Source organism: Pongo pygmaeus, chromosome 2 (genome assembly GCF_028885625.2).
Source record: "Pongo pygmaeus isolate AG05252 chromosome 2, NHGRI_mPonPyg2-v2.0_pri, whole genome shotgun sequence".
NCBI classification, from domain to species: domain Eukaryota; kingdom Metazoa; phylum Chordata; class Mammalia; order Primates; family Hominidae; genus Pongo; species Pongo pygmaeus.
The window spans coordinates 189,460,724-189,532,812 of record NC_085930.1 but is presented as its reverse complement, the minus strand read 5'-3'; the positions used below and the strand labels follow the sequence as shown (position 1 = coordinate 189,532,812).

Genomic DNA, 72,089 nt, shown 5'->3' with positions numbered 1-72,089 from the left:
TTTTCGTAATTATTAGTATAAATTAATTTGGTTGTTCAGCGTTTGAAGTATTTGAGATTTTCTGTGTCTTTATCTTGTCTATGGAGATGTGCACCTTCTTAAAGGGAACAATTGTATTTGCAAAATGCACCACTTGCTGGGTAGATAATGATGATGACAATGATTAAGAAAGATGTTATTGAACTATGTTGATGGGCATGTGTTTGAGCCATGTTTGAGCCTGAGGCATATTAGTGCGCTTGAATCTGGAAAGACCTGGTGCAAAATTATGAAGTAGAAGAAGCTGATCCAGCTCATAGGATGATAGAAGCAACATTTTCTAAAATACACGACTTAATGGGCATCTTTTAATTATATTTTCAATTTAGATTGAAAAGTATAGGCATTACTTGCTCAGTCACATGCCCTTTTTTGTAAGAGCTCTTAAACAATAAGAGGCCTAAGTGCAATACAAAAGAATAGACACCTCCTATAATCAATATGTTTTACAGTTCAAGAATCCTAAAAATTGAATATGAGTGTTTCTTCTACTTACCCCAGGAGCCAACCAGGAGCTGTCTGTTCAAAAAGAGACTGGTGTCTTCTTAATTGTTACAACTATGACATCTTTTTATTCCTCTGAGAGAGCACCAATCTCAGCAAAGATGTCACTCCTCAAATTGCCATGACTGGCTTCTCTCAGATGCAAACAGCTATCAATGTTTATGACTTCCAAAATAAGTTACCCTTTGAGTCTAGGGCATACTAGTACACTTAAATGCAGAACGGCCTGTGCAAGAGTATAAAATAGAAGAAGTTGTTCTGTGTCCTTTTTTTCTCCTTTGGCCATCTTCTTTTACCCTCGAAAGATGCCCAGGCTGATGTGCTCTCCCTTCTTCTCCCTTACAAAACCTATTCTCTGGAAATTACTGATGCCTAACACATTTTCTACTAGAAAAGTGACTGTATTTCTTACTACCTTTCTTACACAGGATTTCGATTCTTGAAGTTTCTGTTTGTCCTAGATGGCTGGCACGGTGACAAGGCCATATCTATTAAACTTTGAATAAAAAATATAATATATTATGCTATATAATAATAGCAGAAAATCAAGGGGGCTTCAAGTACTTCATGTGTTTCTGAATAAATTATGTTCTGTTGTTTCAAATAAAACAAGACTTATCATTTATATTAAGCTCTTGTTAGTTTCTACCAAATTCTTTCTTATTCAAGGATCAGATTTTGTTCTGATATCAGATTCTTCCCATGCATCTCAAAAAATTTCTGATGCTAAAGATACAGTCTATATATCTTAAGGAAACAATTGTGAGAGTAAAAATTCTAGAACCTAAGATATATGGAAAGCATTTGAAGGGCTAGATTTTTTAAAGCATTAACAAGGATTTCTGCGTTTTCATTTTCTATTGGGCCTTGCAAATTATGTAGCCAGATTGACAAAGGGTAACACAGTGCATTCTAACAACAATGATTAATTTTGTCTGTTTTTAGACTATATATAAATGTATTTATATATATAGTATATACTTTTCCTGTGTCTGGCTTCTTTCACTCAACAATTCACAAATTTCATGAATTTGTGAAATATGTCTATATTATTGTGGGTATTTATAGATTATTCTATATTATTGTGTGTATTTATAGATTATTAACTCTCTCTATTGTAGACCACTTATTTTTAGGCTTTAGTGTGCTTCAGAAGCATCTGGAGGGCTTGATAAACCAGATTTCTGAGCTTTACCCCCAGAGTTTCAGTTTCAGTAGAACTGGGGCGAAGCCCAAGCATTTGCCTTTCTAACAAGTCCGTGAGTGATACTGATGCTACTGGCCTGGGGACTACATCTTGAGAACCACTGCTATAGAGTATGCCATGTGTGAAAATACCATGATTTACTTATCCATGCTACTATTGGTGGATATTTGATTATGGATAGCCTTTTTTTAAGCTGTATTCATTTATTTATCCTTGATTATATCAATTTATTCTAATTATATCAATTTATTCTAATTATATTATTTAACACCTGTATCAAACATCAATGTCGTAGGACCAGAAATATGAAGATTCCTGCCCCTAGGAGTAGGTGGTCTAGTTAGAGAGACAGAAAATAAACAGATAATTTCAAAGCAATAATAAATTCCATGTTGGGAGTATACATGTGGTGCTTTGGTAACACAGGGAAGGGAGAAAAAATCAGAATGATGGAGATGGTGGAAAAATATCTTAGCTGAAATAACCACTGAGCTGAATTTGGAGTTGGAGTGTTAGCTATGGGGGAAAGATAATTTAGACAAAGGGAAGCTTTGTGGAAGCTTAGGTGGGTGATTGGTAGGCCACATTTAGGGAATTATAGCAGTTCCATATGGCAGGAACATAGAGATAGTCAGAAGAGAGAGAGAGAGAAAAAAAGGAATATGTCTTGAAATGACCAATTTAGTAGACTGGAAGTACAGCATTTGGTATATGAATATGCTTCATAATCTAAATTTACATGAAACTAATGACGAGTATAGATATGCCTTACTTTAAGCCCATATAAATAAATCTAACTCCTCTCATTAAAAAAGATGATCAGTTAGATTTCTAAGTATTCCTCTGCTACATTTAAAATGAGAAAATTTACTTTCCAAAATGGATTTATGTGTCATTTTTTTAAACAAGATGCACATTATCTTACCTTTCTAAAAAAACTGTATAAGTTTATATAGGATAACAATAATACACTATTTACTGAATGGTAAGCACTAAACTCATTTAATCCTACCTAGAATCCCATGAGACATTTATTATTATTATCATCTCTGTTTAATAGATGAGAAGATAAAGTATGGAAAGTTTAAATAATTTGGCAAAGGTCACTCAATAAATGACTAATTTCAAACTAATTCCAAGACCGCTTCCTTAATCACCACGTCTCTTCCCCTTGCTGTTCCATATTAAGCATGGTAAGCTAGAGATGTGGTTTAGATTTATGAGATGATCATGTGGACAGGGTCTACAGGGCTCATTCACTGAAGTAATCCCTACTTTGCCTTCATAGAGCCAATAGGCAAGACAGATATAAACACAAGGGTGTACCATAAAGTATTACAGGTAACATTTGGGCACAAATGAGTCAGAGCTCAATTCTATTTGGTGAAAGCAGTGGAAGTATACAGAAAGAATTCCAAAAGAAGAGGTTTGAGTCCCCCAGTCCATGTAGGTGTTTGGGAAACAAGTGGAAAAGGCCTCTAGGCAGGGGAAACAGTTTGAACAAAAGTATTGTATATTCTGGGAACTGAAAATAGTTCCATCTGGTTTAGGCTTAGGGTGAATATGGAGGAGCTGCATAAATGAAACTGGAAAGGTGAGGGATTACCTAATGAGGGACCTTATATGATATATGAAGTCATGGGGTAATTTATAATAATGAGGAGGGAAAGGTTATCAGGGAGTCATATGACCAGATTTGCCTTTTTAACGATCACTGAGAAGGTAGTAGAAGGATGGATTGGAAGAGGGCAGGGAGACCATCTAAGAATTATCATTGTAATTTAAGCCTTTAATTAGTATTCAGAATCAGGAGATACATTTTTCCAAATTTCTGGCCAGAATACACTAAGTGATTGATATATTTTCAGTTAAGCATTCTTAAGCACAGTACAGTGTTAATCTATTTATGCCTATCATGCTTATTACCTATAAGAGACAATGATAAAAATGTCATTCCACTGCAGTTCCTCACTTGAAATCACAATGTCACCAAAAAGAAAAATACAATAGAGCTACAAAAAATATTGTAAAATTACAAGCTTAAATAAATTGAACTAAATACAAACAAATTCTTTCAACTTGATTAATTTGCTCTCAGATTACAGAGAACTTTTAAAGGAGAAGGTCTATGTAGTCAAGAAATAAAAATAATGATGTTTCACTGATTATGGCCAATTAAAGGGCCATTACTAGACGCTGAGCCCCTTGTGGGCAGAATTTTTAAAAATTCAGATATGAATACTAATTACAACCATGGTAATAATAATATTGGTAACTGCCATCCATTAAGTCCCCACTATAAAGTTGTTTCATGTGTATTATCTCATTTAAGCCATATACATATACCAACTCTATGAAGCAGGTGTCATTATTTCCACTTTAGAATAGGAAAATTGAGGCCCAAACAATGTAGCCAAGATCATGTAGTAAGTGATCAAGCATGGGTTTAAGTCCCAAATAAATGTTATCTGGGAACTCATGTCCTTAACTGTTAAATTTCTACAATCTATCCCTCCCTTAGATTGCTACTTGGTAGAAAGTCAGTGTTTAATAAATGTCTGCCTTGGAAATACTTAAAAATAACAATACATGGTAACCAAAATTTATAAGCCCTAAAGGACTTGTTTTAACAGTGGAGAATAGATGGGACTAATATGTAATTAACAGAATGATATCCTATGCATAAAGAGATGAATATAAATTTTGAAAATTCAAACCTAAAGGGGTAGACAAAAATAGGTAGTATATGGAGCTAATTTTCAGACAGTTGGAAAACTAAGGCTAAAAGGAAAGAAAAATGTAATGGGAATGTGCACATCAAAGACAAGGACAAGAGAGAAGTAATAAGAGGAAGATTTGTGTTTGGTGGGGACTGTGACATTCCATCAACAATTGCCTCAGGTGCTGTTCATAGTTAGAGAGAAGATCCCTCACATAACCTAACAGAAATTATTCCTACCACTTCAAAATTTATGTATTATTTTAGCAGTTTTTCAAAGCTGAAGTCATGGGTGATTAAGTTTAGTCACTCAGTATTATTCAGGGTGTGCTAACTGATGTAACAAAGTATTTCAAAATCTAAATGGTACAAACAACCAAAGTTTAATTCTTGCTCATCTTACATTATATAGGCATGGGGGTTGAGGAGAACTCTGTCCCATGCAGTTATTCAGTGATCCAGGCTTACTCCGTTTACTGTAATCACTATTCCCTAGGACTTCAAAAGCCTGCAATGGATCCTCCATATCCGGTCAACAGTTTAAGAAAAAATAAAGAGAGTGAGGACACTCATGTAAGCTTTTGGTGGCCACATATGGAGGTGATATGCATTCTGCTCATACTCCAATTGGCCACACTCATTCCTATGGCTCACCTAATTGTAGGGGAACTCTGATAGTAGCTTAGCAGAATATTAAAAAAAAATAGAGAGAGCAAAGATCAGTGAACAATTAGTCAGTTCCACCCTCCCTAATTATATTGTTAATTCCTAAGGGATATAACTAGTGTTTTATAGTCATTTATATGCCCAGTAACACCTAATAGAATTTCTGGCATATAATAGTCTGTTAACTAATTGCTAAGTGAGTGTATAAACTCTCTAGCTCATTCCTTAGCTTCGAGGCTATTTAAAGACCTTCATATGTCCTAGGCACTCTTACTTTAGAGGCCCACACCTGAGTAATATCAAAATAACAACATATACTCAGATGCCATTAAATATAATTCTATTGGCAAGATTAAAATAACATTTAAAATATGATTTTGAAATTATTTGACTACTATTGAATGGCAGAATTGATCAGAAATAAATGTATTGCATTGAAGAAGAGAAGGATATCAAGGCTTGCTAGGTAAAATAAAATGCATTTTTAGTAAATTCAAGAAAAAATTGTATAGGTTGGAAATATCTTGTTAACACCATACAAAATGTGGAGAAAAAAATGGAAAATGTAGTGTTCTTGCCTTTGAAAGAAGAGTAAGCCAAGAACACAGTTGGATTTTGACCCAATGGAGGAGAAGATCTAAGAGTAAGCTACACAATACCCCTTCTGATTAACTTAGTAATTATACCATATATCATAACACTTTTATAAAGAGAAATGACCTTATGAAAATAAATTAGTAATTAAACATGGAATCACACATGAACCACTCCCCAGCCCCAACCCGGCGGGAAGATCTTGGGCTTTGGGGAGGAGTTTTGGCCGCAATGGATTACAGTAAGAATTTGGGACATTATATAGGGGCTAAATTGGGGCCTGTGGGCTTGGAAACTTTTGCTGGCTAGGCATGTATTTTCTAATGACTTGGCTGTGCATAAATGAAATGTTTATCCATGGTACCTCATATATCTTAACTGATACCATCATTGTATAGCAGGAAACCCCAAAGGAGGTGGTAGAAGACAGTCAAGAGTTTTAAGTAACTCATTTACATAAAATCAGTTTTGGCTGGGCACGGTGGCTCACACCGGTAATCCCAGCACTGTAAGAGGCCAAGGCAGGTGGGTCAGTTGAGCCCAGGAGTTCAAGACCAGCCTGGGCAACGTGGTGAAACTCTGTCTCCACAACAAATGTAAAAATTAGCCAGGCATGGTGGCCTGTGCCTATAGTCTCAGCTACTAGGGAAGCTAAGGCAGGAGGATTCCTTGAGCCCAGGAAGATGGAGGTTGCAGTGAGCCAAGATTGGGCCACTGCACTCCAGCCTGTGTGACAGAGAGAGACCCTATCTCAAAAAAAATAAATAAGATCAGTTTTTATTTCTTCACAATGATTATACATACGAGGTGGAGCTGGAGGTCATTATCAAACTAACACAGGACCAGAAAACCAAATGCCGCATGTTCTCACTTATAATGAGAGAGCTAAATAACAGGAGCTAAATGATGATGCACAGAGGGGAACAACACACACTGTGGCCTTTCAGAGGGAGGAGGGGGAGGATCAGGAAAAAAAAAAACCTAATGGGTACTAGGCTTAATAACTGCGTGATGAAATAATCTGTACAACAAACCCCCATGACACAACTTTACCTATGTAACAAACCTGCACTTGTACCTCTCAATTTAAAATAAAGGTTAAACAAAAACAGAAACCTAATAAGAGGTTGCACTAGTTACAAAATGAGAAAGTCTAACTTCAATTGTTTTCAAGTATAAAGACAATGTTTGTGATACTAAGAATGAGGTTGACAGGTTATATGTTATTTAAATATTTAATTGAATATTTATTGATTTAGACTTTGGTGCTTTTCCTATTTTGAAGCCAATTTACACATGTTTTTCATGTCTCCAGTGTTTGTGTAAGCCCCTGAAAAGTTCACAGGCCCTGGGCTTTGTGCCTATATTGTGAAAAGGAACAAATGGTCATTCTCAGAACTTGGCAACTGGGTCTGCACTGCAGCATGGCATAGGAAGATAGGCGCATTCCTTCTCCTGTGCATGGAAATCAAAGGCATTCTTGCCGAGGCATTTGAGAGATGTTTAAATTCTACAAATATATTAACTTTTTTTTTTTTTTTTTTTTTAGTAGTGGGCATTTAATTGTGCCAAAATACACAATTCAAAAAAGAAAACTAACTAGTATTTTAAAAACTGAAAAGGTTGTTCATCATTGGTAGTATTCATGAAATTGAAATTAAAATGACAAAAAAAAATACTACTCTTACTTACTAATTCCCAACTATTAGCACTTTTTATTGTGATATTCAGTGCTAATGAAGGCATGGTGAAACTGATGATCTCATGCATGCTTTTGTGGCATTGTAAGTTAGTAACAATCTTTCTGGAAAGGTTTTGGCAAGATGTTTTAGTTGTCATAAAAATGTTTATACCTCCAAGCCCACTAATCCCATTTTTGGGAATCTCTCCTGATCTGTGCTGGTTGTTTGTAGAAACCCTTAACTTCAAGGGCTTTACATTTAGCAGCCAGTAATTATTTTTGCCTGAATCAACTTTTTACATATATTATGAAAGTAGAAATAGTTATTTTCTAACTCCATAGTTTCCTCTATATTTATTTGCTGGCATTCTATTGTAAGGCACAGCTTTTCCTTCTATCTATAGATCTATCTATCATCATCTATCTATCTATTGATATATGTAATCTGTGTGTATATAAATGTATAAAATCAGTATGTAGTCATGGATTCTTAAATTACTCAATGAGTTATTGTCTATTTATTTTGATGCTTATATTGTCCCAGATGTAACCAGGGGTGCCTCTTTAAGGTGGCTGCTGGGTCCCTTTGTCTTGTCCTCATATGAGCACTTTTTGATTTTCCAGGGAGCTCTGGATCTTTTTGTTGTAGTAGTTAGAAATAGATTTGGGTGCTAGTAGTGCTCCTGGTTAATGGTCTTTATTGCTTCCTTTAAATAAAGAAAGCTGGGACACACACACAAATTTATATCGGGATTTCCCATTACAACCCAAACTTCACAGGATTCTTCCTTTACTATCTATATTCCCTTTGTTTTATCCTTCTACAGTGAGAGACTTGGTTCTTAAGAATATCAGTATGTTTACTTAGTTACTTAATTCTACAATATGCAAAAAATTCTCAGAAGTACTATACCTCTAAAACAAATTTATTAAGAAGAGTTCAATAGTTGTGTCAATTTTCATTTTCTTTAGATTAAGAATAAATAGTGAAACTGCTATTCATGAAAGTTACTCACATTAATTGCATTTTGTTTATTGAATCCTCATTCAGGCTCACTACCAAATTTTGAGGTCTGGATAAATCTCTTTTTTCAGCTTAAATGTCACATCCTAATGCTGACTTCCCAAACTCTCCATGTTAGGTTAGGTCCATCTGTTAGATGGTCTCATAGCATCCATTGCTTTTCCTAGGCAAAACTTTTCCTTTTCTTTTTTTAAATTTTAAAATTATTTTTTATTTTCTATTTTTTTATTATACTTTAAGTTCTTGGATACGTGTGCAGAAGGTGCAGGTTTGTTACATAGGTATACATGTGCCTTGGTAGTTTGCTGCACCCATCAACCCATCATCTAGGTTCTAAGCCCCCCATGCATTAGGTATTTATCCTAATGCTATCCCTCCCCTTACCCTCCCACCCTCCAGCAGACCCTGGTGTGTGATGTTCCCCTTCCTGTGTCTGTGTGTTCTCATTTTTCAACTCCCACTTATGAGTGAGAACATGCGGTGTTTGGTTTTCTGTTCCTGTGTTAGTTTGCTGAGAATGATGGTTTCTAGCTTCATCCATGTCCTTGAAAAGGACATGAACTCATTTTTTATGGCTGCATAGTATTCCACGGTGTATATGTGCCACATTTCTTTATCTGGTATATCATTTATAGGCATTTGGGTTGGTTCCAAGTCTTTGCTATTGTAAATAGTGCTGCAATAAACATGCGTGTGCATGTGTCTTTATAGTAGAATGATATATAATCCTTGAAATTAAGGCAGAAATAAATAAGTTCTTTGAAACCAATGAGAACAAAGACACAACGTGCCAGAATCTGTGGGACACAGCTAAAGCAGTGTTTAGAGGGAAATTTATAGCCTTAAATTTATAGCCCACATCAGAAAGCGGGAAGGATCTAAAATCCACACCCTAACATCACAATTAAAAGAACTTTTCCTTCTCAATCTTCATCAGAGTTTGTTGTTTCCCCCAGTACACAGTAGTTTCAAAAGGACAAAGATCAATGTCTGTCGTGTCACCTCTTATTGCCCTCTGAACACATAAGCAGGTATTAAAAAATGTTTGTTGAATAAATGAATTGTTCCTAATAGTTCATACAGGAACTCAGAATAAAAGAGAAATTATAAGAGTTCATTTCTTACCTTTATTGCTGCTCTGACTGTTCCATCCTTTTCCTTTCCTCTTCTGCAGGCAAAAGATATTGTTTTAAATTTAGTTGAAAATATTTTTTAAGAAACATTTAATAAGCATCTACTGTATATTTCCTGGGCACTGAAATACAGACAGAGATCATTCAGAGGATTAAGATCTGGTGCAAAAATGTGTTGTCTAGGGACATAAGTAATCTTTTGAGGTTGCTTAAGGCCCCAGAAGGATTTTGGTAGATGTGTTTCTACATTTGTCTGCTTAAAAGGTCATGTTTTTGTTTGACTAATGATCAGTACATTTTCATTTTCATTTTTGAAGATAGTTCTGTCAAGTTTGCTCTCTCTTCAGTGGCTAAGTGTAAAAATCTCTCACTTGAGTAGCCTATGAATTAGGTTATGCGTACAAGTGCAAAAACCCATTACTGACAGGACTACAGTGTAAATAAATGTAAATAATTTTCTTAAGGTGGGTCTTGAGCTATGTGACATCTAATTTGTACCTTCCAAATGAAAACCACGTAGCCAATGATTAAATTAATTTTTTTGGTTATGTCTTACAAAAAAGTGAAGAGAAAACAAAGCAGTTTGAACAATGGTGAGAAACTCTTCACAATGAATTTAGATGAAATAGGAAAAAAATTGATACGACATGATTTCTGTCACATGCTTTTCTTTTCTCTATTGCTGCTAGACTCCAGGAGCACTGCAGCATCTTTCTTTATGCCCTAAATCAGATCACTGCTTGTTTCTGTTGAATTCTCAATATGCAGTTGAATAAAACTATGTTTGTCTCATTTTCTTCATCACTAAAATGATGGTGCATTTTTAATATATTTGTTGAAGATTTAAAATTGTGTACAACAATGTTCTTACACTGTGCCTGATGCACACTGAGTACAAGTAAGTAATTTATAGTCATTATATGGATTCTTTATCTGCTCTCTGTGCACAGACAATTATTGAGTATTTATTATGTGTTTTATGAACCAGGTGAGATGTTAATTAATAATTAGATACAGTCTGTGTCCCATATTAGGGCATGGCAGAGGCAGAATAAGAAAGGACAAACCTAAAATTACTCTTAGCGCTGAGGTACAGAGAAAGCCATCCACAGCTGTTGAGGAGACAGCAGAACACCACACCACAGTTCTCCAAAGTCCTCTGGAGAATGCAGTGTATAAGGGGATTCAATGTGGGTAAAACTTGGGATACAAAAGAGGGGGCAGAGCCCACAAACTCTGGGAATGGGTGCTATTTTTAGAGCCAAGCCTGTAATTCAAGCCAGTCAGATCTTTCCACAGACACAAAAGTAAACAGTCATTGTACTAGGCCTCAAGACAAGACTCAGGTCCCTGGTAGAGATGGGTATGAAAAATGCAAGCCTTAGTCCTACACAGCCTGAGGTCCTCAACATGTTCATTAAGAGTTTCAGCCAACAGAGAAGAGAAGAGCTAGTTAGCAGAACTGGAATATAGAGAAGGGACTAAATCCTGAGAATTAAGTAGAAGATTTTTCTTCGAGGATGGACCAAGACTACAGTTAAAAAAGTGGTACGTATGATTGGATGGTGACATAATACAAAGAATTGGGTTATAAAGACCCACATGAATTGAGATTTTGCCTAGGAACAAGCTTTATTCATGATTTCAGGGATACAAATTATCATGAGTCGTAGTGAAGGAGGAGAAATCTGGAATAGTCAGTGAACCTTACTAGGTTCTTTTCTTGCTGCATCAGGATGCGCTCAGGGCCCAGATTAATATATAAGACCTCTAATGAGTTATGCAATTAAGAAATTTATGGAGGAACAGCTGTTTGGATCATGAAACATCTCTACTTTATACTCAGTTACATACTTTATACGACGTTTTCTGGGATCCCATGTCTAGAAATCCATAGATTCCAGGTATGCTTACCATAAATAGTCTTATAACAGGTATATCCTGCTATAGATGAGGACTGCTGCTAGCAAATACCCATTATTTTGTCTGCTAGGAGGTATTATCCTTAGCTTATTTACATGGCTATTTGACCAGGTCAGCTTTTTTCCTTTTCCCTCTGGAGGTGTCCTGTAGATGGGAATGACTTGAAAATCTTCTATTTTAACTATTTACTTCCCAGATAGCAAGCCCCAGAGGGTTGGTATTGAGTCAAATTCCCTCATTCCTGAAATTTGGATTAATTTTGGAACTTAAGAATAGAACTAGCAAGTAGAAGGAATACAGAACTGGGGAGATCTCAAGGGACTTATATGCTTGTTATACTCAACTAGTGATTAAGCATACTTTGTATCATTAAGGTTTAAAAGAGATAAATAGACATACGATAGATAATAGATAAAAAATGCCTTGACTATATGGAAAAAGGGAGGTCAAGTGAGTTGGTGTAACCAGAGCAGGTTTTGCAGCCTTCTTTATTTTGCTCCTCTTTTAATTTGACCCATTTTCTCAGCCTATGATGTAATGAGAGTGGTGTCTGCAGTCAACTGATGGGTGAAGTTTTGTCCATAAAGTCAAGGCTTACCCACCCAAAGTCCAAGATAGAAGCATGAAAGGTAAAAGAGGAATTAACTACAAAAGAGGATATTAACAGGTAGGTGGTTTCTGGGTCTTGAACAAAATCTTGACTTAATTTGTCATTGATATATAGCTCATTGTCAGGCCTGGAGACCTTTCCTAGTAACATCTCACACCAGCTGAAGATAATTTTTAGAATGGCTCCTCAGTCATGGTTTCTCATGAACTATAAGACACTCAAACTAATGTACTCAAATTAATTTCCTTTTATGTTTATAATTGAGGTTTCCTTCCTGTCCTTTCTTTGCCTGTAATTAACAACTAAATAAGAACTGGAGATCCTGCAGTTCACCTTAATGAAAAAGGTGCAGAAAGGGAGGAAAACTAGGCAAGAAAAAATTGATTATGTCATTAACTAACAATTATGCTATAAGCCTGCCTGGCTTTGCATCTTCCAGCATGATGGGCTTTGGTATCCTGTGCCAAAATACTGAACAGAATTTTTAAAAATAGGCCGTCAGATATTTAGAGCTGATGATATTAAGGCTGGGGAAGTGTTCATGGGAGGATTATACAGCTTCTCTGAGTCTTTTGGTAAATAATGTGAGCAATGAATCATCCGTTACTTTGCAACACTTTGTCTACTGTTGCCTTAAAGTATTAGTTAAATCTATGTTATTGTTTTCTACATTTCTTTGATTGTATTTGTCTTGCCAACTGAATTTTAAGTTTCTAGAGTACACAAATAGTATAGGTGCTCATTACATGTTTCTTGATTTAATTTGAAGATCTAAGGGACCTTGGGAAAATACTTGAAAAATTAGTCTGTATGATATCCCATCTCTACTAAAGCACTTTTAAGAGTCTGTAAAGACAGGTCAAATACAATTGTAAAAGATAATTTCAATTTCCTATTGGTGGGTATTCATTATTTCCAGTTTCATTTTATGAGGTTTTATAATAGTACAAAAATAACACTAGGCTTAAAGAGAAAGAAAAAGAATATCATATATCATTGAAAGAGAATTAAATTGTAATAAAAGTTCTTGAGTAAAATTTGAAATAGATTTTAAGAGAACGGTTAAAAAATTTGCTGATCCTTTTAATAGATTTTAATTTTTTATTCCTAATCTACTGTTGTAAATAGTACTAGGAAAATCTGAGGTACTTCCCTATATTACTAATACCACCTATATGAGTCAAGTTTCAGTTTGAAAAATAGATATGAATAAGTATGTCCACTGGGGTCTCATAGTTGATGATTCTCAGAAGTTTGTCTAGAGGCCTCTGCTAGCTTCCTGCATCTGCTCGTGCTGCCACTAGAGACTACTGGCTTCTTCCCTTTCACCTTCCAAATAAGCCGTAGTGCTTATTTACATCATCAGAATTTTACTCAGATGGTTCAGGATTCTGGGAAACACAGTTCTGACTTTTCCGACTTCTTACTGTGATGTAGAGGCAATGTAGAGAGGGGCTGGCAACAATGCCCGGTAGACCACAGATTACCTTGCACACTATCTATTCATCATTCAAATGTTTTTGGAAGTAGTTGTAATACACAATTTTTATGTAAATATTTATCTGTTTGCCTCAAAGATACAATAAGCATCCTCTTCAGATAGAAAACAGACACATTTAGATATAAATTCAAGGAAATTCAAAATGACTTTGTCTCACAGTTGGGAGTAGCACTCTGGGGAAATATAATACTTTTTTTTTCTTTCTTTCTTTATCATCAAAGTCAGTGCTGACATTATGGAACACCTTCACAGAGCACTCTTTGCTTTTTGCTTCATGCTCTGAGAGTTTCATGAACTATGGTGAACTATGTTTTATTATGTTTTGTTGTCACAAACAAGACTGCAGGACCATAATGTAAGGGCCAACTTTTTTTTACCTTTTCTTTGTTAGGAAAAAGTTTAAGAATGAGAGATGTAAATAGGCACTTACTTCAATTAGCAATGCCATTGTTGAGTCAAGGATGTTTAGAAAACAAAATTTATGGTTCATTTGTGAACTTTTAACAGCATACTTATTATCATGGATATAATTATTTTTGACTTTTAGAACTGTTTTAATATGCCAGGAAAATGTAATTTGTGTGTAATTTTAAAAATGATGCTCTGTTTTGGGTATTAATATCCTTACTTTATAGATAAGGAAAATTGAGGTTAACATCACAGACAATAAGCGACGTATACTGGAAAATAACCTACAGGGCTCCTGCTTTTAACCAACCGCATGAGCATTTATAGTTAAGAGGAAACGTACAGAGAGCTAGCCTAAACTGCATTTTTAATTTCAGTAAACTAAAAGCTAAAGAGCCAAAGTATCGTGGCTTTGGTTATACTGCTAACAGGAGAGTTGGAGGTATGACCCAGGTACAACAGCCAGGCTAGGATAAGCCAGGCTGCAGTAACAAACAGCCTGACATCTTAGTGGCTTTAATACAACAAAGGTTTATTTGTTTCTTTATAAAGTCTAGTAGGGGTCAGGCAGTCCTACCCTATGGAACATGGTATTTATTCTCCACCTGCTTTAAACTGCCTCAGATGGAATTGATGCATTAGATTCCACTGGAAAGAATTAATCAAATGATCTTGGCTGGGCACAGTGGCTCACACCTGTAATCCCAGCACTTTGGGAGACTGAGGTGGGTGGATCACCTGAAGTCAGGAGTTCAAGATCAGCCTGGCCGACATGGTGAAACCCTGTCTCTACAAAAATTAGTGGGCATGGTGGTGCACACCTGTAATCCCAGCTACTTTAGGAGGCTGAGGCGTGAGAATCGCTTGAACCTGGGAGGTGGAGGTTGCTGTGAGCCGAGATTGCATCATTGCACTCCAGCCTGGGTGACAGAGTGAGATTCCATCTCAAAAAAAAAAAAAAAATAGTTCTTAACCTAACTATCAGGACAGCTGGGAAAATGTGGTCTTCCCACAGATGTGAACACACAACATTGTCCCTGCCATAGCAGGAGTCCTGACACCCAGTCCCATGCTCGTATCATGACACTAGTCTGCTCCTCACTCCAGATGCTCTTCAGCTTTGATACTGGTTTGGTAGTCAAGGTGTATTGTATATTTATACCTATAAAACTGCTCATTCTGGGTTTCTTCTTACTTTAAAAATATCAACTGGCTGCTTATAATGGGGGTGAGTTTTTTTTTTCACATTTCCACTTGACACAAATAAAACATATGCAACATTCAACCTAATAAGTTAATTTATTCAAAATAGATGGGGGACTCATCAGACCTCATAGAAACAGCTGAGGTTTCAGATTTATTTTTTCTAGTTTTACAATGCAAATGGGCATTGTACATATTTCATATCCCCACTTTCTCTTGAAAAATGTCACTCTATAGCTCTAGCTGCACAATCTTAGATGAAATATCTATGAAAATATGTCACTGTAACACAGATGAGAATTTGGCCAAGAATTGATATTCTTTATGTTACTCTGCAGAGAAAAACTATAACAAAAGTTGAACAATATATTTAGTATATGAAGTATGATGAATAGAAGACACATAATAATGCAAATAACTCAAATATATATTGCATAATAACTAAAAATAAAGAAGAAGATGTTGGCCATGCTCTACACTGATACCCAAGGATCATAAAATATGGTTGGACAGTTAAATATCATGACACAATGGAGGCATTAAAGGGGTTAACTCAGCAGGCTCGTGGTACCCCAACCCTTCACATTTTAAAGAAAACACCGTCCGTCAACTCGTTCCTGGAAGATAAACTCTGAGGCTTTGCACTATCTTGCCTGATAAGAGTGTCTTTATATACAGGAGACCTTGAACCACACCAGAGAGTTTATGCTAACAATGAGATTTGTGGTGAATATCTGTTTTTTTTTCTTTTTCTTTTTCCCAAATGGCTGTTGAATTTATTTGCTTGATCAATAATGGTCCTGCCGAAAATTAACCAATGCTGAGACATTTGTAATGAAATACTAATTTTAAAAATCCATGACACCTTGATAGAAATTAGAGTTTATACAAACAAAAAAGGAACCTTCAGTATTGCCAGCAGCTATAAAGTGAATGTACTGAGACCGACAGGGCAGCAAAAAGGCATTTGCACATTTATATCTGACACCTGACCATACTTCCAGTCACCAGAATATCTTCTCTCCAGATTTAAAAAAAAATAGTATGCTGATTTCTATAACAAAGCTTTTTTTTTCGTAAAAAAATCAAACAATGGCCAATAAGTCACAACAGTACAATAAGTAGAGGTTTAAAAATTACATCAAACAGGTGCTGAAAATAAATACTACCTAAGAGGAGGAGGAGAGAGCCTTCCTGTGGGGTTTGTTTTCATCCTCTTAAGTGCGTGTGGGGTTTGTCTTCCAAGCCATGAGCCTGGCCTGTCTTGCAGTGCTATTTACTCAACACGGTGTGACTGCAGCGCATTGCCTCCAGGGTCTGGCCTCTCAGAAGCCTCAGAGCATCCGTCTCATCAGATGGACCAGAAACAAGAAAGTGGGGTGGGGTGAATCACAGCTATCACTCAAAGGAAAGAAAATTTTTTTTATTGCTCAGTCTTGTCAATTGGGAGTCCACCAGCGGATTCACTGAGACAATATGGGTAATTTCAAACTTTTGTTTAAAAGCATATATGTGGCTTATTCAGGCAAGGAGACATGTACATTTTAGCCCAAGCAAGCAATCGGAGTCATTCTGTTTTTAAGGAAGATCAGTTGTTTAAAAGATTTCTAGTTTGAGCAACATCCTCTGTGGATGCACCAGGCCAAGGTGACTACCTTTGCCAAACCAGTGAGAAGGCCTTTGCTGGTCCCCGCAGTGAGGAACCAGTGGGAATGGGTGGCCTCCTCCCTGCCAGTCTATGCTGCCTGGGGTGGGTGGGCAGGCTCCACAGGCAGCCTCTGTCTGTGGCCAGACTAGGCTGTCCTGGTGACTCCGGCTTATCAACTGTGGTTTAGAACTGCAGAAGGAGAGAGTTAGGAGGGTGGGCCAGGGCACACAACCAGGAGCTGCTCTGGCCAGAGAACATGAGGCAGCTCCCCCACAGGGATCTGCACCGAGAAGGTGTGGAAGGCACAAGCAAGTGTGAAGGTACCAGAAATCCCAGAGGGCGCGGCTCACAGTGGCCACAGCAGGTGCAGCGCTGACCTGGTGCGGTTTCCCCCCTTGAATGAGAAAGAGATCCTGATTCTGCTGTGATAAAAAAAGCAAAGCAAGACAATTTATGGTTTAAAAAGAAGCCACTCGAGGGTTAAAATAGTTATTTTAAGTTAACAAAGAAAATTAATCTTCAAATAAGCTGACACTATCTGAAAAACTCATCTGTCCCTAAAGCCCGCAATGCATCCACTGCTTCGTTCTCTTATGGAACCTGAGCCTGACGCGAAGGAGTCAGACGTGTGACAGAGGAAGAGTCTGAGAAGAGAAGACACCTTTACAGAATGTACAGCAAGAAAGCCGGCCTGGCCCCCGGGTTACAGTAAGATGCACAGGTCCTTTCAGTCTCGCGGATTCTAGACGGCCGCGCGAGCTGCTCAGATGGACGTCTCCTTCCTGTCCCTGCTGGGCGATGGCTTCACCGGCTCTTTGCCTGCCTTTGGCTGCTCTTTAGCTTCTTTTGGCCCGAGGACACAGTCTCTGGGCGGCTGGACGGCACCCCCGCGCCACTCAGGCTCCTGGTCCTCCTGCACCTGCTGCTCAGCCTTGGCTCCCTGCATATGGAGCAGCAGGAGCTGCACGCGCAGCTCAGTGATGACCTCGCGCTCCTCTTGAACTGCTTGATTCAAATGATTGTTCTTTATTTCCAGCTCTTCGTTCTGTCTCTGTAAACATTCCAGAATAATCTGCAGCTCCTCCTCATCTGCACTCTCGCTCTCGGAGGAGTACTCCTCAGTCTCACTTCGGCCGTGCTGCTGGTGACTGAATTTCAGCAATCTCGGCTCTGAGGCATCCCATCTCTTCTTTTTCTGAGGAAATCTGCCAGTGTAGAAACTGCTCCATGGTCAGGAGCTCCTCCCGTTCAGTCAGGATCTCATTCTCCTGAGCAAGGAGAATATTTATAACTTCTTCATTTTCATTCATCTCTTCTTTGGAAACATCCTCTTTTAAAAGACTGGCTATCTTTTGTGCAATCTTGGTTTCACACTCCTGTCTTTAAGCTTCTCTCAGTTTTCTTTTGAGGGCTGTCAAAATTCTTTGGACTTTCCATAATCTTTCTTCTTTAGATAAATCCTTTATCCCACCCTGCAGATATCAATGTAAACAATTCAAAAGAATACCCTGTCTCCTGATCTCCTTGATGCCTGCCTGGGTCTCTGGCAGCATGGGCATTGTGGCCACGTTAGACCATCGCAGAGGTTTCGTCACTTGCTTTAGTACCACATTTCCAAAGAGTTCTTGCCCTTGTGTGAAAAACACATACAGGACTCGATTGCTGATCTGCACAGTTGGGCTGAGCACTATAGAAATGTTCTGTTTATTCATTTTTGTTTCTAGTTCATTTGCGATGACATGGTCCGTGTGCACAATGAGCCAAGAAATCAGAAGATAGTTACATTCTGGCAGTTATTTGAGTAAACGCTGGAATTCCTGCACTTTCTCAGTCTCCGTGGTCCTCCCACAGGCTTCTTCAAATCTTGGCATAAGCTCTTTGGTAACCAAATTCTCTGGAAGGTCTCACAAATACTGCTTCAGCAAACTGGCTACAGTGTTAGGCTCATATTCTTCCAAGTTGGTAGACTCCCCCCAGTCTAGGCTGCTTTTAGCTCATCCACCTTTGATTTAATTCCTGATACTCTGTAGATGCCTTCGCATTTCATGCAATACTTCTCTGAGTGATCTATACATTCACAGAAAACGGCCGGCAGCCGAATGCCATCATACATTATGGTCCTCTCTACTGCATCAGCCAAAGGAATTCCAAAAATGGGTTTGAGATTTGGAACATCAATCTGAGGCACCTCTGGCTCCTGAATTGGTTTTTCTTTTTCTTTTTCCTTCCACTGTTTAACAACATCAGCTGCTGTCAAGTCTTTTGACTTCTTCTCTTTATGTTTTTCTTCTTTGTGCTTTTCTTCTTTATGCTTTTCTTCTTTGGGTTTCTCTTTTATTTTAAAATCCTTCCCTTTCTTTTTAGAAAGGCTGGGCTTCTTGAAAACATGGATTCCCTTGGGCCTCTTCATTTTGGATGACTTCTGCCTTATCTCCAGAGCTATCTTCCTGAAAGGCTGCATAGCCTTCAGTCCTCTTTTCCTTTTTCTTAAATTTTCCTTTTTTCTTCCTATGGTCTTTCTCATCATCAGGCACTATATCAGGAGGCACATGGAGGATGCCATGAGGAGGTGAGGGCTGGCTAGTGCGGTGCAATCCAGGAAACTTAGTAGGACTGATCTCTTCAGAGCCGGGGGTCTGGGTAAGCCCACTGCCATGCTCCATCCTGCGGTGTTCACTGGGGCTGCTGGTGGGGGCAGGAAGCACTCGGTCTTGCTAATGCCCTGACTGGGAAGGGACGAGGTCTTCTCTGTTACCTATCCATTACACCTGTGCCTGCCACCATGCAACCGACTGCCCCGCCATGGCAGCTGCCGCCTCCTGGCGCTCAGGCTGCTGCTGCTGCAGCCACTGTAGCTACCTCCTGTGCTGTGCCCCAGCCCGGCCTCCGGCGCCCCATTCCCACCCCGCCCAGCCTCCGCCTATTTACAATGATTGGGATGGAACGGGCTTTTTTTTTTTTTTTTCTCCTGGGACCCTGGAGCCCACTGTGTCAGTTTGACCTCTAGAAGTGGGGAGAAAGTTGGAGACTGAATACCTAGGGTGAGTCAGATAGGTATGGAGTGCAGCACCTACATCATTGACCCTAGCTATTCAGTCATGTGGGTGCATGTAGGGACTCCATACCTCTGTGACTGACCACACCAAAAAATCCCTTTGATACTGTGATGGTGAATACTGAGTGTCAGCTTGATTCCACTGAAGGATACAAAGTATTGATCCTGGGTATGTCTGTGAGGGTGTTGCCTAAGGAGCTTAACATTTGAGTCAGTGGGCTGGGAAAGGCAGACCCACCTTTAATCTGGGTGGGTACAATTTAATCAACTGCCAGCAAGGCTAGAATATAAGCAGGCAGAGGCTGGGCACGGTGGCTCATGCCTGTAATCCCAGCACTTTGGGAGGCGGAGGCAGGTACCCACGAGGTCATCCTGGCCAACATAATGAAGCCCGTGTCTACTAAAAATACAAAAATTAGCTGGGCATGGCAGTATGCTCCTGTAGTCCCAGCTACTCAGGAGGCTGAGGCTGGAGAATTGCTTGAACCCGGGAGGCAGAGGTTGCAGTGAGCTGACATCATGCCACTGCAGTCCACAGTCCATTTTGGGCAACAGAGCAAGACTCTCTGTCTCAAAAAAGAGAAAAAAAAAAAAAAAGAATATAAGCAGGCAGAAAAATGTGAAAAGAAAGACTGGCCTAGCCTCCCACCCTACATCTCTCTCCCGTGCTGGATGCTTCCTGCCCTCAAACATCGGACTCCAAGTTCTTCAGTTTTGGAACTTGGACTGGCTCTCCTTGCTCCTCAGCCTGTAGAAGGCCTATTGTGAGACCTTGGGATTGTGTGAGTTAATACTTAATAAACTCATATATATATATATAATCTCCCATTAGTTCTGTCCCTCTAGAGAACCCTAATACAGATACTAAGGCTCTAGTGAGCTTCTCTGTTTGGCAATATATTGCATAGGTTGTCATACATTGTTGCTGGGAGAATTAAGTACTGTCTATACTACTCCACTGGTAGAGAATAAATATACTCTCATACCTGGTTTCTCCTGGACTCTGCCCTATGTGTCTTTTGCTTTTGCTGATTTGTATCTGTATCTTTTCAGTTAGCCACCACCATGACTATAACACTTTTCGGAGTTTTGTGAGTTCTTCCAGCAAATCATGAAAGCTGAGGGTAGTCTTGATAGACCCAAAAATGTGGGGTGAATAAAAGTTGATCAACCGAAAACACTTACCAATCCAATTATGAGATATTGTCATAATATTTCAAATATTTGCTTAATGTTTAAAAAACTTAAAAAACTTCAAGTTTAGAAAGCTTTGCCATATTTGTGCTATTTGCTATAGAAATTCAGAAGAGGTAAAAATCACTTCAAGTTATAGGGGTCAAGAAGGGTTTTATGGAAGAATCTGGACATTGAGCTGGATTTCAAAAGGCACAGGAGAGGAGAAAAGACAGAGCAGGGTGAGAAAAATGCCCTCCAGAGTGAGAGGGCAGTAAATAGAACACTTTGGTTGAAGTGTGAATTTGAGGAAGGAAAGTACAAAGCTAAGATTGGAAATGGAGGCTGCAGCCAAATTATAGAGAGTTTTGATGCTGCTGTTGTTTACCATAAAATTAAAACCCAAGCTTTCAGTAAATTTAAGCTAATTAAATTTCAGAATGTTTCTATTTGGGGATGACCCCCTATAGAGGGTTTCCATATGTTCCTAAATTCTAATCAAAAGTGAGTCTACTGCCAGAAAGAGTCACTGTAATAATAACCTTGTGGGGTTCCACACATATCCCCTTTCGGTGATATCCACATCAAATTTACGCAATTTATAACTACAAAATTGAGTTGTCTTCAGCCAGAAATTGTATGCTCCACCTATCATCTGAAAATCCAGCTGTGTTCTTTTGGATTATTGTAATATCACAGTAATAAAGGTTTTACAATCAGAATTTAGCTCACAATTTTGGTAATGATTCATGATGCAAAACTGTCTCCAGCTCAGCCTCCCTGTGGTTTCACTGGCCCTAAACCCCTCAAAGCTTCTGTTGTCTTGAAGACATGTTGCCCTAATTACATACTGTTATCGTCGGGAGTCAGTTGGGGAAGATGAGGTTGCAGTGGATGGAATTTACAAAGAGAAGGTGTCAGGTTTATGCAAAGGTTTGAATTATAGAGGGGCGTGAAACTTTGTATCGGTGTTCAATAGTTATAACCGTGGGTAGACCACCATATATCATTTTCACAACAGAATATTATACAAATTAGCCCACTTCCTTTTCCCCCAGTCCTATAAAGACAACGTTTTAAGAATGGCATGTGTTGTTTTGTGTCAAGGGTGTGTCTTCCATTAGGAGTGGAAAACAAAGGCACTCTGTATTTCTTGGTCCTTTAGTTTGGTTCAATGCAAAATTCAGGCCTTTGGCCATATTAGTGTACACACTAATTTTCTCACATACTCTATGTGTATATAAGAGTACTCTAGAGTATATGAGCATATTCTCATATACTCCATTTCACATTTTAAAAAATCATGTGTACTTAAATTATATAAACACTTTATCCAGTTTCTACTTAATATCTGGTAGGCATGAGCTTTTGGTATGACTGAAATTGAACCTCTTATTCCTCTTTATCCAAAATTGTATACTATCCATATGCCCCTTATCTCCATGTCACCAATATCCACCCAGACTTCTAAGTCAGACATGAAATCATTGTGACATTTCCCGCTCCTTCATTCTTTACATCCAATTAATCACCAAGTCCCAGAGAATTTACTGCCTGAAACCTTCACCATCCTGTTCACTTTTTTCTGTCCTACCCATATTCCTTAGTTCCTCACATAAGTTATTGAAATAACTTCTTGACTGGTTTCTCTGTTTCTCTTCTTCTACCCTCTGATGATTTTCTTTTTGAAAATGCATCATAAAATGTTGTACCAAATGTTATACATGATGGTTGAGGAAGATTTTTTTCTGCCATCTTCCCACTCCTCCTTGTCCAGCTTAATCTTGGAAAAGGCCTGTAGTTGGAGGGAAGAAAACTTTAACAGGAACATTTTGCGAGAGGTGAGGGACCTCTGATATTGACATGTTATGTTAGAGATATCTGGGTGGAAATACTGAGTAGGTGGTGATTCATGAATGTAATTTAAGGCTGGCAGTATATATTTGGAAGTCTTTAGAATAGTCTTTAGAATATTAGTGGTATCAAAACCCATGAGGTTGGATGAGATCACAAGGAAACAATAGAAAAAAAAGGAGAGGTTCAAAGACTGAGACCAGGGGCCTTCCAATGTTTAGAGGATGGGAAGATGAGGCAAAAACAACAGAGGAGACTGAGAAGGAGCTTGCAGAGAGATGGAGAAAAATGCGGACTAGAATGGTGTCCTGGGAGCCAACTGAGGAGAGCACCAAGGAGGTTGACTGATGGCCTCTATGACACAGTAGTGAAAGGGAAGTAAGATGAGGATGGAAAACTAACCACTATACTTAACAACATGAAGGTTGTTGGTGACCTTTCCATTTCTGTAAAGTGGTGGGCACAAAACCCAGGTTTGATTGGGCTGTAAAGAGAAGCAGAGGGGAGAGTAGTTGAGGGTAGAGAATATAAGCAAGGAGAGGAGTTTCGCTCTAAAAGAAACAGAGAAGGTCAGGCGCAGTGGCTCATGCCTGTAATCCCAGCACTCTGGGAGGCCAAGGCAGGTGGATCATCTACGGTTAGGAGTTCGAGACCAGCCTGACCAATATGGTGAAATCCCTTCTCTACTAAAATTACAAAAATTAGCCAGAAGTGGTGGCATGCACCTGTAGTCCCAGCTACTCGGTAGGCTGAGGCAGGAGAATCACTTGAACCTGGGAGGTGGAGGTTGCAGTGAGCCGAGATCATGCCACTGCACTCCAGGCTGGGTGACAGAGCGAGACTCTGTCTCAAAAAAAAAAAAGAAAAAAAGAAAAAGAAAAGAAAAATTGGGTAGATGCTGGAGATAGAAGTGAACTCTAGGAGGATTTTTAAGATAAGAGATGTTTACATGCCACTGAGCAAGAGAAAATTGATGACACAGGAAAGAAAGAGAATAGTGACTGAAGTAATCTTTTTGAGTAACCAAGAGGCGATTGGATCTGGCACACAAGTGGAGGGGTTGGATTTATCTAAGAGCATAGAGAGTTCTTTGAAATTCACAGGAGAGAAGGCAGAGTATGTGGCAAGATGTTGATAGGTAGATGTAGTGGTAGAAGCTTGTGGAAGTTATCTTCTGGCTGCTTCAATTTTCTCAGGAAAATAGAAAGCAAGGTCATCCACTGAGAACGAAGTATTGGCAACTTTGAAAGGTCCCCTTCTCAATGAGGTCTTTCCTCCTCAAGCCATCTAAAATTCAGTCCCCTGAGCACTTATCACATCACTAATATTCTATTTTGCTTACTTGTCAGATTTGCCATTTCCCCACCAGAATTTGAACTCCATGAAAGTAAGGTTTTATGTCTGATTTGTTTACTACTGCAACACCAGAACCTAGACTACTGACAGGTAAATAGATGTTCCATAAATATTTGTTAAGTTAATTAATGGAAGCATTTTGTGATGATTAGAGTGGAGCGGATTGGGCTTTTTAGTACAAAAGTAAAGGAAGCATCTTTCTATCATAAAAGAGTGACTAAAAAAGCTATGGAACTTGCAGGACACATTGTCCTAAGAGTGGGGAACAATCAGACTGGTGAGTGATTTTGAAGGAAAAGGGGGAAAAATAAGGTTGGTTTTTACTGGCACCCCCATGAGTCCAGCTTATTTAACAAGTTGGTTATAATATCCCATCTGTTTCAGGAAACTGGAGCAGCTTTACATACCTGAAAGTTTTCTATAGCTTGGAGAAAATAGTTTTAGACTGCGTGGTGGTCAGACAATTATGAATGTTGAGTCTTCTTCCTTTTCACAATATGTAGCAAAAGCTTCAGGTTCAGCAGCTGACAGTATGACAAATTATAGGACTGGTGGCCAAAGGGAAATGAATCTTAATAAAACACTAAAATCAATGATTTTTTTTGACTCACACAAATATGGCCGTTTTATTTTTGACAAAAGTACAAAAATAAATCAAAGTACAAAAAATAAATCAATAAAGAAAGGATGGTCTTTTAAACAAATGATTTAGAAACAACAGCACATCTATATAGAAAAAAAAAGCCTTTGTCTTCCATTTCTTATCTTATGTAGAGATTAACCCAAGATGATTCATAGAGCTAAATGTAAAACCTAAAAGAAACATGGAAGATAATCTTCATGTCCAGAAGTTATGTACAGAGTTCTTAAATATAACATGAAAAGCTGATATATAAAATTAAAAATTGATAAATTGGAGTTAACATTTAAAACTTTTGCTTCACTGAAGATCCTGTTAAAATAGTGAAAAGACAAGCTACTGGTTAGAAGAAAAATTCACAAATCATTCATTTGAAAAGCAGAACTTGCATCCAGAATATATATAAAGGCATCTCAACCTCAATACTTACACTGATCTGTAAGTGAAGTGGCCTAGGCTCTACAGGCCAGAGCTACATCATTTAACTAGATATTGGCCAAATAAAACAAAATAGTCCACATTATCTAGAAGGGAAAGTGAGGGGAGTTATCAAAATCTCTGGGAAAAGGGGAACACATGTAGCTAGAAAGAACTTTTTTTTTTTTTAATCACTGGCCATCAGAGAAATGCAAATCAAAACCACAATGAGATACCATCTCACACCAGTTAGAATGGCAATCATTAAAAAGTCAGGAAACAACAGGTGCTGGAGAGGATGTGGAGAAATAGGAACACTTTTACACTGTTGGTGGGATTGTAAACTAGTTCAACCATTGTGGAAGTCAGTGTGGCGATTCCTCAGGGATCCAGAACTAGAAATACAATTTGACCCAGCCATCCCATTACTGGGTATATACCCAAAGGATTATGGATCATGCTGCTATAAAGACACATGCACACGTATGTTTATTGTGGCACTATTCACAATAGCAAAGACTTGGAACCAAGCCAAATGTCCAACAATGATAGACTGGATTAAGAAAATGTGGCACATATACACCATGGAATACTATGCAGTGATAAAAAATGAAGAGTTCATGTCCTTTGTAGGGACATGGATGAAACAAAACCATCATTCTCAGCAAACTTTCGCAAGGACAAAAAACCAAACACTGCATGTTCTCACTCATAGGTGGGAATTGAACAATGAGAACACGTGGACACAGGAAGGGGAACATCACACTCCAGGGACTGTTGTGGGGTGGGAGGAGCGGGGAGGGATAGCATTAGGAGATATACCTAATGCTAAATGACGAGTTAATGGGTGCAGCACACCCACATGGCACATGTATACATATGTAACAAACCTGCACATTGTGCCCATGTACCCTAAAACTTAAAATAAAATCCATGATTTTGTGGCATACATTTTGGACTGCTATGCTTCTCTGCCAAAATTTAGTCCACGCCACAGGAACTAACTTATACACAAACATGTTTTGAACATAGCTGTATTAATAATAGTTTCCAGTTCAAAAAAAAAAAAAAAAGAAAAGAAATGCATCAAGTGACAAGACACCATGTAGTTAGGGGACAAATGAAATGGAGTCAGAGACAGAAATTCCTGTCATATGTTAAAGTACACATAATGTACACATTCATGCTTTAAAAAACCTATCACCGTTTTTTTTGGCAGTGTGCTCTCATGAACCAATAGAAAGGGCTAGGCATGAGAATCAGACTTGTATTTGAATCTTTATCAGTCAGGATCAGTCAGAACAGAGAAACCAGTCAAGGTGTTTTCTTTTTTCTTATCTATTTTTAATTCTAAATAATTGTAATGCAGAAAATTGTTTACAGCATTGATGAAAGGGCTGAGGAAGCTGATGGAAAAGAAGGCAGGTATGGGCAATTCAGAGATTAGCAGGAACAAGGAGCTATGATAAGTTCTAGGCATATGTGGCAAGAAGGAGGTGGATTATCAGAGCCCTGAAGCTGAGACCATCTAATGGGAGCTAGAACTATAGCTAGACCAATTAGACCTGGAGCCAGGAAGGAGCTGGAGCTGCTTCTGGAAAGGTTAGCCCAGGCAAAGCAAAAAGTGGGAGGAATAGCTTATCTTGTCTTCTTGCCTCCTGTCTCCTCTAGGTCCCAACCCTCCCACCCCTTGGAACCCACAAAGGAACCTGGGAATTATAGTTCCTACAATGGAGAGCAGGATAGGGAGAGGCAGAGAAGGTTTCTAAGAACAAAGAAACCTCTCAGAAACCCTGTTCAACCTTTCGTCAGCTGTGAATCCTTGAGTGATTGTTTTAACATTTAGAATCTGTTTCTTTATCTGCAATGTGAGAAAAGGGGTGTCTACCTCATAAGGGTTTTTGTAATTCCAGATGCAATAATGTATGCACAGTGCCCGGTTCAGAGTGGAAGCTCAAAACATGCCATTTCCCCTTTCCCATTTAGAAGTATTCCTTAAAGCTTTGTTTTCCTAGAGAAATGAAGTAACTAATGATTCTGAAGAGAACTTGGCCACCAAATCTTATCTTCAGCAATGCTTTAATTTTAATAATCTTCATCAAAAGCAGCACAGAACCCAAAACTGACTCAAAGAGGCAATTACTCAAATCTCACATTTATCTAGAATTGTTTCTTTGAAATCTTTGTCAGTTCTGGGGGGCCCCTGACAAGATAATATTTGTGGTAATGGCCACAAAATCAATGAAGTGTTTCTAGAAGAGACAGAAGGCAATAGCCCTTAATCTTTGCTGCTAAAATAAGATGTATTTTTCATAGATCTAGAAACAGATCTATGAAAAATACAGAAAAATAGAAATAGAGGGGTTTTAAATAGAAAAAGAGGGGTTTTAATCGCTGCACTGAAATCTTGAGACTTGTCTTTTGACAGTAAAACCTACTCTCAAGGTTAGGAAAAGTGCATACAAAAGTGTACGTGAGGAAACACAGTGAAACCTCATTTATTTAGTTTGACCTAATTTGAAATTTGGGATAACTTGGTCTTGGAAAGATTTAAGTTCCTGCTGAAGAATCTAATTAATTCAATTCAGCAAGCTCTTACTGAGCTCCTACAGTTGCTTCTGACCTGGTGCTGGGATCAGAATGAAAACTCATAACACCTATAACACTGTCTTTGCTTTCAAGGTGTTTGTTTCTTGCTGTTTGTGTAAATTATGATTCTAAGAGCCAACTTAATTTATTTAATTAAAAACTTTAAGCAAATTGCATAAATCAATACAAATAATTTTTGTCTCTTCATTAAAGCAGGCTGTGCAGAACTGTTATTTTGCTTAAAGAGGTAATCACAAATAGAAAAAATGTGAATTTCTTTGGCAGATAGTTTCGGGACCAAAATCCAACTTCGTCACGTACTGGAGTAACTTTGGACAAGCCACCAACTTGTGGATAATAATATCTTCTCTGTAGTATTGTCCTGGTGGTTAGCTTAAGGCAATATGTGAGAGGGTTTGGCCCACTGCCCAGTTCCAATTCGCAAGAAACATTTGAGGATTCCCTTTCTTCCTTTCTCTTGGAAATGCTTCACCTTTTAGCAACAAATTTTAGTTATCCAGTCACTGGAGAGTAATGTAAAACTAGTTAAATTTTTTTTAAATTTCAGAATTATTTATAATTAGCCATGTCCTATCTAGAGTTTACTTGAATAAAAAAGAGTTTTGTTTTGTGTTTTTGACTTACATACAAGAAAGCACAATTGAGGGTACAGGGAGATCCGTTTTTCTCCTGGTAACTAGACTGTTGCAGAATTTCTCTCTTTCTCTAGGAAACAGAAAAAGTATTTATTCCCTAGAGCCACCACTGCTATATTTTTGGTATATTTTCCTTTTAATAGGCAGTTTTCTTTATGGAATTGAATTAATGCTGTATATAACATGTATTTGGTATCCTACCTTTTAGGGTAGTTGTATATTATAAGCATTTTCCCATGTCATTAAACACTCTGCAAAGCACAATATTCCATTGTAAAGAAGTATCATCATTATGTAAATATCCTCTTACCATTGGGCCCATTGCTTAAGTTTCATTTGCTTTATTATAAATAACACTGTACATATATCTTGATGCTTGAATATAGACCCATATTATTGGACTGTTTCCTGAAAATAGACACCTAATCATACATAATAAGTCAAAGTTAATACACGTTAAAGAAGCACTTGATAACAAATATCCACTGAGTGCATTAGCCTTTGAATTATAATTTTAAAAATATTTAAACTTTTAAAGGAACTTTAAGGAACAAAATAATGTATATTATTATTTCAGCTTTAAGTTGTTTAAATAATAATGAGATTGGAGAATTTTAAATGTTCTTGGTGGCCATTTGAATTTGTTACTTGGCAAATTGCTTGTGATAGAGCAAATTTTTCCATTTCCTGTTTCTTGAGCATTCTCTATGCTCCAGACATTGGAACAAGGTATATAGAAATTTATAAAATATTATCCCTATCTTTGAGGAATTCTACATATCAAAGGAGAGAGGGGAAAATATAGTGTCATGAGATCAATAATGAAAACATAGAAATAGTTTGCGGTTATAATAAAGTGTGATTAATCTTTGAGACTGAAGTGGTTTTTGAAGGATGATGGGAATTTTCCAGGGAGATAATTAGGGAAGCGCTTTTCAGTCCAGAAAGTTAAGAGCATGCACAAAGCCTAGAAGTTTGGAGGAGCAAATATGCAGGAACTAAAAGTAGTTAGCAACTGCTAGGCTATAAAATGGGTTACGAGAGGATCAAGTGGGAAGAGAGGAAGGTGGGATGATGGAGAAGTTTGCAAGAACCAGATGGTGCAGAACTTTGTGTTTCATGCTGAGCAGTATGACTTGACCCAAACGGTAATGTATAGCCACTGAAGTCAGTCTTTTTATTCTAATAATTTCTGATTTTGTAGCTAAAGAAGTAGACGGCAATTTAAGATTTTTAAATGTCTCATCTTAAACCAGAACAATCTGTTTATACTTTTGCTATGCTAAACATGCTATGGAAAAACCAACACTGATTATGTGATGTTACCTTAGAGACATGAAAATTATTTTAAGAAGCAGGCTGATTGCCTTGTCCATAGCTCAGTCCCACCAGGGCCCAATTATTTCTCTGATATCACACACATCCTTCATCTATTTAGTTCTGGGAAATGGTGACATTTTTCATGCCACAGCAAAATTGTATGTATTTTAACACTGTCAAGCAATTTGCATTTTACACAGATTCAACATCCATATCTTTTTCAAGCCATTGCATGCCATTTGATTTAGGAAAATCATTAAGCCATATTGCATAATTTATATGTTAAGGTTTAAAATATAGACGTTAATTTGATAGCTAACCATTACCTTCCCTCTGTAGGCCAAACAGTCCCAAGTGGCCTCAGGTCAAACTCTAGGGACCTTCTCTTTTTCTGTAGTTCTGTCAGCACTGCAAACACAACCATATTGGCAAGTGAGCCTTGAATGGCAGAATTGTGTGGAATTATTTAAATAACAACCGAAGTCAAATTACTTCCGTGCACTTAGTAAAAATAAACGTTTTTACTGATGTACAACACAGATACAAAAAAAAAACACAAAGAAGTATATAGCTAGACGAGTTATCACAGAATAAGTACCCCCTGTAATCACCACCCAAGTCTCAAAATAAAATATTACCAGCACCCCAGAAGCCTCATTCATATCTATCCCACACATCCCAGTCAGTTTGATCTTTCTTCTTCTCACAGGTAATCATTATCTAATTTCCACCATCATAGATTACCTTCTCTCATTTTGGGTTATTTTAGTATTATTGTTTTGTACCTGGCAATATTAGTTCAATTTATTCATGTTGTTGTAAATATACCACAATTTATAAGTTCACTTTATTTTTCATAGACTTTGGGGATGTTTGGGGCTATCATAAATAATATGACTACAGATATTCTTAACACATGGTTTTTGGCGTGCATATGTGTGCATTTCTGTGGGATGCATTTCTAGAAGTGGATGCATTTCTAGAAGTGGAAATGCTAGATCATTCAGCATGCTTATATTTAACTTTAATAGGTACTACCAAATAGCATTCCAGAGTGTTTGTACAATTTTGATTCTTATCAACAGTGTATATATCTCCTCTAGATCCACACCAATACATTATTCATTTTCATTTTAGACATTCTGTAAGGTGTATATCTTGTTTGGTTCTAATTTATATTCCTCATATGACTAAGTTGAACATCTTTTTACATGTTTATTGATTCTTTGGATATTCTTTTTAGAAAGAGGCTGTTTTAGTCTCGAGCCCACTTTTTTATTGCATTAATCTTTTACTGATTGATTTATTGAAGGTGTTTTATATATTCTGGATACTAGTCCTTTGCATATTTTGCAAATATATTTTTCTAGTATGTGGTTTGTTTCTTAACTCCCTTCATGGTGTCATTTTATCAACAGAAACTTAATTTTAATGTAGTCCATGAATTTTTTTCCTTCATGGTTAGTGTTTTTTTGTACTTTGCAAGAATTGTCTCCACATCCTATCTGTGTACTTTGAAAGGGAATATTGAATAGCTTATTTTTTTTTCCTCAGAAAGTTTACTTACTTTTTTGTTGTTTGTAATCAATTGGAGATTAACATGGGCAAGGTGCTTTCGCAGATGATAGGACCTTTGGGTCTGCACAAACTCAGATTGATTTGTTTCTTTAAAGAATGTTTTGTTTGAACTCAATCTTTTTGAGAATCAGAGACTCTCTGTAGCCATTTAGTCTATCAATGCCACCTCTCAACCGGCATCATGGAGAAATCAGACATCTTCAGTCCATACCTGATCATCTAATTTGTCTCATAAGGAAGGAGAGAAAGAGCAAGGGGTTATGCCTATGAAGAATAACTCCCATAGCAAAGTCATCTCTCATTCTATTGCCAGCAGTGGGGTATGTGAGACAGGCTCCAAGTACCAAAACCACTTGTAAGAAGGGGTGTCAGGTGAGCACATCCACTTTTGTTTTCAGAGAAAGGTGGGCCTGAATTGAATATCAGGAAGAACTAGAAGGAGATTTGGGCCAATCCAACAGGGAGGGAGTGGTTGTAATTTCCTATGGCTGGGCCTAAATATGTTTCTGGAGCAAGTCACATAAGGAGAACAGTGTCTTGGAACATATCTGGAAATACTCATTGTCAGATACTTTCCCCCACATAATTTCTTTCTTTACATGTTAGACATTCCTATATCAATAAAATTCTCTTAACATTTAATATAGTCATTTTAAACATGACCATAATGTTAAAGAAATATGATTCTCTTCCTCAATCTCCCATAAACAAGAAAGTTTGCATTTCTGAGAGTTCTATTTCTATGAAGAGGGTATTAGCATTGTGCTTCCCTAAGTACAGCAGGAAAATATGTGATTCTGTGTTTTTTCTTCCTCATTAGAGATTGTTATTAATAGTCTTCTAAGGGCACTAGCACTATTTCTTGTCAGAAAGGAGAAGGCCAATGAGTCTAAAATAGCTCTGCTTTTCCCTGCCCCTGGCCTTATACAGAATACTGTTCCTTTTTCAGGAAGTGTGGTCCTATAATCCCGTCTGGCCTTAGTTGGCAGTCATTCTCCACATTGGCAGCCAAACGGTAGTATGCCTTCTGTGTCTTTTATCTGGTGAAAAAACCTTTATGAGTCTGTCGGCCTCCAAAGGAAAGACTGGTCAAGCAACTATCTGATACTCTTGGTCAGAATGCTTGGCCACTGTTTCTTGTGTGGCTATTAACATAACTTTCTTCCCCCAGTTTTCAGTCATTTCCTGTTCCTACTTACAACCTTTGGCACCTCCTGGCATCAGCTAGTATCTTCCTTTTATGGCTTTTGTCTGCCTTTGGGTCCCTGCCTCTTGGATCACATGTTGTTCTGTCACTGCTTCTTTGGATGGCAAAATATCTCTACTTAAAGGCAAGTGAGGCTCAAAAATGCTGTCTATTAGTAGTGGTGGGATGGGGCACAAATAGTTCTTTTTCCATCACTCCCCACTTCTCTTCTTACCACATTCTACCCTTAATTATACTAAACTATTTTTAGACATCTAAATAACTCTTCCACCCTACCCCTTCTTCTGTCTGTCACTCTTATAGGTGATGGTAACCTAGTACACACTGCCTCTTCTGCTTTAAACCTTTTCACATCCTTCTCCTCTCATCATCCGTTCCCTATATTTATCTTTCACAATCCACTTCAGGCATGGAGCCTCCCAGAAGCTTTCCTCATTACTTTTCCAACCCAACCCTGATCCCCTAAGTTGTCTCTGAAGACATATCTATGGATTTCCAGAGCTCACTGTGTGTATGCTGCCTGACACTCCTCACACTGTTTAGTTATGTGCCTATTCACCTGTCCCCCATACTAGACCCTCAGTTCCTTGAAGTCAGGAATCCCATATTTTTACTTGGGTTAGCAGCTCCTATACCAATGCCCAACATATTTGCGCTAGCACACAAAATATGTTTACTGATTGATGAATGATGACCTAAAAAATGTGCTCTGAAAGAAACAAAATATCTTACAGATTAATGCTGAGCTCTTTATAACTAATTTATAAGTTTATTTCGGATCTTTTCAAATATCTCCCCCCAGCATTCTACTAACACTTCTCTGTACACATGCTAATAGAGAAAGAAACTGAATTTTTTAAGCCTTTTTAATAGAGAAAAAGAACATTAATTTGCTTTCAACAAATTTCAGATTCGTGAAAATGTCGTTAAGGACTGATCTTAAGTTTAGCAAATATGTCTTCAAAGATGGTGCCTTTTAATTTTGTATTGTAGGTGAGAACATTTAAATTATTCAGAAAATGAATATTTTTCCTATTAGTTTAGGGAAAAATATTCTTATATATTAAATTTATAAAATAAAAATGTAAAATAAAATTTATAGAATTAAGAGGGAAACCAAAGGCTTCTGCTAAATAACACTTTTCTAGTTGTTAGCTTATATCCTTGAAAACAATAGTTCAATTTCAGAATCCTTTGGTTATCTCAGACAACATAAACAGATTCCAACCAGTAAATAATAATGAATTTTTATATAATGAAACAGCCTTTAAAGTAGAATTCTACCATTAGTTAGCTGTGTGGCTTTAAGCAGCTTAACCTCTATAACCCTAACTTCTTCATGTGAAAAATGTAATTACTCTCAGAATTATACAGGGAAAAATATATAATACCTGGCTCAGTGTGCCATGCAGTGCTAGTAGAAGATATTATAATTATACTAACATGATCCAAATTAGTGAGGGTGTTTTATGTTATCTAAGTTTTCCTAGGTATGATTATGATTACAATTATATTCTCAAGTCTGGCAAAAGATAAACAATGCCTCCTATTTTTAAGTGTTAGAGTCCATGAAATACTAATTTGCCCTATGAGCAGACATGTGTTTGTTGCTGTTATTATTTTGATGATGATGATGATTATTATTATTATCATTATTTTTGTCTAACATGTATCTTTCCCTTTGGGAATTTTTGTTTTTGTTTTTGGTATGGATCAGATGGGCTCAACCCTGCCACCTCACCCCTCATCCACAGGTATGAGTTCAGTATCCAGATTAATTCAACAAGAATAGCATGTCTCCTTGCTTATTGGTTCAGTGATGGATTCATAATCCAAACAAGGCCAATCAGAACCTTCCCTATTAATGGGTGTGATACAGGGACATTGGGAGAAAGTGTGACTCTGTTCTTCTCAAATCAAAAGCTACCATAAACTAGAACTGCTGACAGCCATCTTCTGTGGCTGCATGGAAGTGACTAAAGGAAGATAAAATTAAGCCAAAACACAGGAAAAAGAGAAGTGAGAGCCGGAGAGATAAAAATAAACCCTGGATCAAACCATTGACATTCTATTTATACTGGGCACTACAATTCCTTTTTTTTATTGTACTTAAGATATAAATTGTTATTCTCTCATGTTCAATACAAAGGGTCTTTACTAATACACCTCAAAGCAGCAAGAAACTGCTGCAGAAGAAGATAAAAGTAAGGCAGTAGAAGATAAAAGTAAAACAAAAACCTTGATGATCAGTATAATTATTCCTAATTAAATATTCATATTCCAGAACTACTTTTAATTTTATTAACATACATCCTCATATAACTATGAAAGAATTCACCCACAAATATCCAAACTCTCAAATATCCATTCTTTTCATCAACAGTTCCAAGTTATAAAAAATGTATTTATAGATAGTGACTGATATTAGGAGAAAAAGAAAACTTGGCTATGCTTTTTATCCTCTAAATTTGGTATTTCCTATCCCAAATTTACAAACAATAAATGGATCTTTCCTCTTTCTTTCTATTGATTCCCAAATAGCCCACTCCTTCAAATGTGTATCCTATTCAGTATCCTTAAATTTTCAGCAGTCTTTGGATTCAAAGTTCAAAACAAAGTGAAACTGAAAATTCTCAAGAGGAGACAATAATGTGATGGAAAGGAAGAAATGTTACTGTTATTCCTGCCATGGATAAAAGTAGAGCCTCCTCTCTGACATTCATGTAAAATGGTTTTTGTTTCTATCTTCTCTTTTATAGCCTGAGTTATATATTAGTCAAGAACTAATATATTCAAAGTCTTGGTGACCAGTATTATTCTAGGATTAGAGGATCACCCACCTTCTAAAAGTCTTCTTGTCCATTTTTTCTTTAGAATACTTCCAATTAAAGCTTAATGTGTGTTCTCAGAGACTGTCTTCTCAGATGATGGACACTGCTTACTTTCTCTTTTGCTTGCTACTTACCTCCCACCCCATTGACATGTGGCAATAGCAGGTCCTTTTCATTATCTACTGTTTTTTCTTTTTCCCTTGTTAACAAAATTCTGACCTTGTTCAGAATGGCAGTGTTCTCACATTCACAGGGATGAGCAGTTGATTGGTTAATGCTGGTTATGGAAGACTTGTTTCCAGCTGTCTTAGCTTTTCAATAGCCAAATGTGGTCATGAGACCCAAGTGTCAGTTGACTCTGAAGTGGTTCTGGGAAGGCTTCTGATCCTGATGGAAAGAGATACACTCTGTTATGAGCCCTCCCATTTCTTCCTTCTTCCTAGCTTAGACATGAATTTGGAATATAAACAGCAGCTGCCATATTGCAATATGAGCTATGGACATGAGGGTGAAAGCCAAAATGCTAAAAATTGCAGAACACAAAGATGGAAAATCTGGGTCTGTGATGTTGTTGAGTAGTTAACTAGTGTAGAAGCTAGCTGGCTCCATATTTCTTGGCATGTAACGAAAATACACTATTATTCATTTACGGTGCTGTTATCAAGTTTCTCTAATTTCTAGCCACACACCCAGTAATAATGTTCACATATGCTATTTAGGACTTCTCTGCCTAGAAAACTGAGAGGATGCCTCACTACCTCATGTTGGATGTCGCCCTCTCTGCAGGTCACTGATACCAGCTGGGCTTGGCCTCTGTGTCCCCTGGGCACCATTTTCTCCTCTGAGCCTACCTGTTACCACCACTAGGCATCAATTATTTATGTGACAGCCTGGATGGTACTCTTATTTTTCATGTTGGTTAAAGCAGAGAGCACACACAGCACTAAAGACTGGTCCCCAGAATGAATATTCTCAAGGTGCGAGATGAATTTGGACTGGAATGAGAGAACAAAAGTGAGTCAGGTTTGCACAGCACTGATTCCCACAAAAATGGAGATCCAGTTGACAGAAATAGTTCAGGACTAAACTGAGACGTACTAATACATTGTTCCCCTTCAAACAAAAAATATTTAACTATCTATTCAACCGTAGAGATAAAGGGAGAAACTGATTTCCTGTTAATAACATCATACACTAAAAGAGGTAACATACTAAATGCACTTCTACCAACTTAAGCAGATTCAATCTTCTGAAGATGAAAAATAAGAAAAATATTTCCTATAGTTCTGGATCTGTCTTCTGTTTTTGTCATCGTCGTTGTTGTTGGTTTTGGTTTTTGTCAATTTTCTGAACCAGAAAACTTTCTGTGAACTCCACTAAAGGGTTGAACAGTTGGATAATAAACTGTGTATTCACTTTAAACAGGCTTGTGCCATGCATTCTTTCATTTCAGAAATTTCAGCTGTAATTGCTGATTTCAGGTTCCTCAGAATATTCAACAGAATAGATAGGCACCATCAAGCAGGGTTGTTTGTATTTCCTCTTGGCAGAGCAATACCAGTTTGCATTTTGTTCATCAAGTGCAGGTGGAAACCTGAGTTAACTGGAACCTGTTCCTCATTTACTCTGTTGATGCCTTAGCATTCCTTAACAACTGATATCCTTGGCATTTGTCTGGTTGGCGTGCCCCTTAACATAGTTCTAAGTGAGTCACCGTTGTAGGAGAAATGCAGAGGAAGAAGAAAGAGGGCATCTGCAATGCCCAGAGGGAAATCCCATGGACAGCTGGGTGCTGAGCTCTCTTCGTGTGGGTGTTTCTGCCTGCAGGCCTGAAAGGAATAAGCACAACTCCCAGCAGAGTATATCATATCACCGCAGGGTATATCCTGATTTGAGCTTGTTACAAAAATCCAGAATCTTCAACTAAGTTGACAGCAACAAAATAATATATTTCCCTAATTTCTTGATTCTTCTTCATTTTAATAATTAAGACAGTTAAATATATTTTTTGGGAATCTATTGTATATTAAGCACTGTTTTAAAAACCATAGGTGATATAGCAAATGTATCTCAGGATTTCCAGTTGAATAACAACAAGATTGAAATTAAAAGTGAATGTGATAATAATTGAATGAAAACAAAATGCTGTTGATGGCAAAACAAAAATGAAAATGAGCACACCCAAGTTAAATATTTGCACTATTTGTCATATTCAACAGCACTGGTTCCACTTGGTGTGCTGAGTATGTTGTTTTAAACTTAGAAATATAACCCTCTGCTAGCCTCTAGCTAACAGTAGATGAATAAAAAGGATTTAGGCCCATTCAATATTCTAGAAGTGAGAAATAATGTATAATGTTTTAAGAAATGAATTTCCAACAACTTTCTACAACTGAGCTGACATTCAGCACACAAGTCCACATTTATTAGACTCCAGGAAACTATCGTAACTGGAGGGAAAGCAAAATAATCAAAGATACACATTTTTAAACTTGTGCAAAAATCTGAGAAGTGTCAGTTTATTACTAAAATTTGTGGCCATAATTTTAAAAATATGTTTTCACCAAACTAGTTCTGACTGTATTAGGTCAGTCAGAGAGAAAGGATGGTTCTATTGTAAGAAAGGTTGTTAGGAAGAAGAATTTCTTCAAGACTATAAGCAAGTGCTGCTGTCAAATGGAAATGAGGGTGTTTGCTCCATGGAAATGATTGGGTCTTTGAAGTGGCATCACAGAAGTCTCTTTGTATTACTGTGTGTCACAGTTTCACAAGAGAGGCCTTAAGTTTTCCTAACCAAAAGAAAATAATAATGATAATAGCAAAAATATCCTTTGGAAAGAATCTAGAAATGAATTTCTTCTGGTGGACAAAAGAATAATAAAGCTAAACACCATAGTTCATATACACAGATTATCGGTTAACATATGGCTGAGTGATAAATAATCTTCACTTTATAGAATAGCTGAGTTTAAGTAAGATCAGATTAAAAACATTATTCAGAGAGTCTTATTTTTGATATTTCCTTAACATTAAAGTGTATTTTTTTTGGTTGGGAAAAAATAATGTCCTTGAAGACTCACATTAAACACTTTGATGAAAAAACATAACCTAGTGGCCATGGCCATGCTATGCTCACTACCATGTTTCACCAGCAGTCCAGCTCTAGGAAGAGAGAAAGTTCTTACTTAGCAATCCACACATATTTTTAAATCAAATTATTTTTATTCTGTTCTTTCACAGCTTTGAGAGATTCCTTTAGATACCTTGCAATTCCTCCTATCCCTGTTCTCCCAGCCTGTTTATATATTCTCCCTGCTGTGTCTGGTATTTCTGTAGCACTGCATGCAAGGGTTTCTGAAATTGTTGCATGGTCTTTTCTCCCCAATTATTGGTTACATGTTTACAAATGTATACATAGTTAGGTAACTTTAGCTGTTGAACAAATTCCAAAATTTCAGTAACTTATCACAATACAAGGTTATCCTATGCTCCTGTATTGTATATGTCCTTGGCTGGAGGGCAGCCTTCTTCTACAGGATGATTCCAGGACTGCAGGTTGTTCCATTATTCAGGTCTGCCATCCTCTCCAGTCTCCAGTGCAGAAGGCACATTTCCTTCTTGACAGCCTTGCATGGAAGTGAGTCACAACACTTCTTCTGTCTTTCCATTGGTAATATCTTTTTGTATGGTCCAACCTACAGGCAAAGGGTAGGTAGAGTAACCACCAGCTGGGCAGCTTCTTCCCGGCCGTGACTCTCCACTAAGAAAGAGGAAACATCAATTTCTATTAAATAGTTAGATGTTTCTACCCCCCCCACCCCAATTTGCAATAGAATTAGGCTACAAATATACACTGTCAGAAAGTAGCATCATTGTCAATGATAGACTCCAATCTCAAAAGGCCTTTATATCTAAGAGTCTAAGTTATGTTAAATTAATTTGAGATAAGCAAATACATTAAAATGTCTATAGTACTTCAGCTTTCCCTATGTCAGCAAATCAGTAACTTTGAAAACATGAAGATGCCTGTAATAAGAAAAAAAGAATTCATTTATACAAGAAATTTGTATTGAACACCGATTATGTCTTAAGAATTAGATGAGCTGGGCTGAAGACAATAAGAAATATAAAATCCTATCCATGGTCTTGAATTGCTCTCAGGAAAGTAGACAGAATTGTTTTTTGTGGGTTTCTTTTTTGAAGGTGGGATGTATGTTTCTTTGCCATATTTTCCCTATAAATTTGTGAAAGGTGAATATTTGACTTTCACACATATTTTTTGAGTCAAATATATCTAAACCTGCTCTACATAAACTTAATCACTTAAATCTGGGCACAAATTCCAAAGCAAATTTATGAATCCTGTACAAATTTTAAAAACAGTATATACACTGTCCTCTGTATCAGATCCTTCATTTAGTATTATTTGTTATTGCTGCCTCTAAATGTCAAGGGTGTCTGGTTAAGCCAAAGCTAGAAATGAGATATGGCTGGTGGGTTGAGCTAGCTGAACTGTACCCCTCTTGTCTGTATACTTCCATTAGCTGACTGACATAAGAAAATGGGGCATTTACATCATGCCTTCCAGAATAGGTGACTCAATGGAATTCAAATTGCCAGGAAAGTGTGGATATCCCATCCAAAGAAAAGAGAATTTGAATATGGTTTGCTTATCTGAGACTGGACTCTGGAAGCTGGAAGGGAGCAGAGGTTCTGAGGTAGGCATGATAGTCAGTACTTGAACATCACATTACTCAAATTCCTAGATAGCATGGCAACTCTGGGGAGAAGATGGGCTCTGTGTATACCATTTCACTAAATACTGTAACATGAACCTCTGCTCTGAAACCTTTATAAATGAGCTACCCTCACCTGGCCCTGAGTTCTGCCACCCTTTTCCCAACTATTCCTCTGCTGCTGTGTAAGAGCTCTGGTCCTGCCAAGGTGAAGACCTCAATATCTATGCTAAGTACCAGGGCTGCCTATACATTATGGGAACAGTCAGCAGTCACTAGCAAAGTAAGAATTCTTCCTCTTTATTATTATTATTATACTTTAAGTTTTTGGTTACATGTGCACAATGTACAGGTTTGTTACGTATGTATACATGTGCCATGTTGGTGTGCTGCACCCATTAATAATAAAATAAATAAATAAATAAAGATATAGTAATTTAAACAGTAAAAAAAAAAAAAGAATTCTTCCTCTTTTTGTATAATGTTCATTTGGTTAGAAAATACCTGTAGCTTATATATAAATCTCCTGTTATTTCTTGGTATTGACACAAACATTATACTTGGGATATCGTGTCAAGCTAGATATGGAATCAGACCAACGTGCAAATTCTGGCCCCACCATCTGCTGCTTATATGATCATTCTCTTCCCGAGCCTCAGTTTTCTCATGTTTAAATAGGTATAACAATAATATTTCCCTTAGAGGTTTTTTTTGTTTGTAAAGCATAAAATATTATACAATTTAAATGAATTATCTCCTTTTTGCCATTGATGCTAATTGTAAAGACAAACAGGAAAAACAATTTTATGAGAATAAAGGCTCCTCTGAAATTTTTGTTCCTCAGATATATTAGTCAAATGTATTCTAGACAGCCAAGTCATTTTCTTTTCACTACAGACTTAGTATTTTATTACTTTTGGTGAAGAATAGAGACAATAGGATTACGAGAGAAGCATTAGCCATGACTGAAAGAGAAAGTATAGAAAAGGTCCTCATGTGGGCATTTCTAGGTGAACAATGTTACAGAAATGGTCATTTCTAGGTGAACAATGTTACAGAAATGGTCCGATTAGTGTGAACTTTATAGAAAATGTTAAATGATCCTCAAAGTGACAGATAATACATTTTGATACAGTGTGGTAGGAAATATCTACTTTTAAATGAAATGATTTAGGAATCTATTTTCAATCTGAGACAAACTCATAATTCACAGGAGCTCATCATAAATTATTAGCGCTTAGAATCTTGTTTGCAGCTAATATAGGAAATTGGAGACATTCTTCAAGAACACTTTGTACTAAGTTGTGACTTCTTTTCTGAAAGCATAGAATATGAGTGACTGTACTACTGGCATGAACTTGGATGTCACCTTCAAATGTGTACTTGATAATTTTAAAACAGAATATACCTTTTGGGAAGTTCCACAGTTAGCTTAAACTAGAGACAAACTCTTAGAATAAAGTTTCTCTTTCAGCATTAATACAATAAATGACATCCTAATTATAAGACAATTAATATTGCTCACATTTTATTATTCTTGTGCTTACTTTACCTGAGCCTACAGTTTTTGTTGATTTGTAGGTATTGCTAATGAGACTGAAGTTAGGAGTCTGATCTCTGAGTTTGACAACACTGTATCCTAATCAAGGAACAAATGAAAAGAATTTTGAGGAGTTATCACAAGCCAATACCATAACTAGGAAAATATTTCAAAATGAATTTTCTACTGATGATGATCAGTAATATCACTGTGGCATGCACAGATTGACTCTTGAGCCAGATTCTCTTTTCTTAATATTTATTTTATTTTTAAAATTTCCTAGTGAGCAAATCCATTTTTGACAGCTTGTTCTTCAATTTCATTTACATGACACTACACAAAGCTTAAAAATATTTTTTTAAAAAAACGAGATAAATTAACAAATTGTAACTGTTCTTTTTCTAGAAAGTTCCTGAAACTTTCTAGTGAGTTAAAGGTAATTTAACACACAATGGGCTAAGCAGTAATGGAGGAGGAAAGGAGAAAAATGCAGGTTAATTTCACATACAACATCCCATCCCTCTGTAGACAATATTAGTTTATCTTAAAAATTAGAAATTTAGAGTTTATAAGACAAGAAAATCTTATATCTTATCAAATTGAAAAATCACATTAATATTACCCTGCTAATGATCTCAAATTTGTCCCCCAGCTTCCATTGTCCTGCACCTACTTTGATCATTCATTGTATCTGCACCATTACCATGGTTTCCTAACAAGCCCCTACCTCTTTCTCCTCTCACCATCCTTCCACTGCTACCATCTGATCACATTCCCATCTCAAGTGAAAACCAGAGATGGCTTCTGCTGCCTATAGGTTGAAATATCAACTACTTACCTGGATTTTCAAGGTCTCCATAGCAAGACATCATCCAGCCTTCCCAGTTATATGCTTTTCTTGGATTCTAATATCAATTATCTATCCTAGACTTATTAGAAATAAAGATTGATGTGATTAAATTGCATGTGATTGAAAATATCTCTAAGGCATCTTGCACTGTCCCTACAACATAGTAGATATTAATAAATTATAACTGCTATTGTGTTTGCTGTTAGTGTTATTATTATTCTTTACTCTCTCTGTCTGAAATGCTTGCTCAAGTCTTATCCTTCTTCAAAACTCCCCAATCCCAAGGACCAGTTTTCTTCTTCATTGTCCCACAGAATATTGAAACCTCTTTTATAACTTGTATCTCTTACAGCAGTATTTTTTGTTATCTATATTTTCATCAGGATAATGAGTTTCTGGGCAATAGAAACCATGTTTCCACCTTAGCATTCCTCACAGCTTCTACAGTAATGTTTTGAATGTAGCAAGTACTCAATAAATGTTTTTTGGGAGTTGAAGGTGTGGCATAAGAAAACCAATATAAATTATATAATGCATCCAAATAAATTGTCAATTCATTTTACAAAATGTGGTTATGGTGACCAAATAATGTATTGCCACAAACAGAGACATTTTGAGAGTGACAGAGAATGTTATTGATAATGTTATAAAGACAACACTGGAATGCGTGATCATCTAGATAGAACAAAACTACATGAAAACACAAGTGAATATCGAAAAGAATAAGCAAGTGCATTACCCCCTTCTTTTTTGTTATAATGAAACAACCCTGTTTGAGAAAAGATTGGGTATGATCAGGTTTGTAAAATATGGAGAAGCCCTAATAGAAGCAATTGAAGTAAGTGCCACTGTTTGAAGATCCCTAGAATTAGCTGAAATTGACCAGTCTACAGATAATTGAAAATGAGCTCCCTTTTCTCAAGTGCTTGGGATGGAGAGTAAGAGTAAAGTTTTTAAAACTTGCCTGCTGTGCTGAACAGGAGTATAATGAGAGAGTGTCCTCAGGCACAGAAGCGTGCTGCCTCTGTAGTGTAAAATCCTTGGCTCAGCTTTCTTCTCTCACATTCCAGAACTTCTCAAGCTGTGGCCTTCATGGCTGTGTGCATCTTTCCATTTGTACCCTCCTCTCTCCTTATCTTTTAATCCAGAAGCCACAGTACCTCTAGACAAGTATTATTACTTAAGGCTGTGTGGCTGTTTTTTAAAGGTTTTATCCGAGTCTCTGCAGATCCTAAGTGATCATCTTCTCCCCCATAGTGGTGTTGCCTACTGAGTGTGAAGGAAGAGTGTTTTCCAAAGAGGGGTGTGGTACCACTTGGTGGATGTGACCCTGTGATGGTTAGGGCAGGAGTACAGTATGTCAGAGAACCCACAGGGTCCGTGCTGGAGTCAGAGGACGGTGATGAAGTAGGAAGCAATGCTTTCTGTCCCAGTTCTTCCAGAGATAGGGCCTCAAGTGAGGAGTTTAGCGTGGCCCTTTACATTTACTGGGTGAACAGCTGGTCAGTCAGCCAGCGTCCAACAAGAACACAAAATGATGGTTTCACGCATACTTCCATGAAGGGCCGTTAGTGTAGTGTAGAGGAAAGCCTGAACTGAGCACCAGGAAACCGAGAGAGTAGGATCTAACCTAGGCCAGGCCACCAAACATCTGTGTGACTTTGAACAAGTCACTTAACATCTCTGTGCCTTAAGTCATAAAAGATAGTAACAATCATTGACTATGTCATTTAAAAACTATATGAGGCCAGATGTGAAATAACTTGTAAAACTGTAAATCACTTCAAACCTCTTGTCCCTTATTATTGAAGTAGGCTGCTTTATTCCCTATACATTATACTGTGAAGTCTTTGAGATATAATTGTTTCTTTTAAGTACTGTTCTGAGTGCAATTAAGCTGTTTCTTTCATGACTGCCACTTTTTGGCCACATTACCTCAAGACAAGTATTATTATTTAATGAAAAACAAGTAAATGGATTTTGCTTTTCAAATTAAGAAAATTAACTTGAGATGATATGGCTTTTGACAGCAATAACAATTGTGAGCCAAGCTGTCTAATTTGGAATGCAGGAACACTCAACTATGTGGATTTAATTGATTCTGGAAAAACAGTGCATTGTTTTGAAACACGGTGTTATCTTCATGTGTCTAATTTCATTAATAGTTTTAGGGAAAAACATCAGACTTTTCATCCAGTTTGGCTCCTCTAGTCAAATGCTCTGTGATCTCTGACAAGTCGCTTAACATCTCTAGATTTTAATTTTATTTGAAAATCACTTGGAGTAGTTAATATCTAAAATCCTTCCTAGTTCCAAAATCCAGACTGTTTCACAATTATTACAATTTTATGTTATTTTTATTTCTCATAGAGATCAAGGGTTGCAGGGGAGGGGAGTCTAGCTATGTGGCACAGGCTGGTGTTGAACCCCTGGCCTCAAATGATCCTCCCTCCTTGGCCTCCCAAAGTGCTGGGATTACAGGTGTGAGCCACCATGCTTGGCCCCATTATAATTTTTTAAACAGTTTTTATATATTTTTTCTTTTATTAAAATAATAAATGCTTGGTTGGAATTAATTTACCCAGAATCAAGCTAATGACAGCCCAGTGATGGTATTTATAAAATGAAGTTGTCAAAATGAAAGAATGACTTTTTGGCGAAAGAGTATTAAAGTGTAATTGACTTTGAAATAACCTGCCTAGGCACGACTCACAAATTCTACCCAAAGCAACGTTCTTTAAACTGTTTGCTTAGTATGTAAATTAAAATCATCATTAAAAGACCGGTGGCCATGTGGCGGCTCTATGATTAATGATTTCCACAGCCTAAGTGGGAGCTCTTAGTTAATTAGCCTGCCTGATCTTTTGCTCCTTGTGCTTTCTGGGATAGAGCTGGGTGCAGATGTGCTTCCCTGGGGGACAGGAAGGAATCCTCAGTGGTAGGGACCACACTCTTTAGCTGACCTCAGTGATCTGATCTCATCCACCTCCTCACTTCATCCTTTTTAGCTAAAGGAAGGTCATTCCTTGAAAGACAAGGTGATAATGGCCCCAATAAGAGAAGCAGAGTTATTATATCATCATACTCCATCCCTGATGAAAATCAAAGTAATAAATCACTTAGCAAGAATTAAGCAAGAAAACATACTTAGCAAGAATTAAGAAAAAAGTAAAGCAAATTTCAAACTGGTTTTCATTTAAAAGGACGAAGTCCATATTCTTTTTGCACATTTGCCTCTTTGCTTTTGCTTCTTTGTCCCTATCCTTATGGTAGATACCTGAGTACGGTGGGAAAAACCATCTCACAATTGCACAATATATCCATGTAACAAACCTGCATATGTACCCCCTGCATCTATACTAAAAATTTTAAAAATTTTTAAATTTTTAAAATAAACAAAAAGTAATCTCTTGGCTTTCTTACTAACTTGTTTTGTAATTTTGGCAAGTGAGTACCTCTCTGAAATTCAGTTTCTTTGTAGGCAAAAAACATTTCTAGCTTTAAAATTTCTTCAACTCAGTGACTCCATAACTCCTTTTATCTTACTGGAAAAACAAGTGAAAAAGAATATTCATGAAGTCTCAAGGTCCAGGCAGCTGTAGGTCAGAAATTGGTAAGGCAAAGATTTAAGAAGACAAAGCAGAGAGGATTGGGGAATGGAAGCCTCAGTCAGGTTGTCTGTAGCCAGGTCAGCAAGACCTGGAGGCACTGGTAATATCGGAGCTGTTTACACTTTCACCGGACCACTGTTGTTTCTATCCTAAGCACTTGGATTATTCAGAAATTCAGTTCTGAAAATGTTAACCTAGACTCATGATTCCAATCATCTTTTCCATTTCTACTCTTGGATTGCCAAGCTCTCGTGACAAAAATCATGTAAAATTCATGAAAAATCTGTGGTTTTCAACCCTTCAGCAACCACCTTAAACCCTATGACACCTTTTCTCTCTCACCTCTTTCCCTGAGCAGATAACTTCCCCTTAACCTCATAGAAAACAATAGACATTTTTTACCAGGAACTCTCCAATGTTTTGCTTTCTGTTAACTAATTTCTCCCAGCATTTAATATGGTTGTTTTACCTTCTTAAAAAGTAGTCCTACATTCTCTTGGGATTACTTCACTATTCATTTCCCTTTCCTTTCGTAGCCAAGCTCCTAAGAAAGAATTTTTTTGCTCTTTCTTCTCCATCTTCTACTTCTCAATCACTTTCTGTCTAGATTTGGGTTTCCTCAGAAGCAGACTCTGGGAAAAGGACTCAAGTGCAAGTAGCTTATTTCAGTGATGATCCCAGGAAACACCTTAGGGGTAGAAAAAAACTAAGGAAAGAAAACACCAATACAGGGTATGCAATCGAACAATCACCTTTATGCTGGTAATTCTCAAATCTTTTCCTGCATGGTACATTCCAAGTTCTAAGTCCGTGTTTATAAATCTACCAAATGTCTGTAAGTGAATGTCTACTCAACTCAAACCCAGCATCTGCAAATATTGTTTTCATGGATTCAAGACCTGGCTTTCGTAATTCCTACATATGTGACATTGAGAAAGTTTTTCTTTTTTTTTTTTATTATACTTTAAGTTCTAGGGTACATGTGCACAACGTGCAGGTTTGCTACATATGTATAAATGTGCCATGTTGGTGTGCTGCACCCATTAACTCATCATTTACATTAGGTATATCTCCTAAGAGCAAGTTATCTAACCTCTGCAAGCCCTAGTTTATGCCTCCATAAAAACACGGATAATATTATTCTTCTCCATATATGTTTGAGGGTAAATGAGGCTGTTTGTATTAAGCAGTAAGCAGAGTGCCTAGTAAATAAGAAGTGATCAATAATTATTAACTGCCAATATTAATGTAATAATGACTTTTTCCACAAACCAATTTCTTCTCATACATTCCCCATCTTTGTTAATGCCGTTGCCATCTGCCCACTTGCATCAGACATTTTCAAATCATTCCAGAATCTTTCTTTCTCAACATCAGGCACCATATTCTGCCAATTCCATCTGCCACATATTTCTTAATTTTGTCACTTTTTTCTTCATTGTTTTTCCTCTGTCTCAATGCCAGCCCTCGTCACCTCTTGCTTAAATTAGAATTCCGTAGGGTATTCTCCATGTCTACAGTGCTGAGCATAGTGTATGACACAAAATAATTACTTAATGTTTGAATGAATGAATATCATCAAATCACCTCTGTTATAACAAATGGTACCAAAATCCATCTCTGCATAGGAATCTTCCTTGATTCCACTTTTGCTTCCATGGCACACATTTAACCCACGAGTAACTCTATAACTTCTACCTTCAAAATACACTCAGAGTCTAAGCATTTCTCACCACCTCCCCTACTAAAGTTCCTAGTCCAAGAACAGATTCTTACCTGTCCACCCAACCTTTTGTCCTCTGTCTTTCGATGTATCTACTACATGGTAACTGGGGCAATCAGTATAAATAAGATCTTACCATACCTTGCTTAATACCGTCTTGTGACTTCTCGATATCATCTACAAGAACTCTGAAGCCTCCTGTTGATTTTTCTTACCTTCTCACTTTCCACTTGTCATCCTACTCATTTTACTTTGGCCACAATGGCCTTTGTGCTGTGCCTGGAACTCATCAAACCTGCTTTTGCAGTTGCTGTTTTCCTGCTTGGAACATGCTGCCCCTGAGTCTCCACACAGCTGCATACTTCTCAGCAACACCGCGTATTTATCTCATTATCTCATTTATATCTTTACATCTTATTGTCTATCTCCCTAACCCCACTCCTCAAATGTAAGCTACTTGAAGCAAAATTTATATCTCATTTATCACTGTCTCTCATAACCCAGAACAGTGCCTAGCACATAGTAGGAACTCAATAAGTAAATATTAAATACTAACTTTTTTCCAAACTAGATTCATTTAGGACACTAAATGAGGTAAAAAGAGATTAAAATATATTAATAAGAACATAACAATAACAATAAGACCACAAATGCATATAGATAAGAGTGGAAAGTAAATTTGGAAAATTGGAAATAGCTAATTTGATAAAAGTTCGTGTTTCTTTTGGAAAAAAAGTCTTAATTATCATGAAAATGTGAGAAGGAAAAGGTACAAAAATGCTTTAATCTAGAGCATTATATGTAAACTGCTATGTGAGTGCTATGACAATAAGTTCTGCTGCAATTCTAAGAAGAAAGAAGTCTTGTATGGAAAGACTGATCTGAGAAGTATGAGATTTTTAAACTACAATAATGTTAACATCTTCATAAAATAGCACATTCAAAATTCTCACTTTTTAATGGGCTGAGTTGAAATGTGTGTGTGTGTGTGTGTGTGTGTGTGTATGTGTGTGTAGGGGCAATGAGCTTCTGGGCCTCAGGCTGCTCATCAGTTTGTAGGTGGCACAGCCACTTGTCACAGCCTTCCCATTCCACTTAACCTGGAAACTCTGAGCAAGTTTCTGAGGTTGTCTTGATTTCTCTTGAGAGTCCACATACCAAAAGCGGTTCTTACGGTAAACTCGAGCTGAGAAACAAATTGATCTGAGACTGCTCCCATGATTCCCATTACCAGAAAATCCTGCTTCTCTTAATTATAGCACAGATTTTCAGTGTTATTTAAAAAAAAAAAAAAGCAATTTTTTTTTTTAAGGAAGTGGTAGGAGAAGGAGTGTATCACAATTTGGTGCTGTCATGATGAAGCAAGAGCCTCAGCAATCCACTTAGTGAGATATTTTAATAAACCACTTCTCGAGTTCTACTTACGTCAACGATGACAAAGTGAGATACATGAAGCTACTTTACAGGTAAAGAGCTCATGTTTATACAGCTTAGGCAAACTTAAGAAAATAAATCCAGATAATTCTGTCAATAGTAACACAAAGTTTGAGAAATGGTCTCATTCTCATTCCCCTGAACTGGACAATGACAAATCAGAGCACTTAGAAAAATTAATGCTGGTGATTTATTCCCCCAAAATATTGGTAAATAGAAATTTTCTATTTGTTTTAGGTTTTAGAATTGATGTTAAAAGGGTATAAAGCCATTGGCTGCTCTGACAGAAATTGCTAGCTGATAACACCAAATCTTTTCTTTCTGTACACCCAGGTAAACTATATTTTCCAGCCTCCTTTATAGTTAGATATGTCATGTGACTGAACTTTTGCCAATAGAATGAGAGCGAAGGTGAACCAGTCCCTTTATAATTAATTTATGAAGCCTCCCACGGGTGATTTTCATTGTCCCTTTCCCTTCTGGCTTGATGCAAATGAGCATAGTGACCTTGAAAGCAACATGATGAAACTGTTAGAGCCACAGGATACAAGACCCTAGGTCTTTGAATTATTTGGTGGCAAGTCGCTTGTCAATCAGGATTTTACCCAAGTGAAAAGTGAACTCCTCTCATGTCCAGCCTCTGAGATGTGGGGATTTATCTTTTATATTAGTTAGCATTACCTTAACAAATGCAGCTGGTTAAACTTGCTGCCTAGAAATTAAAGGCCCTGCTGGTTCCGTCATAAGTTTAAAAGTGCTGAGAATTTTTAAAAGTATCTTAAATCTCTTAATCTTGTATTTTTATACTCTACATGTAACTTTCTAACAATAATCTCCAGTTAGAAAAATTTTGCTTCTACTGGTATTATGTATTATGTAACTTCCCAGAAAGCTCAGAGCTTTCTGACTAAACTTTTTCCAAGTCAGATGAATTTATGCACTGATGACTTTTTAGACCAATTAACAATGAAAATCAAATACATAGTTCAGAACTGTGGGCATACATTATAAAGGAAATAAAGATAAGGTAAATTCATTATGTTAATTCTAAGGTTTACAATCATTATCCCCAAGTGGCATGCCAAAATAAACACCTCTTTAAGAAATGGTTCTAAAATCAGGTCACAGATAACCACTTTCAAGCAGTTGGTAAAAAGATGGATTTTTTTTAAAGACACATGGCTAGTCCTCCAAATAGTGAAAAAATATACTGGTATCCTTTCATAACTCCAAAGATTGATGTCTTCAGATACCCACTAATTAAAGGAAGATAATACATCAAAAAGAAGTTCTATCCAGAGATACAATCATGGGCTATGGTACAACTCTCAATATAAAAAGCTTTTATTCTTCAGTCCTATAATTTTCTTTTTTAAACTGGAAACACCTTTGTTCCTGATTTCTAAACAAGATTCTCTTCTTAAGGAGTTAATCAATCATACTTCTAAAACTGTACCGTGCAGATGAGAAAACAAACTGTTCTCTGGTTTACAAATTGAAGGTTATAGAAATAAATTCCAAGATGTTGACTCATGCATGCAGTTGTATCACTCTATCAGTACTCAATTTGTGCATGTGAATATTTATGAACCCCTGGAGGTTTGCAAGTAACATAAATGAGAATTATTGGTAAAGAAAGGCAGAGAAGGTCTTTTTCGTAAAAGTTTGAAGAAGGACTACACTCCCAAATGTGGTAAACTACTTTCTTTGGAACAGGGATTATAAAATTCAGTTCAAAATATTTCTATAACCACCCTCCTAGTCTAGACACCAGCAGATTCATTGTTATCTGTGCTTTCTCTCTGAATTAATCCAGTCACATATATGCCAACACAGCACTGCTTCTTTAAGTATTCTTAACCTTTACAAAATGGAGCTGGACATTTGAGAGCCCTCAGTAATAAATTGCTAGTTGACACTCAGTTCCCAGATGCCTCTTGGTGCAAATCCACTTTTGCTTGACATCCCTTCACTGTATCTCATCCAAGTAGTGCTTTTCTTCCTTTGCCCTACTTTCTTCCTTCTCTCCTACTTCTACCACCGCCTCCACCCAAAACTCACATTAAAAATGTAGTCTTTGCCATGGTGCCCTATTCAGTTCTGCCTTTTCAGTCTCTCCTCATGCTGTTTTCTCAAGTCAGAGCTTGCCTGGTGAAAGGAATATTGGACAGGAGTCAGGTGGCTTCAAAACTTGGTTGCTCAGAAGCAGGTAACCTAAATTATCTTGACTTTGAATTTTTAAAAGTGTATAAAATAGATATAATTAAACCTATGTCAGAAGACTAAATATAGAAATAAATAATGTTTGCAAAAACACCTAGTAGAATTCCTGGCACATAGTAGGCACTCACTCAGTAATTAGTGTTTTAGTTTTTGCTGCATATAAATCACCCCCAAAGCTTAGTAGCTTAAGACAACAGTGATCACTTATTATTTTTCATGGTTTCTGTAGATCAAGAAGTCAAGAAGGTCTCAGTTGGGCCATTCTTGCTTACAGTTTCTCATTCACTTGCAGTCAGATGTCAGCTGGGGCTGTGGTCATCTGAACAAAGTGGGGGATTTGCTTCCCAGGTGACTCACTTGTACAGCAGTAGGTTGGTTCTGATTGTTGGCTGGTGAGCCTCCGTTTCTGTGAAGTCTTTTCCACAGAATTGCTTGAGTATATTTGTGGTATGGTGGCTGGCTTCTTCTGGAATGAGCAATTTAAGACAAGGTGAAAACTAGTCACACACCACCATTTCAACCATATTCTATTGGTCACATAAAGACAGCCCTGGCTGGGCGTGGTGGCTCACGCCTGTAATCCCAGCACTTTGGGAGGCCAAGGTGGGTGGATCACTTGAGGTCAGGAGATCGCGACCAGCCTGGCCAACATGGCGAAACCCCATCTCTACTAAAAATACAATAATTAGCTGGGCATGGTGGTGCATGTCTGTAGTCCCAGCTACTCCAGAGGCTGAGGCAGGAGAATCGCTTCAACCCAGGAGGCAGAGGTTGCAGTGAGCCAAGATCACGCCACTGCACTCCAGCCTGGCAACAGAGTGAGACTCTGTCTCAAAAAAAAAGAAAAGAAAGACAGCCCTGATTTAATGTGGGAGAGGATCTACATAAGACGATGAATACAAAGGGATGTGAATTATTGGAGACCATCTTGGAGTTGACTACAATAGTTCGACATTTATTTTCTTAGAGAAAACACTGACCACCTTCACTGTGGTTAACCGACTGGCCCGCTTTCCAATTTCACCTTGATGTATTCCTTTTTAGGCTAGTCAAGCCCAACCTGCCTCACGTTACCTTTCTTGCTCTCTCTCTTCATCTTTCTCCATCTTTCTCTCTCTCTCTCTCCCTGTCTCCCACAGACACACACATACACACACTGACACACACAGGACTAGAATCAACATCTAAATTTTGCACACAATAGTTTTCAAATTAAAATAATCTTTTTAAAATAAACTTTTTAATTTTAGAGTAGTTTTATATTTACAGAAAAATTGTGAAGATAATACAGAGAGTTCCCATAGTCCCCACACCCACTTTCCTCTATTATTTTAGGAAATTCCTTGAAAGGTAGAAAGGGTGTCAATAGGTCAAGATGGAACAATGCAAGCGAAAGCTCTAAGGCAAGGAATTAATCTCCTTTCATATCTTGTAGGTGACAAAATTCAGCATTTGAAAAGAGATGCAGAATGACATAAACTAGAAAACTAAATGAGTCAGATGAAGTTGCTGTCTTACTTGTTATGACTGTAAAAAGAAATACTTGTTATTGTTTGAGAAATAATTTTTAGAAAGTAATAAAACCAGATAGAAAGGTAACCAATTTGGCAAACTTACAATCCAAAGGAACCAAGATCGAATGACTTGTTTTCTAATGCAGTTTAGGTATAGTGGAATTATATGATCTTTACAATCCTTTTTAGGCTTCTGCAACATGATTAAATGGAAAACAGTGATAGCAAAATTTAAGTAAAAAATGATTTGGCTGAACAGTGATTGTACTTCTGTGAACCAGTACTTCATCTCATAGAAATAATTATTAAATGGGAGGAGACTCCACTTTTTGGAGTAGAGAAGCAGTTTTGTCTCACTAAAAGCTATAGAGCGAGATGTTTGTAAGTGATCTGGAGTATATACAGTCAGATTGCATTTTATTCCATAGGGAGAACAGGAAAGTTATTATTGCCCATTTACAGATTAGGAAACTGAGGCTGGAATGGACACTCTCCAGACTAGGCCAAGACCACAGACTGAGTAGATTTTAGAAGTATAATTAACTAGACCAAAAGATTACAGCCCATGAAAGATTCCAGAACAGAGGTTTGTAGGTAAAGTTAAGTGTATTACCTGGAAAGTCTGTTCCATGTTGTATAACTCAAGTCCTGAAGAAGGAAAGTTGCTGTTTCAAGGTATTTTCCTTCTCTCTCTCTGATGCACACAAACACACACGTATACACATACAATCTCTGAATTCACTCAAACTTAACACTTTTTTGTGATTTGAAAATTTTAAAAAGCAGTGAGAAAGGGAAAAATTTGACAGTATTCCTCAATAGCTTCACTAAGTCTTCCTGCACCAGGCCTACCCCACAGTCCTCCAATCTATCGTTCTTAGTGACTCCAGGTTACTGCTCCCTGTGCCAAACACAAACACAAACAAATAGAAACACTGCACTTCTGGGCATGTCAACCCCATCCCTACCTAACTCCAAAATGCACAAGTAAACATGTTATCTTTATTCCTTCAGAAAATCCTTTGGTGGTTTCCTGCAGGATCAAGTCAAACACCTGAGCTCCACATACATATCATTTAAATATCAGGTCCTAAAGTTCGATTGTGACCAAATTTCTCATCAATTTCCTCATAAATACTACACTCTTGGGGCACTAATCTGACATGTTGGAGGGTGATGGGGCTGGTATTCAGATGCATACAGAAAATTTGCTCATGCCTGGAATTATCATTATTCTTGTCACAACAACTACTGCTTTATTTTTTCAGTGCCTGCTCGATGACAAGCATTGCACCAGGACTTAACATGTAATATTTCAGTTAAAGCTTATAACAAGCCTTCTTCCAAGTAATTATCCCCAATTTCCTTTGAGATTACAGAATTAGAGATTAATTTCTACTCAAGGACCTACAGCTAAGGGAGGGTGGATTTGCTCAGGTCTGTCTGCCTCTAAAGCCTCTTTTCTTTCTCCTATGTTAGTAGAGTGCTACGAAGAGCTATGACTTTGGAGGCATATGGGACTGGGTTTCAATCTCAGCCCTGCCATTTACAGGCAGAATAACCTTATGCAGAATGATTACTGTCTCCAAATCCCAGTTTCCTCATTTGCAAAAATTAAGATACAAGAAGGGACCTACCTTTTAAACCTTTTGTGAGAATCAAAGGAGAAAACAGATGTAAAGTGTTTAGCTGCTGGTATTATTGAATCTCATCACTTCTACTTAAAAAAACTCTTGTTTCTCAAGATCCAATGCACTTGCCACTTCTTAAATTGACACTTTATCCAGTTCTGCCAGATGGAATTGTTTTCTACTATGTTCCCATATTACTTTAGTATTATTTAGTCTTATTTGTTCCCCATTGGTCAAGAGGTTCTGGAAGGCATGCGTTTTGTTATGTTGGCCTAAGTTCCCCACAAAGCAAACTCTGAACCAAGGATTTGAGTAAAGGAGTCTTGAGAGGTGCAAGGAACACTGGTAGATAAGGGAGGAAGCAAATAGAGAGGGAAAGCAGCCCTGAGGAGATTTGTTATTAAGTCAACTGTTGTAGTGGGTAACTGATCATTACTGTCCCACAGTCAGACTCTGGAAAACTGAGAACTCAGAATTACCCCAGCCTAGAAGGTGGGATCTGGGTATTTATATTTGTATACTGATTAGTCTTTGATTATGGGCCACCTTTATAGCTGTACAGACACTTCTGGCTTACACAGTGGGTTCCGGAAGCCTGAGGTCAGCCCTCCAACAAAGATGAAGGTACTGCCTTTGAAAGTCAGGCTGGTTTATGGCGAGGGGACCCAAGAAAATAGGGTGGGATAGTGGCAATGTCTGCTGTGTGTGTCTCATGCCTCTGTATCATCTTCTACACATTCACACACCTGCTCTTGCTCTTTATTAATTCTTACCTGGACTTTTCTTGTAGAATGTCCAGTACATGGTGTACAACCAATAAATGATTAAAGAGGAAAGGGAAGAATAGAGAAGAGAAAGAGAAAGGAAGGAAAAAGGAGTGAAAAGGGGGAGAAAGTAAAGAAAGATAAATGCATGGAAAGTAAGGGAAGAGAAAGGAAAAGATGAGAAGGGAAGAGAGGAAGGAGGAAGGAAGGGAAGGAAAAGGGAAGAATGGCACCTGTGTTGTGATTTGAAACAGAGAAATCTCTCTTCTTTTGCCTTTCAAGGTAGCAATAAATGAAATGTATACAGATGCTAAAGAAACAAAGAATTCCTAGGATGACATATATATGGCTAAGTGTCAATTCAAGATATTTAATACAAGAACAAATTAAAGAATCAGAGTTATAGTCTCTTTTTTTTCCTTGCCTGATCAAAAACCAAAAAAGTTACTGTAAGACTGGTAAGAAGTCATGACCCTTGGCTTATATAATTTGAGAAAAGAATCTAAGAAAGGCAAGTAAGGATTTTCTTCTTGCTGTACTGGGTAATAAATTTTATAATGAAAACACAATTGCAAGTTACATAATCAAGTAGGTCAGAGCTATTGATCTGCCCAGTGACAAGACCTCCTGAACGAATTGCATTATTCCAAAAGGATGGCTCCAAAGCTAATAATGGCAAAAAGTGATGCCTGTGTCCTATACCTGCATTAAAATTAGAGTCATTGTTTCTGGACATCAAAAATGTTAAGCTCAAGCACCTTGAGAAGCAATGTGGGTAGAGGGGCACAGCCCTAGGAATCAGGTCAAACATCTGACTATCAGTGGGACCTTGGAGTGACTATGTAAACCCTCTCGGTTTTGGTTCTATCATTTATAACATCAGGAGATTGGAGTAAGTCAGAAGCTGTAAGCTCAGGTGCCAGTGCCTACTGAATGAATGATTGGGATGATGATAAACTGAGTAGCACACACCTCTTCTAAATGGGAAGCTATTGCTTAGATCCAACCAATGGTTCCCATGGTTCCCATGCTGAAGTTCAGATTGTCAAGTCTCCCAATATTCCCTGAAAACTGAAATCTCATATTATGTGAACTTTTCAGATTTTTCTGTGTTGGTACAACTTTTATAAAAAACACAGTGCAGGCCAAAGAAGGATTATCAACTGTGACCAGCATAGGTTGATGGTCACTTCTGGACTAGATAAGTCTCAAATGTTCTTCCAGTTCTTCACCTTTTTACAAAATGGTATATCAATACAAGAGTATTCTGCTAAGTCTGGGACACCTGTGCATAGTGCTGCTCCTGTTCCTGCCCCTACTCTTTTCCTGAAAAGGGGTTTATGTACTTTGGCTGAACAGGCATGGGTAATATTTCTCAGTGAGGAAATTGTGCAGCTGCTTTGGTGCCCTCTTTCCTGATGACCCAGCTATGTGTCCCTGAAACCTAAAAATTGGTAGAGACAACCATCCCTACCTTGGAGAAATCTCTACTACTTACCCCAGTACAGGTTTTCTTGAAACTGAAATAGGTTTCTGTGTTCCTCTGCACTCTGGAACTTTGTTGAAGTCTCCCTTAACATATATGCATCCCTCTTGATCTTTAATTCAGATTGGAAAAATTGACATTCATGGGGCCCAAGTTAGACCTTTAATCCTAGAGGATGTCACTGAAAGTTGGTTAATTATTTCAAGTAACTGATAGAAAGCACAGTCTAGATTAGGGAAAGGACCCAGGGAGAAAGAATGATAGAAAATACAAAAATAATGATGGCATAAGGTGTCAGAAAGTGTGGAGTGGCACAGGAAGGGATGAGGTCACACTTAAAGGGATGCCCTGGAAAGGAATGTCTTTCTTTGAGATGAACAGGATAAATGAAAGCTTGTGAAGTCAAACTGTTCTGAAGGAAAGACAAGACCAGCTGAATGTCACCCTCTATGTTTCCTGTAAAGTAGAAGCTAAGATTTTTTTTCAGGAAGTGAATACTAGTAGGACAATTTTTAAGAAAGAGAAAAAATGCAGAAAAAGTTCTTTGGAGAATATAATAGGTAGACAAATGTATACGACTTTAAATGCCAAGTAAATTTAGGATTTAATAGATTTGAGGTAGCAAGAGCCCACCCTGGAACAAGAGGAACCAGATTACTGCTCTTTTCTAAGTAGGTAATCACTAGCTTTAAGAAAATTGAAGAATGAAAAAGATCCTAGGCTTGGAGAAGGGAAATTTTAGTTTTATAGATCTTGGATGCACAGCTATTTTGAGGGATGTCAAGTTGCAGGATGTAGTCATGCCTATGAAGAGCTCAAATGGAGTATAGATGAAGGCTATATGTACTGAGAAGGTCAAGGTCCTATGAGGCCAGGAATGGAAGATGGTAAAATTCCTAAGGAACATAGCTGTAAAGGACCCCATGAGAGAAATGCTAAAATATTTGAAGAAGATAGGACATTGTTCTGGAGGTTAGCTGTGCATGGGAATGGTGTTGAAAGCAAGGGACTTACTATCCTGGTTTTAGGAATTTTGAAAAATGGCATAAGGAATCACCTCCAGAGGAGAAAATTGTCAAGGAAATGGAATTGTTATTGGTGACCTCTTGGTCACCACTTTATTCAGTGAAGAAGATAAAAAGAATCAATCGAATAATGTTGTCTGGCAATTGCGAAGGGATTTCAATGAAAAGGGAGAGCAGAGGATCATGGAAGAGATGATAGGGGAGCACTAGAACTAAGCTACAAACAAATGAGAAGAAAATACTGTAGCAAGGAGTAGTTTGAAATCAGACAGTCCTGGGTTTGAATTCTGACTCTGCTACTTAGCTGCAGGCATTGATCAAATTTTAGAAGCTTTCTTTTAAGAAAAATAATGCAAAATATAAAACTAAAATTAGGAGCAAATATAAATTTGTATTTTAAAAAAAGAAAGTAAAATGAAATTTATAAGAAATATAAAAGCTAACAAACACCCAGAATATCCCAATATTCAGAAAAATAACAATATTTTAATTGACTAATTGCTTGACAGTTATATATGCTGTATAACTTGTATAATGCATTCTTTTCTGCATTTTTTGCCAGCAAATCCTTAAGTCACCTCTTCATATGACAACGATTTTGCAATATCATTTTCTATTGTAAGAATAGAAAGATGATTCAGTCCCTCCTCTAGCATAGTTGGTATAATCTTTTTAAAATGACTGTTTAGAAAAGTGTCTTTTGGTTCCATAGATCATTATTGGTAATGATTTTTAGAATTGTTGCAGAATTTGGAAAAACCTGGGTTAAACTCCCTCTATATGTGAACAGTAAGATTTGGAAGGAGCATTTTCCATAGACTAGCTTTTGACTCCACACACTTTAAACCTTGTCTTTCCTCTATTACTTGGATACTCCCAGTGCTGGCTGTGCAGGTCAGATCCATTTTGTGATCCAACTTCTGGACCTGCATCCATACCATGATGCCAGATGAGCTGACACAGTGAATTCCTACACTGGAGTGGCTAGTGATGACTTAACCAAATATAAGTACGCCACTAAACCCCAACTAAACGTATCCTCAATTCAACTAGCCCTTAGTCATCTCCCCAAAATATCCATGACCAACCACTCCAATGCCATGAGGGGGAGTGTGATGGTGAGGAAGTTGGAATGAAAAGAGAAAACAGCCTTCACTGATTTCTGTTAAAATATCTAGCTTTTGCAAATTTAGTTCAAACATACTACCATGTGAACATGATGCTAGGGCTTCTTGCAGGGCCTTAGAAGGGACTCCTGCAAGTGAAGGAACTAGAGCCTAAGCTCCATTAACTTTACAGTAAGTCTGCTGCTGACCAGTTACGTTCGTGCTAGTTACATAACTTCTCTAAATATCCACTCCTTTACCTCACAGAGTTATAAGGCAGATGAATTGAAAGAATGCATGTAAAGTGCACTGTTCCTGGCATATAGTAAATAATCAATGGCAAATAAAAATATATAGTTACTAGATTTTACAAACTGGTAACCTCTTATTTTGTGTATTTGATTACAGTAGGTGCCATCGAAACTCTCAAAGGCTATGAAGGTTTTTTGTTTTTGTGGTGGTTTTTATTTAAAGAGAGTTAGTGTGGGCTATTTGAGTACTTTTTACTCTCCCTGTAGAACTGGGGGCACCGTGGAGTATTGTAATGGAAAGCTTGGAACCTCCAGGGGTGGGGGACAGTTTTACTGCAGAGCAGTGAGGATGAAACAGCTTTAGTCCATTAGGAAATCCTGCCTCTGAAAGGATGCCCTCTCTTTTACTGTGCTAGTTGCAGCAGGTATGTGGGCTTAAATAAAAGCATTCATTATACCTATATACATTCCTGATAGAGGGGCAGAAATGAGTGAACAAATATATATGAACACACATAGCCATTGTTTTTAGCAGGTTGATGTGCTGGGCATTGTGCTGGGCATTGTGCTGGACTCTTATATTTGCCATCTCATTTAAGCTTCACCGGAAGCTTTTGCCTATGAATGTCCTCAATATACGGATGAAGGAATAAACACGAAGAGAGGAGATAAGACTTCTCAGCCCTCACTTGGAATGTTTTGTGAACACGTGGAAAGGCCTGAGGGATAGAAGCTCTGCTCCATCTGTGTGGTTCTCAGCTATGCTGCAGAAGTGCTGAACCAGCTAGCTTGGCTGCCCTCCTCCTTGCCCTGATCCTGGGGCAAAGCCAGCACTCTAAGTCAGTCTTCAGAATTCTGTGTGTCAGTCTAAGGAGGACAAGACTAAGCTTGATTAAAAGGAGTAGAAGCCAGAGATAGAGATGGGAGTGGGGGATGGTTTAAAGGTTGGAAAAGAGGAAGGAATGGTCATCTTCAATGTGGAGAGAATGTTAAGTGGAAGTGCAAATATTCAAATATATACATATTTTTGGATAATGGTAAGAGTAGCGTTCTTACTGTCCCCTTTCTAAGTCTCTAGGTAGCATTAATCAAAATAGCTACTTTATTTTAGTTTTTTAAAAATATAATTTATTTAATTCTGAGATATGAAAATCTATATTTGTAAAACAGATTAAAAGGCCATTATTTTCTTCACTAAAGGATTTACGGTAAAATTTAATTAGCCAACCAGTACCCTCACAACATCTAAAATTGGATTTGTTATTAAAGATTTGCCTATTACCTTAAGCAGTAAGGCGTACATCAGACCATCAAAATCTTCCATGCCATCAATGTTGGTACCTCTGACTGGGAACTGAGATGAAAAGTGAAAAAGCATTGAAATAATTTTATTCCTGCCTTTTCCAGCTCCTCAGACTGACTGTCAGACACCTGGGCTGATGGCCCAGGTGTTCTGCCCATTCCCTGGTCCTCTAGGATAAGAGTTGAAGTGGCAAAGTAAGAGGCGTTGTCATGTGTGAGAGAGAAGAGTGTCACAAATTGTGTTCCCTGGAAGCAGATGCTGAGATGGAGATAGGCAAGCAAAATGTCTATGACAGGAAGAGAATGGGAAAGAACAGGATTTGGCAAGAGGAGAGTTCAGACCATGATTCAAGGTTGGCAAGGCTTCTGTCCACTCTATGGGAGCTCTAGAGCAAACACTGACCAGCACTTGGCTGAGAGGGCCAGCCACATATTGCTCTACTTTGCTCAGTCATTGGATACCAGCCACTCAGGAAGAATGAGGCCCTGGTTCTCTGCTGTTAAGGAAAACTCTGAAGAAGCCAGTGATTGGAGGCTGATTGATATCAGTTGCTTCCTGCGGCTGGGCAGATCCTTATTCCTTGAAGGAAGATCTGGGTAGCACATTTTCTATTACAGTCTACCCCTTAAACTCCCTGGATCTTCTTCTCTACATATATTGTGGTATTAGGTCCCCTGGGACTCTAGTGGACCTCTTTTATTTAGAGACACTTAGAAAAGCAAAGGTAGTAGTATAAGCTGTAGCTGCCATAGCTAAAGTTGGTCTCAGGGCAATGGCTGGTACTCATCTCCTTCCTCTACTCAACTTCCCAGAGTCCTCTCAGCTACTACTTCTGCTGTTCTCCACAGCTTACCTGGTAGCATGACCTGAATCCTCATTTCTGAGCCCATCGGAGTGTTCCACCTTGGGCTAAAAAGGTCATCCTCTTATACCCCTATCTTGTCCAGTCATTGAATAAGGGTAGCCCTGGGAATAATACCGCCTCAGCTCTCTGTGGCTGATGCAGATCTTGAAGGGGCAATGGATAGAGGCTGTCTGCTGGCCACATTCCCTGAAAGTGGACAGCAAGTCCTTCCTTGAAAGCAGATCTGAGCAGCACATTTTCATGTCTGCCAGTAGAGAATGCTATTTTAAGCATCTCTCACAAAATAATAAGGAAAATATAATTTATACTGGAATAATAATTCACCTGTTATCTAGTTTTTGTATATTTTTAAGTGAAACAGATTATAATTATTTTTAAAAATTTTATTTTAGATTTCTCTATAAAACACACATTTCTGGGTTACTAGGTAGCACAAAGGAGGAAGAAATGACCATCTAGATCCTAAATGAGTGTGAGTTTTTGCTTTAGCAGGTTGTTGTTAACGAATATAGCCCGGCTGGGCCGGTAGCTCACACCTGTAATCCCAGCACTTTGGGACTTTGGGAGGCTGAGGTGGGTGAATCACCTGAGGTCAGGAGTTCGAGACCAGCCTGGCCAACATGGTGAAACCCCGTCTCTACTAAAAATACAAAAATCATCTGAGTGTGGTGGTGCACACCTGTAATCTCAGCTACTTGGGAGGCTGAGGCAGGGGAATCGCTTGAACCCAGGAGGCAGAGGTTGCAGTGAACTGAGATCGTAGCATTGCACTCCACCCTGGGCAACAGAGAGAGACTCCATCTCAAAAAAAATATATATATATAATATAGGCCCCTTTTTGCTGTCTTTCTCTATTCCTTAAAAAAAAGGCATAAATTCCATAACCAAAGTAGCCTTGTTTGGATATCTTTCTGATAATAAAAGCTTCAAAGTGAATCATAAAGTCTTGGCAAAACTGAGTGAGTGAATGCTAAGAATAGGTGGCAAATCAGTAGAATGAGAAGATAAATTTCCAGAGAGGACTGTTAAAAGAAGCTCTAAGTGATGGAGACCATCCTCAAAGGGAGAAAAGAATGAGAAATGACCTCATTCTCCAATAAATGGACATCAGAATAAAAACTAAAGACCCCTAAGAGAGGCTAATGCACGTTTAAGGCTGGGAAAAGGCTGTGGTCAGTGTGAGCCACCCAGCAGGCTCACCTCAATGTGCACGCAGAGACTTCTTGAAGTTGTATGCACAAGCAGTAGTCTCTCTTGGTCCAAGGCCAAGTGTGGAACCTAATGGAGGCTAAAGACCTGTGAGTCAACTGGTGGGACTAAGCTATGAACTGTGTTTATCATTATTAGCACAATTGACAGACTACAGTGACTTGCAAAAACATGGAGATGTATATTTGTGTATACATACTTTATGTACATATGTCTACAAACTTTGCAGAAAAAAATTCCAGCCTGATCTCCATGAGAACAAAGATACAAATACATACACATAAACCTTAGCAAATGAATGAGCCTATTTATGTTGACCAAATGAGTCTTATCAAAGCCCTGAAGACAAATTAACCTTTAAAAACAACAGTGTCAAAACTCTGATACAGAGTTGTTGTTGTTGTGTGTGTTTTTTTTTTTTTTTTGGAGACAGTACCTCACTCCATTGCCCAGGCAGAGTGATGTGGTGCAATCACTGCCCACTGCAACCTTAGCCTCCCAAACTCAAGTGATCCTCCCACCTCAGCCTCCCAAGTAGCTGGCACCAGAGGCACACACCACCACGCCCAGCTAATTTTTAAAAAAAAAAAATTTTGTAGAGATGAGATCTTACTATATTGCACAAGCTGGTCTTGAACTTTGACACAAGATTATTACTGAATTCTTTAAGGGCAGGGACTTTTCCCTAATCCCTGTTGAAACTCCTGGAGTGGTACTCGGCATATAGTAGTTACTCGATAAATGTTTGTTGAATGAAGAATAAGTGATATTTGATTAACCACAAGTAGAACAAACAGTCAATCTTTTTTTTTTTTTGGAGACAAGGTCTTGCACTGTCACCCAGGATGAGTGTAGTGGCCCATTCTTGGCTCACTGCCACCTCAACTTCCCACGCCCAATCTATCCTCCTGCCTCAGCCTTGTGAGTAGCTAGAACTACAGGTCTACATGGCCTTGCCTGACTAAATTTTTTGTATTTTTTTTTGTAGAGATGGGGTTTCACCATTTTGCCCAGGCTGGTCTCGAACTCCTGGGCTCAAGTGATCCACCCACCTTGGCCTCCCAAAGTGCTGGGATTACAGGTGTGAACCACTGCACCCGGCCCTGAATGAATCAATCTTTAGTAGCTATGTTACAGTTATAATTTAGTTTACCTATCCCAAATCAGTGCCACTGGTTATGGAACAAGGATTATTAGAATTGGAATGGACTTTAGGAATGATCTAATTAAACCCTCTCATTTTACCCATGTGAAAGTGGGTTAGAGGAGTGAAATGACACATAAGGCCACTCAATTAATTGGTGATCTGACCTGTTCTAGAACCCAGGGATTCTGGCTTTGAATTCACTGGGCTATCAAATGAATATCAAGAGACCTTTGATTGGTTCCATATAGACATATTCATCTGTGTCACGCAGTTTGTATGAGTCTGTGTTTGTGTGTGTTGGGGGGATGAGTGAGCAATATTTCTGATTCTATTTTCAGATTCCTTATTTTCCCCTCACAACACCATTTGCACAGCGATGGTCAAGTCGGTAGGCATATGCATGAGAACCCCCTGTCTTGTCCTCCTCCCTTTGCCAGTTCATCTGTCTTTGAATTTTTTTGTGAATATTCTAAAATTAACCTCATTTTAGATTCTGGTAAACCTGATCTTTAAAAACAGTTTGGGTCCCTGTCTCATGTGCCTGTTCTGTTTAAAATTTCTAAACAATAAATATTTCAATCTTTCACTTGTACAATTACCAAATATAAGCCACATTATCTCATGCACTTTGCTGTTCACTTTCTATCTCAGGTGCTCCCTGCAGCCAACCTTTCAACATACTGCCTGCCATCATCATTAAATAGTCCCCAAAGCTCAGTTACAAAGTAATAACCTTGGCAGCACTGTGCCCAGTACCAAACCTCTCTCCAAGGCTAGTTACAGGATTTGTTCTTCTCTGGTACTATGTGATACTGAAGCTGGCCTCAGTGAACTTCGTATTTTTAATTTCAGTCTTACTTTCCTTCTCTCATTATTTCTCCTCTTCTCCTTAGCTTCTGTAATGCCTTGTTTCAGGTCAAGCTCGGCTCAACTTTCACTTTCTTCATTTAACTTCTCAGTTCTCCTGACAGCTCGTTCTTTCCCCTTGTTAAATCTGCACTTTGCAGAGTGTTCTTAGTCTGTAATTGGGGTTTTGGTTCATGCTTAATCAAAAGCATGTATTTTACTTCTAATTATAAAGTATTACTTTATAACTTGAAAATATTGTGCAGGAACTCTGTAAGCATTAGGGGTGGAACAGTGAATGAAGTCCCTGCCTTCAGTGGAGTTCACTAGGGGAGACAGATTACAAGTAAATGAATATTCAATAGAAGTGAGGTAGTGAAGGTGCAGTGAAGAAAAATAAGCAGGAGGAAACAGAAGATGAGGAGAGGCGAAGGAGGAATATTTCTGGTAGTCAGGAGCATGTCTGTGAAGATGTGACAGTGAGAAGGAATGAATTGAAAGGAATCAACTCTGCAAAGACCTTGGGGAAGTGTGTGCCTGGCAGAGGGACTAACAAATGTAAAGGCCTTATGGTGGAAATAAGCACAGACTTTTCAAAGATGAACGAGAAGACCACCATGGCCTGGGGAATGGTGCAAGAGGGGAATGCTAGAAAACTGGCGAGGTAGGTCAGGGCCAGAGCCCATGCAGCCAAGCCATTGAAGAAGAGCAAAATGGCATGGTCTGCATGATGTGCTAATATGACTCTTCTGCTTGTTGCATACAGAATTGACCTGGGGGCACTGAGAAAGATTGGAAATGTGGGGAAGCCAATTAGGTGACAATTGGGGGAAGATATGGGTAGGATTTGGAGGGGAGCAGTAGAGTTTATCAGAAGGGCTGAAGTTCAAGATTTATTTTGCTGTAATATGCGAGGGAAAGGGCAGTCAAGAATGACTGCTAAGTTTTTGGGCCTGAGCCAAAGAAGGATAAGCCATTAACCATTTGTGGAAACCTGGGGAGTGCACATATCTGGTTTATATGGTAGGTAGGGCAGAACTGCGAGAGCTCTGATTAGATGTATGTTTGAGATGCTGGACTTAGAAAATTCAAAAGAATAAAAGGATATTTTCAAAATCTCAGTTTAGTGCTCTAATTCAAAGGAAAGACACTATTAATATTATGTTTTCTCCTGTAAGCCTGCAACTCTGCATTTTTTATTTAACTTTAAACCTACCTTATTTCAAAAGAACTGTGTCCTTTGAATTCATGTGCAAAACTGTATTGTAATAGTTAATGTTTGGATGTGTAAAAGGAATTTTTTTGAAAAGCTTCTGTCTCTATAATCTGAAAGTACCTATGGAAGTTTTAAATATGCAAGGCTGAGAAGTTCCCAAAAAAGTCCAGGCCTTACAATTTGACAAAGTGGTTGGTCTTCTCCCAATGTGACTATTAACACAATGCAGAATCATTGTTAATAATAGCTGAATATGTGAGTCTCTCTCCATTCTCTCAGCCACTGATGTTTAATGTTAATAAGGGGCAGAACAGGATGAAGTCAGCTTCATAAGAGGCTCTGTGTCATTCTGAAGAGAATGTAGTATTGATTTTTAGAGGCTTAGAAGCTGCAGTGGTTTGCAATAGCTACATCCTGGACCGAGAATGAAGGGACATGCTGTCTAGTCCTGGCATTGTCACTTTATTACTGTGTGGCCTTCAAGTCACATGACCTCTATGGAATTCAGTTTCCACACATAGGAAATGGGGCTAATACTATACAGCTGGCAAGACTGTTCTGAGGATTCTTTAAAATTGTATGGAAATATTTGAGGGCAATGAAACAATACACATATATATTCTATTTTGAATTATCAATATCTGTCAAACTACAGAAAGGTAAATTTTATAGATAAAATCGAACTAGAAAGAGATTTAAGAGCAATGCAGATTTATACAGCCAAGGACATTTCTAGGTCTTAAAATTATTCATGTTGTGTCATAACCTCAGAGTGGATAATAGAGAGCTTTTTACAATGGACACTGAGTAAGGCATGAGAATAAACTGGTCAGTCAATAAAGTGGAGCAAGTTTTATTTATTTTTTTTAAATAGAGTCTCACTCTGTCACCCAGGCTGGAGTGCAGTGGTGTGATCTTGGCTCACTGCAACCTTCACCTCCTGGTTTCAAGTGATTTCCAGCTAGTTTTTGTATTTTTGGTAGACACAGAGTTTCGCCATGTTGGCCAGGCTGGCCTCGAACTCCTGAGCTCAAGTGATCTGCCTGCCCTGGCCTCCAAAGTGCTAGGATTACAGGCGTGAGCCACTGTGCCCAGCAATGGAGCAAGTTTTTGTTAAAAAAAATGGTATCTATTTATACCAACAGATGATTGAACAAAGCATATTACACTGTTTTACTTTTTTGTTTACATAATGCCTGATAGGATGTTTGTCCCCTCCAAATCTCAGGTTGAAATGTGTTCCCAGAGTTGGAGGTGGGGACTTGTAGAAGGTATTCAGGTCATGGGGACAGATCCCTCATGAGTGCCCCCCCGCATGGAATTGAGTGAGTCATTGATCTATTCGTTTACCTGAGAGCTGGTTGTTTAAAAGAGCCTGAATCTCTCTTTCTACTTCTGTCATCATGTGATATGCCTGCCTTCCTTTCCCCTTCTACCGTGATTGTAAGCTTTCTGAGGCCCTCACCGGAAGCAGAAGCTGGCATTATGCCCTGGTACAGACTGCAGAAGTGTGAGCCAAATAAACCTCCTTTCTTTATAAGTTACCCAGCCTCAGGTATTTCTTTATAGCAGCACAATATGGATTAATACAATGCTTTATTCAAATAAAATTTTGAAATGGTTTGTGAAACAGTGTCAATAAAAATGATATACAATGGATTAAAGAAATGGATTGAAAAGGAAAATGAAGGTAGGAAAAAAACATGAAGTTGGAAAGTAATGTTATTACAGAAAACACAGCTGAAAGTTCCTTGCTAGGGATTGCTCACTGTTTGGTTCTGAGCTTCCTAGAAGGCCCAGCACAAAAGGAAACATGAGTTATGAGGCATATTGTCAATTTTACAAAAGCAAATCATTCACTGCAATGTAGGAACTTCATTTGTTGTGTTTTTCCCCCAAAAGAAACAATTTGTTTAAGAAGATATAATTTGAATGGTCTCAGCTGACCTTTCCTTTTCTCACTTGAAATATTGAGTTACTTGCTTGATAATGGGTTATCAAATAGAGAATTAACCTATGAAATCCACTGGTGCCACAGAGATCACCTGTGACTTAAGAGGCATTTCTGAAAGCAATCTAATTTGGCAAAGTAGGTAATGACCTAGAAATTTATGATGAACAAAACACAGAGAAACAGGAGAGTTTTACAATGGAAAAGGTATCAATTTAAAATCTGAAACTGTTTTTTATATCTGACATCATTGCATATGACTAATTTTATTACCCCAGGTCAAGGAAACTGTCTTAGCCTGCACTTTTTTCATCTGACAAATTCTGATTTGGAAATAGATGACCTTTTAATTTGTCTTTCTAGCTGTGAGAATCTGAGTTTGCAATTATACTTTGGATCAGATAAACAAGGCAGGTTGTCTTGGAAAAGGAAAATAACATTTAGAATGAGGGCAAGTACTACAGGAAAAGAACAAAAAACTGGAGAAATGGTTTCTGTTGTTAAAGCAGCAGATCAAGTGCCAGATCTGGAATTCTGCTTCACATGTGAAGGGACTTGCTCCCCACTCCCTTCGCCTAGGCCTCCCTGCCTGCCCTGACCCAGAAGGATACTGGAAATTTGGGGGGTAGGGAGAAACAGAGGCTCCTGCAAATGGGAGACAGCGATGCATATGAGGGCATGAGTACATATCAAAAGCAGGGAAATTTAGTTCTATGTATATACAGTGTGCTCGCTCCTTCTTTCCCTACTTCCAAAATGGTGGTAGCCAGAATCTTCTCCTTCAGTTAGGGGATGGGAACGCTTATATCTCACTAGTCAGGCTAGCCAAAGAGAAAAAAAAATCAAGAGATGCTGACATCAAGATTCCTCAGTGAAGAAGCCCAGCCATTTCACTACAGACACCCAGTCAATAAGCTCCACCTACTTGCTCAAAGCTTCCAGTTAACATTCTAATGCAAATAGCCTACGGCCACCAGACAGTACACAGGTAAAATACAAGTGAACATGAAACAGTAAGTTGGGCCAGCCACGGTGGCTCACGCCTGTAATCCCAGCACACTGGGAGGCCGAGGTGGGTGGTTCACCTGAGGTTAGGAGTTCAAGACCAACCTGGCCAATGTGGTGAAACCCTGTCCCTACTAAAAATACAAAAATTAGCCAGGTATGGTGGCGCACACTTGTAATCCCAGCTACTTGGGAGGCTGAGGCGGAAGAATCTCTTGAACCTGGGAGGCAGAGGTTGCAGTGAGCCAAAATCACACCAATGCACTCCAGCCTGGGCAACAAGAGTGAAACTCAGCCTCAAAAAAAAAAAAAAGTAAGTTGGATGAAACTTTTTTAAAAAATCAAAATTTTCTGATTAATGTGAATATGAATATATAAGGTATATGCATGTACTATAAGAAGATAATAAACCTTTGGGGGGGAAAACAATGATTTAAAGAAGTACTTTCAGAGGAGAAAAAGAAGAACTGTTATACATCTTAGATATTAAAATAAGATAGCAGAAGCAAAAAATTTGTTAGAAAATTTGGGAGACAAATTTGAGGAAAGCTTACAGAAAGTGAGGCAAGAAGGCAGAGCTATAGAAAACAGAGCAAGAAAACCATAGGAAAATTAGTGGGAACAGTCCATAAAATCTAGCAGCAGGGAACAGAGAAAAATGGAAAGAAGGAAAATAATACAGAAATAATTTAAAAACTGTTTCCAGAACTGGAGCACAGTGTTTCCAAATTGAAATAGCCCACTGTGTTCATAAAAATGAGTGACAAAAGACTCATCACAAGACATAGTATTGTGAAATTTCAGAATACTGAATGCAAAATATAAAAAGTAATAAAAATACCCAGATAAAAAGTTCATGTTTCATTGAAAGGATCGATAATCAATATGGCAGTAAAGCATGAAGGTTAACAGCATGAGCTCTCAACCCAGCTCACCTGGATTCTAATTCTGTAATTACTAGCCCTATAATCCTGAAGAAATTACTGCAACCCTGTGTCACAGCTTTCTCATCTGTACAATGGGGATGAAAAGTAGTGCCTACCTGACAGGGTTGTTGTTAGAATTAAGTGAGATGAAAAACATAAATACATATAGAAGTGTGACTGACATACAGCGCTGAGAAAATGTTAGGCATTGTCATTGAGACTTTAATTAGTAGCTCTGGAGGGTAGAAGGCAGTAGGTCAAAGCCTTCAAAGTGAGGGCACATGATTTCTAGTCTAGTATTCTATTTCCAGACAACTATCAGTTATGTATGGGAGTAAAATAAAAATATTTTAGATATACACAGTCTCAAAAATTTTATATCCTGTGTGCACTTTATCAGGAAGCTGTGTTCTATCAAAACAAAGAAGTAAGCCAAGAGAGAAGAAGACATGGAATCAGGTAAAAGGAAATCCCATATTAAATATGGAAAGAGAATCCCCAAGACAATGGTGGAAGGAGACCTTGAAACAACAGCTAATCCTCAACCAGTCCTGATGTGGACAAGTCCGAAGAGTGCTGGGACACTTTCCTTATGATGAAGTTGACACTGAATGTGTATCAGTGCATTGAAAGAAGATTTTCACAACTGAGGAAGTGTTTGTGAATAAAAGAATGACAACTATATAGGAAACTAAGAATAAACAGCAATAATAATACCTTAAAATGAAAAAAAATTGACAATTAAGGAAACCAAAATCTGTTCAGAAAAGGAAGAATAATAATTGTACCCAACCTGACTCAACTCTGTCTAGTGTTTATATGGTCATAATACTATAAACACTATAGTGATATAACTAAAATTATAATAAAGCTCTGTTGGGAAGAAAGGAGAAAGAATAAGGGGGTGTGTTTATGTTTCGGATACAGGTAGTAAAAAGGAAAGCTAAAGTATAATTTTCTGTGGTAGGAAGTCAATACATGAGGCCTAAAAATAAAAACGCAAATTTGTTTGCTTTTTCTTTGTTTTTAGATTGGTAGAAATATCATAAAACTAGTTCAAAGAGCTGAAAAAGTAGCTGCCTCTAAGGAACAAAAATTGGAAAGAGGTAGTGGGAATTCTATTTTTCTATAATAAGCCTTGTGCAACAATTTGACACTCTACATTGTGACCATGTGTAATTTGATATAAAATACACTGAATTCAAAAATTAATGTTATCGTTAAAAAATTACGGAAGTCCTAGCCAGGACAATCAGGTAAGAGAAAGAAATAAAAGGCATCCAAATGTAAAAAAGGATACCAACTATCTGTCTTCACTGACAATGTGATTCTATATCTAGCAAACCCTAAACACTCCGCAAGAAAGCTCCTGGAACTGATAAACAACTTCAGTAAAGTTTCAGGATACAAAATCAATGTCCAGAAATCAGTAGCATTTCTACATACCAATAATGTTCAAGCCAAGGGCCAAATCAAGAACACAGTGCCATTTATAATAGCCACAAATACACAGACACACACACACACACCCCTAGGAATACATCTAACCAAAGAGGTGAAAGATCTCTACAAGGAAACTACAAAACACTGCTAAAAGAAATCACAAATGACACAAATAAATGGGAAAATCATTCCATGCTTTTGGTTTGGAAGGATCAATATCATTAAAATGACCATACTGCCCAAAGCAATTTACAGATTCCATGCTATTCCTATCAAGCTACCAACATAATTTAACACAGACCTCAAAAAAAATTCTAATATTTATATAGAACCAAAACAAAGCTGAATAGCTGAAGCAATTGTAGGCAAAAAGAATAAAGCTACATATTACCCATTCTCAAACTATACTGTAAGACAACAGTAACCAAAACAGCATAGTACTAGTACAAAAACAGACTCATAACCCAATGGGACAGAATATAAACCCAGAAATAGAGATGCACACCTACAGCCATCTTATCTTTGACAAAGCTAACAAAAATAAACAATGGGGAAAGGATTTTGTGTTCAATAAACAGTACTGGGATAGCTAGCTAGCCATATGAAGAAGAATGCAACTGGACTCCTACCTTTCACCTATACAAAAATTAACTCAAAATGAATTAAAGATGTAAATGTAAGACTTCAAACTCTAAGAATCCTAGAAGAAAATCTAGGAGACACCATTTTGGACATTGGTCTTGGTAAA

General features: G+C 37.8%; 1 pseudogene; it reads right to left on the bottom strand.

Moving 5' to 3' along the window:
* Positions 1 to 17,623: 17,623 nt before the first annotated feature.
* On the bottom strand, positions 17,624 to 42,681 carry LOC129032961 (ralA-binding protein 1-like; annotated as a pseudogene).
* Between the last annotated feature and the right edge of the window lie 29,408 nt (positions 42,682 to 72,089).